Below are 71,172 nucleotides of genomic sequence, written 5' to 3'. Positions count from 1 at the left end.
TGAGAAACAGAGGCGAGTAACGTTGTTACACGTGGATAACGTTGAGAAACAGAGGCGAGTAACGTTGTTACACATGGATAACGTTGAGAAACAGGCGAGTAACGTTGTTACACGTGGATAACGTTGAGAAACAGGCGAGGAATGTTGTTACACGTGGATAACGTTGTGAAACAGAGACGAGTAACATTGTTACACGTGGATAACGTTGAGAAACAGAGGCGAGTAACGTTGTTACACGTGGATAACGTTGAGAAATGGTGACAGTTAACCCTAACCCAGTTAACATTGTAACACATGCTTGATGTTGTTAAACGGTCGCAGTTAACTTTGTAACATGTGGTTAATGTTGAGAAACCGAGGCGGTTATCTTCAAGCAGTAAAACCACTCAGTTGGGGTTAGAAAAAACATCGTGGTTCGCCTTAAAATAAGAACGCTTCTAACGTAACAAATTACGTCATTTGACTCAGTGGAGTAGCATCACACGTTATAATGTGGCGAGTAAAAATTACTCAACTTTTGGTTTCAAAGGTTCGAGCGTCACAGTCCATTAAATAAAAGTCCTGTGTTGTTTGGGACCAGAAGGGTAATGTGACATTTTCAAATTGCTTGTTGTTCCCTGTTAATAGTCTAAAAACACTCTTACAAGAATATGTTGGACATTTTTACTTGATAATTAAGTTAAATAATTAGTCAATTATTATAACGTATTACTATATATCACCACTGTGGATTAACATATTTATTTTTTGACTAAGTGTTCCAGCGCTTCTGGATACAGTCAGAAAAATCTGTATTCTCCAGTAAATTTCTTGCGACAATGTCTAAAACTCATTGCATGAATTAAGACATTTTTTACAATTACAAGAGATACAAGATTTTTACCCGACAACAGAAACATTCACCTCATGGGGAAGCTTAAATATAAATCACTTTACAAATAATGAATACAGTAAAAAAGAACAAAATCTCCCTTTGAAAAGTAGAAAGTCTCAGAGACGGAACAGGAGTGAATGTGCTGTTGTTGTTAAAAACTGTTGGTATCTCCCTTTAAAGCAGCTCTTACACGCGTGACCCACAACCACAAGCATGTGGACTTAAACTCAGAGGCATCTGCCGGTAAACAGCCTGTAAACCTATTTCACCTCTGAAGTCTGTGACCCACATGAACTACTGCTGCAGCAGCAAGAGGAAAACAAACGCTGTAAACCCTTAAAAGAGACACGTTTTCTTCTTTTTTTATAAAAGGAAAGAAGGAAGGAAGGAGGGAAGGAATGAAGGAAGGAGGGAGGGAGGGAGGGAGGGAAGGAAGGAAGGAAGGAAGGAAGAAAGGAAGGAAGGAAGAGGGAATCAGCTTACCAGTAGAGGAGAGACAACCCATCAAATCCAGCGTCCTTTGGGAGGAATGGCATCGCACGACTATCCGAGACAGAAAAAATAACAACAACAACCACACACACACAAACAAACAAACACAAGTGTTAGGGCGCCATGAGGCGGGGTGGGGGGTGGGGGGGGGGGGGGCGAGACGCGATGAGATGAGGAGGCGGCGGTTGAAAGAGGTCGGCGATTGTGACCAGAGTGAAGAAGGAGAGGGATGGAAATCCGCCTCGACAGAGAGAGAGACACACACGCTTACCTTTACTCACTAATCCATGCTGATACCCGCCACACACACACACACACACACACACACACACACACACACACACACACACACACACACACATAAGCACATGCACACACATGTCACAGAGGATGTAACTTTAAACATTTTCTGAAGACGCGTACTGAAAGATTAGAGCATTATAGAATATAAAAAACGACTGTCGACTGTCTGAAAAGAGTTTCCTCTCTAGAATCACCTGCAAATGTTGTACAGACGAATCTGAAAAGTATCGAGCAGCATGCATGAATTCAAATTCAAATTTTTGTATTTGGCTGAATACACAATACAGGTTATGAATCATTACTGGGAAATGTTTGTGCGATTTAAAAAGACAGGGAGGGAGAAGAGAAGGTGAGAGCTGTGCCAGCTTTAGTGGTCAGAGATGTCTGGACTCAATCGGATCAGTATCAGCAAATCAAATCCTCATCAAAAACCTGATCCTGGTCTTTACTGAACTCGATTGTTGGTGCAGCTCAACCTGCCGGTGTTGCAGCACTTCTTTACTTTACGGCAGTGGATGATGATGAGAGCAGTTTGTTGCATATAGAAGAAATGATGACTTGAATAAATGTGTTTACTGCTGGCCCAGGTTCCCCTCCTGTCACGGGGCGTGACGGAGGACTCAAACGCAGACCAGGCAGAGTAGCGTGAAGCAGGCGTTTTATTAAACACAAATAGGAATCTTTACCAACACAACAGGGAGTCCAAGCACAAGACAAAAGACGAGAGGGAAAATCCAGCGGGAAACGAGGCACGGCAGGCAGACGGGGAAACCGGGAACAGGACGAGCAAAAACTATCTCACCAACAAGCTGCACACAACTGGTCAAGAAGTCAAAGTGACTGAGCCAGAACAGTTTCCATTTAACTCACTGGAGGAAGTGGAACATGTTGAGGACCGCCTTAAAGATCCTCAACTCTCAGCTGAAGAAGAGTGGTGAGTGTTTTTGTTTTATGAAGCATCTCAATCAAATCTGATTCAAATCAATCTTGATTTGAACTATTCTATGTATTAACACTGGATAATACCCTGTTTGATGAATGTATTATAAAAACATTCTGTAAAGTATCAGATGTTAACTTCTTTGATCCATTTTAGATTTCCTCCATCGGACACATACACGGAACATCTTGTCCTCGTGTTCAGTGATGATGTTGGAAGAGCATCAACTGGAAAGAGATAAATGGGAAAAAGTCCTTCAGCCAGATGGAGTTGAAGACTTTGCTCCTGCGTAAGTAACTGTAATATTTAATGAAAACAGTTTGAAGTCACCCACAGGTCTTAGCTCGTGTTCAAACTTACAAATTAGCATCTTTCCCAGATCTTCTCCTAACGGTGCTAAATTCAATATTTGAACAGCAACTCCATTCTCTGCTCGGGTAGATATTACTCGACTATATCTTTACATAATAGTTATATGATATATTAGCTCTGAATATAGCATAGCAAACCTTTACATGCCAGACAGCCACTAGCTTTCAGACTGCATGTCTGCTATATGTTGCACTGAGGCTTCATGAGATTATGATCTGCTTGTGATTACAGATGCCGTCGAAAGAATCATGTCTCACGTGCCGCCACAGATGATGAGATTGTGAAACACAATGAGGTGGTTCAACCTGGCAGCAGACAGAGGAAGCTCCTGGAGGCGTGTCACTGTCAGCATCCCTACTGCCTAAACATGCATGTGTTGCATGTGATGTTATGTCATACATGTGATACATGTGATGTTCTAAAATTCTTGTAAATGGAATTAATTTAATAAAAAAACATATTTTTGATACTATTCATGGTTACATTTCTTTTTTTTCCATTAATACCTATTCACTGTAATAGTTATAATAGGCTGTAATGACCTCTGTTAATAATAGAAATGTGGTTAGCATCGTGCTCCGGCTTTATTCTGAGCAGAGCCTGTAGCTGCGGATCAGCACAGGGGGCGATGGCTCGAGGTGGAGAAACCAAGAACAATCTGTTACTGCATCAGTGCCATTCAAAAAAAAAAAAATAGATTTGGGTCCGTGTACGTTTTGGTAGCTTTACCGTTTAGTCGAAAAAAGGAAAATACAGAAATACCATGGTTTACTCGTTTTAAGCGGAAATGCTCCGTCTTTCCGTCTTTGGTGTCTGAATTCAAGAACCAAAGTCAAAGGCAAATCGCTTTTTTGTTTGTATTAAAAAGAGTCGCAAAGCACAACAAGTAACCCGGAAAGAAGAATATTTCAAAATAAAAGTCAAGGCAGTAGAATGACCGTATGCAAGAAATTCTTTCGTCTGTGATGCATGAAGGCAAATCACTGTCAAAATGCGAGAGCGCAAATCAAACAGCTGCGCGCGTATTTTACTTTGACGAGCGCTTTTTCATCACTCCGCTCGCAAAATTTGGACTCGTTGTCTTCACCTGTAACCGGTTGGTTGTATTTGTTTGGACCATTAACTCTTCCTGTCTGGCTGCTTTTGGGTTATTTCCATTCTTGAGTCCTCATGAAAGTATTTTGATGAATATAAAAAAGATGAAAAATCTAATCAACTTATGGCACTTCTCCTCACGATGTTCTAATGTACTTTAGACAAAAACGGATCAAAGTAGATCAAAGCAGAGGAGCATTCAAAGAGCGTCGACCTCTACGAGGCTGTTTCCTCCGTCTGCTCACCAACTACATGAGATCAGTCAGCAGTTTGATCTGTTTCCTGAAAAACAAACCAAAGGCTCTTTGGATGAGGTAATAAAAACAACACAAGGATCAAATATATTCAAAAGAAATTACATTTTAATCAACTACTTTTGAAATTGAAAATGAAAAAAAACATTAAATATATAAAATTTTAATCTAGATTATTTTAATTAAAAATAAATATAAAATGTACATCTAGATTTAAATTTTAGATTTTTTATTTCAAAAGAAATACAGAATTCACAGCATATCTATTGCTGAGGAGATGGAGACTTTATTACAATACATCTTTACATTGACGATAGTTGTTTAGATATAATAATAATCTCAACCTCCTCTAATGGATTTAGACACTCTGTAAAATGCTGATGCGTCACATATTAAGGCAACAACGGTAATCCTGTGATTTCAAAACTTCCATCATTTCTTCATTTGTACCCAGAAAGGAAATTCGTTGATGTCGATGAGCGTTTGACCTGCAGAGTCTCAGCGATGACAAAAGAGAGACAGGAAGTGACCCGCCGTCCACCCAGAAACACAGAGAGACAGGAAGTGACCCGCCGTCCACCCAGAAACACAGAGAGACAGGAAGTGACCCGGCGTCCACCCAGAAACACAGAGAGACAGGAAGTGACCCGCCATCGACCCAGAAACACAGAGAGACAGGAAGTGACCCGCCATCCACCAGAAACACAGAGACAGGAAGTGACCCGCCATCCACCCAGAAACACAGAGAGACAGGAAGTGACCCGCCATCCACCAGAAACACAGAGACAGGAAGTGACCCGCCATCCACCCAGAAACACAGAGAGACAGGAAGTGACCTGCCATCCACCCAGAAACACAGAGAGACAGGAAGTGACCCGCCATCCACCAGAAACACAGAGACAGGAAGTGACCCGCCATCCACCCAGAAACACAGAGAGACAGGAAGTGACCCGCCGTCCACCCAGAAACACAGAGAGACAGGAAGTGACCCGCTGTCCACCCAGAAACACAGAGAGACAGGAAGTGACCCGCCATCCACCAGAAACACAGAGACAGGAAGTGACCCGCCATCCACCCAGAAACACAGAGAGACAGGAAGTGACCCGCCATCCACCAGAAACACAGAGACAGGAAGTGACCCGCCATCCACCAGAAACACAGAGACAGGAAGTGACCCGCCATCCACCCAGAAACACAGAGACAGGAAGTGACCCGCCATCCACCAGAAACACAGAGACAGGAAGTGACCCGCCATCCACCAGAAACACAGAGACAGGAAGTGAACCGCCATCCACCCAGAAACACAGAGCTGTCATATCATATTACATATTAAAATCATTGTCCTTCACGTCTCAGCGGCTCAGTCTACAGGATGGTTTAAGTGTTCTGCTCAGTCTTTAGACAGAAGAGTAACTGAGGACATTTAATGAAGCGTGTTACTCAAGAAGAAGCTCCGGTTAAACAACAGCAGCTTCCTCTTCCTATTCCTCACCCCCCCTCCCTCTCACCCTTCAGGTCCTCAGGTTCCCACATTCTCAAATACTCATTGGCAGAAATATATTGTTTAAAAAAAATAAAATTAACAATCAATCAAATAAAAATCCACATTTCTGCCTCTAAATATAAAATATACAGAATAAAAAACCATAAACCGTTTCTCTCGTTTAAATATTGATTTTCAAGTTGTGATTCGAACATCAATAAAGTTCCATTTGGATATATATACATGTTTTATATTTTGATACATTTTATATATTAGAATAGATAACAGAAGTTGGTTCATTATTAAACACGATGTTCAGTGACTAACAGAATTGATCATTCATTGGTTTCTGATGAGTTGATTTTCTGTCGAATGAAACTCGTGTTTTATATTCGGTACATTATTGTGAAATGTTCAGAGGAAATGTTCCTGATATCACGCGTCACCTCACTGTGTGTACTTGTACTGTGTGTACTTGTACTACTAGTGTTGTAACATGATGCTGACGTGATGAAGACGACCACACAGGAACATCCTCCTTTAGAGACATAAATACACCGACAGCAGTTTATCAACTCTTTATGAATGAAGTCTTCAAGGCTGACTGGTGAGTTCTGGATGTTAGAATAAGTCACTTTTATTAATGTAGATTTTATATATAAATATATATATGTATATATACATATGTGTGTTTGTTACTTTTTTATTCAATAGGCAACTCTTTCATGTGCGAGATGCCAACGTTTCACAGTTTACTTATTTTAAAACGTGTGTTTTTTTACAGCGTTAGTTTGGTGGATGTAGTTTAATTGTATTTTATTTCATGTTTTCCTCATTTTTTTCTATTACAAATATATTTAATTTGTAAGTCTATTTGCTGAAATATACTTTCAAGTTTATTTTACGATGTTTAGAGTTGTCAGTATTTTTTTTATTTAGTAAATTACTTTTATTAAGTATTTTTAAAACTGCATATATGATATTTCATTATTATAAACCGTTTTGTTGAGATGTATCTCTTTTATTTTGTGGAAGTTTTAAAAGATATTAAAATCGTGTCACTCCACATGTTTTGAACAAAATGCATTATGATGTCAAACTGAACACAAAGTGACTGTGTGTGTGTGTGTGCGTGTGTGTGCGTGTGTGTGTGTGTGTGTGTGTGTGTGTGTGTGTGCGTGTGTGTGTGTGTGTGTGTGTGTGTGTGTGTGCGTGTGTGTGTGTGTGTGTGTGTTTTCTGTTCTTTTTGAACAGATTTCATTCAACAGAAAAGGAAGAAGTTGAAAAGAGGAAGTGGAGACGTTTCCTGAATCTCAACACTTTCCTCTTTGACTTCATGAACTTGTGTTTGTTCTCCAGAGGAGCTGAACATCATTTTCATTTGTCTCCTGATTCATCAGTTAGAGTACATACACAATATAAAATGTTCAACACCACTTCCTCCATGTTGAACCTGACCACCCCCCCGCCCGGCTGCCCCCCCGTCGGTATCCAGCTGGAGGGCCTGATTCTGCCCCCGGTGCTCACCGTGGACGTGGTGCTGGGGCTGCTGGGAAACGTGGTGGCTCTGTGGATCTTCTGCTTCAAGCTGAAGACCTGGAACCCCAACAACCTGTTCCTCTTCAACCTGGTCATCGCAGACTTCCTGGCTCTGGTGAGTCTGCCGCTGAGGATCGACGCCTTGCTCAGGGGCCACTGGGTGTTCGGAGACGGTCTGTGCCGGATCAACCTCTTCCTGATGTTCTCCAACCGCTCGGCCAGCATCGCGCTCATGACGGTGGTCGCCATCTACCGCTACTTCAAGGTGAGGACCAGCTGTGAGGATGTCACGACGAATCTACACATGATTTAAAGGTTTTACACGTCAGCAGAGCGTCCATATTACAATATGATACCAAAACTGTAATGTTACAATAATAATAACTTCATTCATGTAGCACCTTTAAAAACAGAGTTTACAAAGTGCTTTAAAGAAATAAATGAACAGAAAGCTCATCAGTGAGGCGTGACGTAATAGACTTCCTGTCCTCTGGCTCCAGGTGGTCCACCCTCACCACCGCTTCAACCGGCTGACCCTGCGTCAGGCCGCGCTGGTGTCGGCGTTCGTCTGGCTGCTGGTCGCCGCTCCTCGGCTCCCCATGCTGGCCTTCAGCCACATCAAGGGCGCCGGCGACGGGACCCAGTGCTTCTTCTTCACCTCCTACAAAGAGGCGTCGCGGGCCATCGTGGTCCTAGTCGGCACGCACCGCGTCCTGACGGTGCTGGAGTTCGTCTTCCCGACGGCCATGCTGCTGTTCTGCTCCGTCCGCATCTCCGGCTTCCTGAGGCGCCGGCGGATGGGGAACCCGGAGAAGGTGCGGAAGGCCATGCGGGTGTGCGTCGCCATCGTGGCGGTGTTCATCGTGTGCTTCCTGCCCACCACGGTGGCGACCGTCGGGGTGTGGGTGATCCGCTCGTACCGGCCGTGGGACTGCGCCTCCTTCTACACCTTCACCCAGCTCACCATCGTGTCCCTGGGGCTGAACTTCCTGAACTCGGCGCTGGACCCCATGGTCTACGTCTTCTCCAGCTCCATGTTCCGGAGGGCGCTCTGTGGCGCGCTGCCCCGGGCACTGCGCTGCGGCGAGTCGGACGACAGCGAGAACGCGCCGTCGTCGGGGACTCAAACCACCGACCAGCAGGAGATGAAGTCCACGAGGGCCGAGACAGGAAGTGGAGCCATGTGACCAGCTTTCCCTCCATTATAACGACTGGATTCGATATTCACGACTCATTGTATTGTATTTAAACGTCCAGATTTACTTTTAGTTTGGAGGGCATGAATTCACTTTTGCTTCATATTTATTCTCATTATTAGCGATCCAACATCTTCCTCAAGTTCTGGTTCATTTAGTAGAAAGAAACACGTTATTCATGTTATTTTCTCCACATAAAATAATAGAATCAAGTGTTTCTTTGGTCTTTAGATGTTTTCTCATTTTATAAATGAATCTGCCTTCATTGATTTGTGCCTTCAGTGACTCAAACATATGTTTGAACTCTATTGGCCCCTAACATGTCCCCTGACTGACTTATATGTTCATGTTGTTCTCTTCAAACCCAAACTGGTTCTCATGGTTCCACTTTGGAGACATTTCACATGTCAGTCATCGTTTCAGACACTTTATTTTTTTACAAAAAATCCTCCTGTTTGAAAGTTGATGAACTCTTTGAGACGAGAGACTTCTTTAGGTTTGATCTGTGAGTCCAGAAGAGTTTCAGTGTTTAAGGATCAACAAAACCAAAAACATAGAAACTCTGTTTCTGTTTCTCTGCACGTGCTGATGGAGGAAGTGCTCCATCTAGTGGACACATCGTCAACATCGAGAGAAAAGCAGCGTCAGACGGTCTGTGATGCGTTCAAGTCCAGTGCAGCTCTGGTTCACACACACGATATGTCCTCACGAGTGTGTGTGTGTGTGTGTGTGTGTGTGTGTGTGTGTGTGTGTGTGTGTGTGTGTGTGGCTGAGTACCTTCTGCAGCTCAGAGCTGAGGTCAACTCTCAACATAAAGGACTGATTCCTCCACACAACGCTGCCTCCTACGGGGGAGAAGGTACACACACACACACACACACACACACACACAGTACAGTCATAGTGCCCTCTGAATGATGGGCTGCTGATTGAAGAGACAGAAAGTGGACACAAACACACCAGTGATGAGGAGTGAAATGATACGTGTGTGTGAGTGTGTGAGTGTGTGTGTGTGAGTGTGTGTGTGTGTGTGTGTGTGTGAGTGAGTGTGTGTAGCTCTTGTCCAGTCAGATCAGTTGACTAAAACAGAGACTCAACCATCATTTTCTCTTCGTCTCTCTCAGCTCATCATTTCCTGTCTTTTCATTCTCGCTGTTATTTTTCTGCAAAAATCCAAGATGGCGACGTGACGACTACGTCCACTTCTAATAAACAGTCTGGAAACGACAAGAAACATGTCGTAAATAAAACATTTGATGATAATATCTTTTAACATGAACCACCTGAACACTCTTCATGGGTCACATGGTGGTACTTTCTGTGCGTTACGATACTCACACTAGAATGGCAGACAGGCGGTGTGAGGCTGTGAGCTCAGCTCGTCCTTTGGAAGGCCGACTGTCTCCGACACACAGAGCAGGATGAAGCGCCGCTCGTGCTCCAGACGGTTGGAGGCGTAATGAAACCACGAGCCGCTCTGAAGAGGCTCTTCACCGTCCGCCGGGAGAAGAAGTCCACTCGAGTAATCAGCGGCGCTGCTACTCTGTGAAAGGACATGTTTTAAAGACAGAGCAGCAGGACTCTCACCTCGTCACATCTTCTCTCTTTAAATCTTTATGTGACGTGACGGAAGTCTTGAAGCCAGATCAGATACAAACACACCAACATGACACAAAGTCTAGTTAGTTAGACCCAGTCTGGGTCCATGCTGCACCCAGACTGATAGACTGACTCCAGTCTGATCTAGACTGACTCCAGTCTGACTCCAGACTGACTCCAGACTGATCTAGACTGATCTAGACTGACTCCAGACTGATCTAGACTGACTCCAGACTGACTCCAGTCTGACTCCAGTCTGACTCCAGACTGATCTAGACTGACTCCAGTCTGACTCCAGACTGACTCCAGACTGATCTAGACTGACTCCAGACTGATCTAGACTGACTCCAGTCTGACTCCAGACTGATCTAGACTGACTCCAGACTGACTCCAGTCTGATCTAGACTGACTCTAGACTGACTCCAGACTGATCTAGACTGACTCCAGACTGATCTAGACTGACTCCAGACTGACTCCAGACTGACTCCAGTCTGACCTAGACTGATCTAGACTGACCTAGACTGACTCCAGACTGATCTAGACTGACTCCAGATTGATCTAGACTGACTCCAGACTAAGTCCAATCTGACCTAGACTGACTCCAGAACAACAGAACCCAGGTTTAATTCACGCTACTTTTAAATACTCAAACCTGTCCTGATAATTAACTTTACGAGTTTAGTTGTTTTTCATTCTGACTGGTTCATCTTCACTGTTAGAGGTTTTATTTCTCCCAATAAATCAACATGTGACATTTATGGCAAAAAATGTTGATTTCAGAGTTATTTCTGTAACCAACTGACATCAGCCTGAGATCAGGAGTAGTTTAGATCACATCTATAGATCTATATCTTTATTCTGACTCTTCAGTCAGGCAAAACATACGGAGGAAAACCAAAAAGTGATGTCATGTCTGAGGTCTCCTGCTGTCTGTAATGTGAAGGTAATGAGCACTAATAAACAGAGCGTCTACAGACCGACTGATAGAACTAAATGGTGCTATTTAAGGGATTTAAGGCCTTTGGCGTAAAAATAAAACTGTTAATATTCACAGCATTTATCTTCCACCATAGATATGAAAATAAACCTTACATCAGGATTTTACATTTTACATTTGAAAAGGTCAAAGGGAAAAACATTCAACCATAAAGTGCATTAGATGTTATTTAACTAAATTATACGAGGAGAGGGAATGCATCTTTTTAAACTTTTAAACTACTAAACACTTGAAGATGCATGGAAACTAAACGTATTAATGAAGTTGAGCCGTGTATGAATTTGAATAATGGGGAACATTTTAAAAAGGTATGAAACACAGCGTGTGATCCGTGTTCCTGCTGCTCCGTCTTAATCCTGCAGACATGTTGGTATGAAATACATGTGAATGATTCAGTCTGTGGGGTTCTGACCCACAGACTTATTAGTTACAGATTCAGTCGGAGCTTCTAAGTCTAAACTTTGTCCGACTCGGTTGTGCTTGATGCGATCGTTTGCATGCTAGCTTTAGCATCTTAGACACAAGTCCATGTTTTAGGTAATGTTTACTTTTTTGGGAACTCTTGACGTATTCATCACAATAAATTAAGACGATCTTTGTTTCATTGCAGAAACAGCAGAGCCGATTGATGCATTTTGATGAGCGTCAGAGAGTCTCTTCTGGGATGTCTGGGGCTTTAAAACAAGCGCTCCTTCTCACAGCCACCTCTAGAGTATCCAGATAGTCAGCAAAACCTTCTGTTTTAAGATCAATTCTCAATTTCTTGCAAGAAAATCATAAAGCTGAGATGCAAGCAAAAGGCAGAAAATTGCCCATAAATGTAAAGTGGCAGAACTTGTCATAAAATGCAAAAACAAAGAGTTTATTTTCTGGTCAAACTATTTTAATGAGCTCACGCTGCAGCAAAGGATCAAACAAGGCTAACAAAATGAAGTTCCATTGGTTTTACTCTCAACACCTCCAACTTTAATGAACAAACGCTCTTCAAGGGGACTGACGAGGAGACTCAAGGTTTCCCTTTAACATTGAAATCCAGAGGATCTCCTCTTTGGAACAGCCCACTTTAAGCATCATCTGCATAGTTACTCCAGAAACATCTGGATTCGACTTGAAATATATTCATTACACCTTCTAGTCTGACCAATTGTACATTTATCAATTTCATATTACGGCTTTATTTTGAAACCTCTCTGCCCATCAAGGAGGACCGTTAGTATTTAAGTAGGAGAGGCATCTTCTTAAGCCAGTCGACCATCTCATCTATTCATGTGTATATTTGCAAACAACGTTTCAAGGCTGACTGCGGGAGTGAGATCTGTACCCTTCAGCTAGACCAAAAGGTCCAGTTGTAAAGAGTTGACTGGTTAACAAAGGCTTCTGGGATTTGCCACAAATTCTGCATTAAGGGCAACAATACAGAATTTAAAGTCTGGGAGATTCTAACTCAATTGCTTACTAGAACCACATTCTGCCATGTGACCATTTAACCAAAGCCGTTCCATTAAGTGCCCGATTTCAGTCAAATCAGCATTGAAGTCCGACTAATTACGTTGAAGAGCGATATTAAAATTATAGATAGTAAGGGCCCCATTCAGACCTCCATATGTGGTCTGGAGTCCAATCCCAAAGAGTTCCATTGATGCATTTTCAACTCTGGCGCAAGTCACAAGAACGCTATGTATATAAAACAACTATATGGTTCTTGTTGTCAAATTATTTTATTAATACTTTTCAAAAACAGTTCCAGGAATGCTGAAGATCAGGTAACAAAGTTCACCTGAAAAACAGGGAAAAGGTCAAAGGTTAGTCATGAACCATCATTGAACAGCTTAAACTTCATCTGCTTTTTTTTTACCTCATTAGACCTTCCCTCCTGGAGTCTGTCTTGGTGGTGGTGGAGGTTTAGGGTAGAATGGGGAGTACCTAGTGTGGGAAGAGACTACTGCTGCTCGCCGGTAGCCATTTCTGGACTGGATGAGTTTGGATGAGGAAGGCAGAGGAGCCGGCATCCAATAGGTCGGGTCGTAGAATGATGGGTCAACTCCCTCCAAAGGCCGACCAGAGGGAGAACCAAAACCACTACCAAGGCTGGAGGTTGCAGGAGCAGCATAAGATCCACCTGTCGGGTTGTAGAACGAGGATTCAGGTCCCGGTGCAGGCCGAGTTTCCAAAGGCCGACCAGGGAGGGAACCAGAACCACCACCAAGGCCGAAGCTTGCAGGAACAGCATAAGATCCACCTGTCGGTTTGTAGAACGAGGACTCAGGTCCCGGTGCAGGTCGCGTTTCCAAAGGCCGACCAGGGAGGGAAGCAGAACCACCACCAAGGCTGAAGCTTGCAGGAGCAGCATAAGCTCCACCTGTCGGTTTGTAGAATGATGATTCAGGTCCCGGTGCAGGTCGAGTTTCCAAAGGCCGACCAGGGAAAGAAGCAGAACCACCACCAAGGCCGAAGCTTGCAGAAGCAGCATAAGCTCCACCTGTCGGTTTGTAGAACGAGGATTCAGGTCCCGGTGCAGGTCGAGTTTCCAAAGGCCGACCAGGGAGGGAAGCAGAACCACCACCAAGGCCGAAGCTTGCAGGAGCCGCATAAGCTCCATCTGTCGGTTTGTAGAATGAGGATGCAGGTCCTGGTGCAGGTAGAGTTTCCAAAGGCCGACTAGGGAGGGAACCAGAACCACCACCAAGGCCGAAGCTTGCAGGAGCAGCATAAGCTCCATCTGTCGGTTTGTAGAACGAGGATTCAGGTCGAGTTTCCAAAGGCCGACCAGGGAGGGAACCAGAACCACCACCAAGGCCGAAGCTTGCAGGAGCAGCATAAGCTCCACCTGTCGGTTTGTAGAACGAGGATTCAGGTCCGGGTGCAGGTCGAGTTTCCAAAGGCCGACCAGGGAGGGAAGCAGAACCACCACCAAGGCCGAAGCTTGCAGGAGCAGCATAAGCTCCATCTGTCGGTTTGTAGAACGAGGATTCAGGTCCCGGTGCAGGTAGAGTTTCCAAAGGCCGACCAGGGAGGGAACCAGAACCACCACCAAGGCCGAAGCTTGCAGGAGCAGCATAAGCTCCATCTGTCGGTTTGTAGAACGAGGATTCAGGTCCTGGTGCAGGTAGAGTTTCCAAAGGCCGACCAGGGAGGGAAACAGAACCACCACCAAGGCCGAAGCTTGCAGGAGCAGCATAAGCTCCACCTGTCAGGTTGTAGAACGAGGATTCAGGTCCCGGTGCAGGTCGAGTTTCCAAAGGCCGACCAGGTAGGGAACCAGAACCACCACCAAGGCCGAAGCTTGCAGGAGCAGCATAAGCTCCACCTGTCGGTTTGGAGAATGAGGATTCAGGTCCCGGTGCGGGTCGAGTTTCCAAAGGTCGACCAGGGGGGGAACCAGAACCACCACCAAGGCCGAAGCTTGCAGGAGCAGCATAAGCTCCATCTGTCGGTTTGTAGAACGAGGATTCAGGTCGAGTTTCCAAAGGCCGACCAGGGAGGGAACCAGAACCACCACCAAGGCCGGAGCTTGCAGGAGCAGCATAAGCATAAGATCCACCTGTCGGGTTGTAGAATGAGGATTCAAGTCTCGGTTTAGGCCAAGTTTCCAAAGACCGACCAGGGGGGGAACCAGAACCGTCACCAAGAGTGGAGGTTGCAGGAGCAGCATAAAGACCAGCTTCGTCAGTCAGGTCATCGAGCGAGGAGTCACCTCTCTGTGTAGGCTGAGCGACCAAAGGACGGTCGGGGAAAGAAGCAGGTCTGTCACCAAAGTCTTTGTTTGCAAGAGCAGCATCAAGTCCATCAGTGGTACCTTTGTTACCTGAAACCAAAGATAAGAAAACACAGGTCCAGGACTGTTAGAGTGAAGACATTCAAGTTTCTCAACTAATCTTTGCTTTATGATCAGTTCAGACGAGTAAATATACAGAACAGCAAAGGCTTGTGGAATAAAATAGTCTCAATGCTTTAGGGGTGAGAATAAGGACTGGAGACTTACCACCTCTAAAAGGATCAGATCCAGGACCATAGTTGAAGGCTTCAGGAGCACCGATGTAAGGAACGGGTCCATTACCAAAGTCCAAGGTTGGCGCCTCGTTCCCAGCGAACATGAAGCCAGGAGGAACCAGGACTGGGCTGAATGCTGCTGCTCCACCTGAGCTCACATTGGAGTCTTCACTGGTGGCAGCATCAGATTGAAGCATCTCAGAGAAGCTCCGAGTCCTCTTCCCAGTGCCGCTAGCTGATGGATCGTACCCTGCACCCTGGGAAGGAGCGTTGGAATCGGGACCAACAATGGACCGGTTTAGCTTGTAACGTGGTGACCATTCTGCAGCCACAATGGGAGTTCCCGGACCGGATGGGGACTGGTTTCCAGTGGGAGAGCCGACATGTTGGGAGGTCACCCCAGGCTGCTGATAATCAGCAGATTGTTCATACTGCAGGTTGACCAGAGGAAGACCAGGATCAGATTCATCACTTGAGCCCCTAGTAACACTGTAGCGATATCTAGAGTCTGGAGGGACAGAAAGAGTTGTGAAGAAACTTCAGCATCCAACACATGGTCCAAGTACTGATTATTATAATAATTAGTGGTTTAAGTTTGCATTTTAACCTGAAAGCCTTTTCAAAACACAAATTCTCTTGTTATTCTGCTTCTAGAGAACTTTAAGCCTGAAGATCCGTCATCATTTATTTTATATCGGAGCCAAGTCTGTTCTCAGGAAGTTAAAGTGAACCTCACCTCTTTCAGCAGGAAAACAAACTCCACCACTAAACAGCAGCAGACAGATCCAAGAAACCCTGAGAGAGAGACGGAACAAACCAGTTCATTCTGTGAACAGTTCACTTGAAGGATGGTGGTCTTTGTCGTATTAACCCCTTCAGCTCACCTTAGAGACGGTCCAGACACCATGTTTGACTTGCCGCAGCAACTGGTCCACAGCAGCTTGTGGCGGTTCATAGACTGAAGCTCTGTGCTGTGAACTCAATGAGGCTCCTCTGGTCTTTTATATTGACGCTCCACATGCTCTCTGCTCTAATTAGAGTCATTGAGAACACCCGAGTCCAGAAGAGAGGCTTCACGTGTTATAGTCTGAAAAGTAACTTGAAGCTCTCAGATAAATGTAGTGGAGTAAAAAGAGATGTAGGACACACATTTATAGACCCGACAAGAGCAAGACATGTAGAAATAAAGAGGCAATATCAGAGAAATACATCAAATACAGATCAACATATACTGAAGTTAGTCAGGTCAAGTCTAAAGAGGCTCTTAAAAGTCTCCTCAGATTCAAGAAGAGAATTTACTTTAAAGGAAAAGTTCCTCAAATATGTTGATTCACTTTCTTTGAAGAGTTTGATGAGAAGTACGTTTGGAGGATTACATGTTTAACACCGTTTGTCTTTGGAAGAAGATGTACTCACATGTTCTACTTCAGTATAAGTACCAATACTATAGTGTAGAAATACTCTGTTACAAGTTCCGTAATGTCATTTCTACTTAAAGGTGCAGTATGTAACTAAACATGTCTGAGAGCTACAGCGTTCCCTCTTTAGAGGGTTTGCTTTGTTCATTCTGAAGGAAACAAAAACAACGACAATTCTTATTTTCAGGTGATTATACACTAAATAAAAACACTTTATTAATGCCACACACTGTTCCTTTAAGTAGAAATATAAAAGAATAAATAGAAGTACTCACTCTGCAGAATGTCAGATTAATATATGTTTTATTATCACATCTTAACTGCTGATGCTTTGATGTTGCAGCTGGTGAAGGCGGAGCTCATTTTAAAGACTTTGGGGAGCTTTGGTATCAATAAAGTCTTATTTTAATCTATAATAATAATACAGCATCGATTAGTAAGTTATATTTTTAGTCTGAATCTCTAAAGTAGCAGGAAATGGAAACACTGAAGTAAAGTAAAGGTACTTTCTGATCTTTGCTCTTTTAAATATTGCAGTAATATTTAAATAGAAAAGTGAAGCGAGTTATTGATTGATCACTTAGAAGCCGGCGTTGTGTGAAGGCAGTCGCACCGAGCTGAAGAGACTTCACAGAGCGACAGAGAAAAGGCTCCGACACAATCCCGGCCTTCTTCTCCTGCAGATGAAAGTGGAGAGAGAGTGTGTGTGTGTGTGTGTGTGTGTGTGTGTGTGTGTGTGTGTGTGTGTGTTTGTTGTTGTTGTGTGATTTGCACCCTGACCTTTGACTTCTCAGCCACGCGCCTGCAGCCAGGCTTCCACGAGTGGAACAAAAGCTTCAAACAGACGAGAGGAGACACTTAACTGCTGCACTGGATTCACAGAGAACGTGTGTGTTTGTGTGAGTGTGTGTGTGTGTGTGTTTGTGTGCTGCAGGATGAGAGTCATGTGATCTAAATATTAGTGGCTGCTACAAAACACCTCTGATGGTTCAAGAACTAATATCTGCAACAGCTGATGTTTTTGTCCTCGTCTTGCTCTTCACCACTCGATGGCGCCAGATCCCACACACTGCACCTTTAAGTACAAAGTATTTCTACACTATAGTATTGGTACTTTTACTGAAGTAAAACATGTGAGTTCATCTTCCACAACTTCCAAAGACAAAACAAAGACCCATGTTACTCCTGTGTTAGCTGCTCTGTAATGCTGCAAAATCCAGAATGTAATTTAAAATCCTTCTCTTCACCTACGCAGCCCTAACTGGTTGAACACCATCATATGTTAAGGGTCTCATAGTAATCTATTACCCCACCAGAATGAAGGATTACTTGAGGTTCCTAGAGTCTCCAAACGTACTTCTCATCAAACTCTTCAAAGAAAGTGAATCAACATATTTGAGGAACTTTTCCTTTAAAGTAAATTCTCTTCTTGAATCTGAGGAGACTTTTAAGAGCCTCTTTAGACTTGACCTGACTAACTTCAGTATATGTTGATCTGTATTTGATGTATTTCTCTGATATTGCCTCTTTATTTCTACATGTCTTGCTCTTGTCGGGTCTATAAATGTGTGTCCTACATCTCTTTTTACTCCACTACATTTATCTGAGAGCTTCAAGTTACTTTTCAGACTATAACACGTGAAGCCTCTCTTCTGGACTCGGGTGTTCTCAATGACTCTAATTAGAGCAGAGAGCATGTGGAGCATCAGTATAAAAGACCAGAGGAGCCTCATTGAGTTCACAGCACAGAGCTTCAGTCTATGAACCGCCACGAGCTGCTGTGGACCAGTTGCTGCGGCAAGTCAAACATGGTGTCTGGACCGTCTCTAAGGTGAGCTGAAGGGGTTAATACGACAAAGACCACCATCCTTCAAGTGAACTGTTCACAGAATGAACTGGTTTGTTCCGTCTCTCTCTCAGGGTTTCTTGGATCTGTCTGCTGCTGTTTAGTGGTGGAGTTTGTTTTCCTGCTGAAAGAGGTGAGGTTCACTTTAACTTCCTGAGAACAGACTTGGCTCCGATATAAAATAAATGATGACGGATCTTCAGGCTTAAAGTTCTCTAGAAGCAGAATAACAAGAGAATTTGTGTCTTGAAAAGGCTTTCAGGTTAAAATGCAAACTTAAACCACTAATTATTATAATAATCAGTACTTTGACCATGTGTTGGATGCTGAAGTTTCTTCCCAACTCATTCTGTCCCTCCAGACTCCAGATATCCCTACGCTACGAAGGGCTTCAGTGGTGGATCTGATCCTGGTCTGTTCCACTCTCTCCCTGGAACTCCTATTGTGGCCTCAGACTGGTCACCAGGTTATGAGCTAAACCGGTTCATTGTTGGTCCTGAATCCGAGGCTCCTTCCCAGGGTGCCGGGTACGCCGCCAATACCGACACGTCATTCTACGACCCGACCTATTGGATGCCGGCTCCTCCGCCTCACTCGTCCAAACTCATCCAGTCCAGAAATGGCTACCGGCGAGCAGCAGTAGTCTCTTCCCACACTAGGTACTCTCCATTCTACCCTAAACCTCCACCACCACCAAGACAGACTCCAGGAGGGAAGGTCTAATGAGGTAAAAGAAGCAGATGAAGTTTAAGCTGTTCAATGATGGTTCATGACTAACCTTTGACCTTTTCCCTGTTTTTCAGGTGAACTTTGTTACGGAGAGCTTCAGCCTTCCTGGAACTAATTAATAAAAGAATCTGACAATGAGAACTTATTGTGCCGTTTCATTTACCAAACGGTTCCTGTGACCTGAACCGATGAACAAAGGCTTAAAATGTACTATATTTAAACTACAGACTGTGTATAAGAAGTGGACGTATAGTCTTCATGACGTCTCTCGTTGGTTTGTGACATTTTGAAGCCTCAATTTCAGCGACTTGGTTTTTCTCAACCAGTGAACAGGAAGTGACCATATCTGGACTGAGGAGGAGTGACGTAGAGATGCCGTATACGTCTCTGGTAGAGACCTGTCACTCACTGTGTAGCCCCGCCCTAAAGCATCCCCTGCTTTATGGTCTGTTTGACTCTAAATGGACCATAATGTACACTGTAAAATGTAATAGTTGTCCAGACTTACATTTAATTAGTTAACTTTACTTTGTCATCCAAAATATGACTTCTTACTAGATTTTACTAAGTCAGCGTTAATTGCGGGTGGAAAAAAACTATTTACTTGTTTGGAGTTAAGCTAACTTCAAACACTCAAGTAACAAAAAACGGCTGAGGTCTGAGCATGCGCAGAAGCCCACATTCAGTCCATGTGTGCGCTCAAGATGGTGGATCGGTGGACTCGGTAGCTGAGGCAAGAAAGACAAACCACTTGGCTTTTGTGAAGATTAATTTTGTCTTTTGAAGAATATTAAGGTAAGTCATCAAGCAAACAGTAACTGTGTAAAATGTTTATGTTTCTGTCTGCTGCCAATGTTAGCTAGCGTGAGCTAACGCTTGCTAATCGTTAACTAGCCGACGCTAGCTGACTTAGCTAACACTCACTGCACATTTCGTCTATTAGCTAGACTTATTCAGGCATGTCTTGGCGGTAGCCTAAAGACTAGCTTTTCCACCACTGCCCCAGGTTCGCCTGCAAACATATTTTAATTGTTAACTAGCCGACGCTAGCTGACTTAGCTAACAGTCACTGCACATCAGCTTAGCTAAACTTGTTCAGGCATGTTTTAGCGGTAGCCTAAAGACTAACGCTAGCTGTTCCCACCACTGCTCCAGGTTCGCCTGAAAACATATTTTAATTTTTCCATAACGAAAGTGGAAAGTCCGATGTACATTTTAATTGTTCGGTTTTCTTCGAGTTGACACAGCCAACGTATTTTGGTCGCAGGTCGCACGACATTACAACTTGGAAATTCCGAGTTACAAGTGAATGCAGCATGAACCGTGCTTTGAGAGCGACGTTAAACACGGTGGTGTTGAAACGTGCAGTTTGCAGCCGCGTTAGGTAGACAACTAGAAGACTATTTAACAGTACTGTTTGTTTCGTTAGCGGTCTAGTTATATTATTTTACGTCACGTGATGGGTGTATGACGTTAGCGGACATGTTTTTATATATCATGCAAAGCGTGGTTGAAGGAAACGATAATATCACGGGAGTGAACGCAACAGTTAGGTTAGACTATGCTACGTCTGTGTATTTAATGACTAGTGCCGTTGTAACAGTCTTTCCAACACACCCATAGTTTTTCACATGGACGCGAGTAGCCACTGGCTTCATTCAACGTTAATAGATTCCAGTGAAAGTGCTTAAAAGCTGCAGCTGCGCGCGCACACCGATCTTTAGCCTCACTGAATGCGCAAATTAACGACCTTTCCTTCCCCCTCTCGAGCTGTCAGCTACATTAAGCTGTCTGTGACTGATAATGAAGGAGAAATCATCTCAATCTCCATTTTATGGTAACTTAAAACAAAAAAATCCCACAATTATATCGAGGAGGCTTGTATACGTTATGACCCAGTCATTTCTTTTGTCTGTCAGGGATATTGGTGGTCTTAGCTAGCTTCTTTGACCTGTGTCAAAAAGATTAGTTTAACAAAATCAAATGTTTATTCCTGTGATGCCGGTAAAGCATGCATTTATCAAGGGATTTGTCTCTAAATAACAACATATAAGTACAACTTCCTTTTAACTTAAATATTCTTTGTCCTTTTCAGAAGAAGTGCTCACGGTAACTGCCTGAGGGCTCTTAAAGAGCTGCTTCGTCAACGCTGGATGCCGGTTCACTAAAGGTGAGATGCCAGTAGCCTATAATTTGGAGGATATTTAGGCTTAAGGAGTTATAATCAGCGGTAGAGCAGTTTTTGACAAAGCGTTAATGCTACAATTTTATTAGAATTAATAGACTAGCTCGCTGTAACAAAAGTTAAATCAAAATCAATTTTCAATCAATACTTTGTCCTGTCACTCAGCCTGGTGACTAAATAGCAGTATGCTATCTATTGATTCAATTTGGCAATTGCAGTGATGTCAACAATTGTGACGGTGTTTTTGTTTGCAGAATGGTTTTCAAAAATGTCCACATTGGTCCAAGCCGATTTAGTCACTCTGTTTTTTTTCTGTGTGTTCTAGGTGTTTGCAGGGTTTAACTGGAGCCACCACAAACCTGCAGAATGACTTTTTTGATGCTGTGGACCACTACACAACACCGCACTTTGTCACAATCTTCAAGTCCAAGAACGGAAGTGTTGGAGAGACATCTGCTGAGTTTGTGCAGCAAATTGATTCACGGGTGAGTCCGTACTGTCAAACAAACATTCTGGTGACACTTGTTTCATTGTCACATTGACAAACATATTTGTATGGTCAGATTTGAATGTTACATAATCTTGAACTTTTTTTGTTAATTATCCACTTCTAGAAACCAGATGTGACAGCAATGTGCACCCTCGTACTCAGAGGCCTCCCTGTTCTACTTGGTGATGACCCCAGTCACTTCTACCACACCTGCTTTGTAAGTTCTCATAGTTACATCTTATCCAGACATTTGTGTGAAATTGTCATAATTGGCATATGAATTATTGAGTTATGGCCAGAACGTGTTTTGTGAGGTCACGGTGACCTGTGATCTTTGACCACCAAATTTCGACCTTGAGTCCAAGTGGACCTTTGTTCCAAATTTGAAGAAATTCCCTCAAGGTGATCCTGAGATAAACATAATGCCTCAAGACGTATCACAGCAAGGCTGAGTCCCAACCACAGCGGCCGGAAGTTGATTTGGATGGAGGCCTTCGCTGCATGTCATCGCCTCTCTCATCCCTGCCTTTTCTGTATAATGCACAAGAGGTAGATCATATCTCTCCCTCGAATACATTAGCTAATACAATCTAACGAGGATGGCAAAGAATATTTAGTGTGAGGAAGACTTCAATACTTAATTTCTTTCATCTTCTTTACTGGACATCTGTAAACTGGTCAAAACTGTTTTAGGCTCACTAATGTGGATACAACTACTAAATGCAGGTGTGTGAAAGGAAAACGTTATGGGCAAGGCTGGAAGGCAGCGTAGACGGGACATATGACACTGACAATTTATATTTCCTTGTTGTAATGTTTCTGTTTGGTCTTACACAGGATTCTGACAGGGATGATGCCTGGGCACAAGTATCTGTTGGGGTGCTGACGAACATCAGTGAAGATGTCCCTCTCTCCAAATCAACTCCACCTTGACCCAGTGTCTACTTCCACCATTGTTGAGGAAGGTATTGTAATGGGTGATCTCCTGAACCTACCTCAAGCACTTTGCCTCTTGTTTGTGTTGTCATTTTCTTTACGCTTGGACTGAATACCCTAAAGCCATGAAAAACACTTTCAACTTCATTCAAAGAGTGACGCTTGGCACAAGACAAACTCCCACCAAAACTGCAAACTCTTAAAAATAGTTGGAACGTAAATTACTGTATAAAGGTGTTGACGTTTGGCATTGGATTCAGTTGCTTTTTGTTACGTTAACTATATTAAGGCACTCGTTTCAAATAGTTAGCCCATGGATTCATCAGCAAGTCATGTCCAGAGGCTGCCAGTGTGCCAGTGTATGTTAAAAAAGTGTGTGATCCAATGCCAGAGTCCTTTCTCTTTCATACTGTTCTGCTAACTGAATGAAGCCACTTTGTAGTTGTCAGCCCGTTGGTTCTTTACCAAGTTTGGTCTATGAACAACGTTTTATAGCTATTACAGTATTAACGGTGTTGTTTCAGGACTGTATGTTAGGTTAAAGATCAGGGTTGGATTTTTCTTTTTCAGTATTATAATTGCATTTATTTTTATAAAGCCCAATTTATACTACAGCTGGCAAGTATTGATGGCAGATAACTGTACCATCACTGATTTTGATGCTGGCATATGTAGGCTGATGGGGAAAAAAAGACAGTCCAGCAGACTCCATTGTTCACAATACTCCTATAGCAGTGAGTTGGCAAAGCAGTGTAACATAGCTGAGCATTTGGTGTTTTAAATTGCTATTGTGAAAAAGTTGTTCCTCTGTGAAATATAGAACCTCCAGTACATGTCTATTTGATGATCAAATTGTACATTTTACTAAATGTTTTTATCTGAACCAAATCCTAATGTTAAAATAAAAAAATCATATACTAGAACTTTGAACTGTGTCACTACCTTGATTTATTATGTGTAAATGTGATTGTTTGAAGACAATGGAACCTGTTATTCATTATTGTTTAAAGGATGTTTGACATACTTAAGTTAGACGAGTAACATGAACTTTGTTGTTTCAAGGCAATCGGTTTGCATGGTTTTACCAAGTAAATGATTTTAGTGTTCAAGTAAATACAACTGGGAAATATTAAGTAGCAGTAAATGTCACATAAGTTAGCCTGACTTAAATAAATGTGTTGCTTGGAATACACACAAAGTATATTTCACTTGAAATTATTTAGTTTGAAATAGTAATTCTGAGTAGGCTTTACTAAGTCAAGAGTACATCTTAAGTAAAGTTTCAAGTACTCTTCACTCGTTTTTTTTAGTTACTGAAACTCGAGTGTAAGTATACTTATACTTGAATGAAATGAGTACCTTACTTTACTTGCTTTTTTCAAGGCAATCGGTTTGCATGGTTTTTTTTAAGTAATTTTAACTAATTAGATTTTACAGTGTACTAAATGAACATCATGCTGTATTGAAGAAGACTTGAAACTAGAGATTGAGACCATAAACTCATGTTTACAATGTTTACTGAGGTAATAAATCAAGAGAGAAGTAGAGTCATTTTCTCAGACTTCTATACAACCAGAGCAGTCGCCCCCTGGTGGACACTAGAGAATGCAGCTTTAACTTCACTCTTCAGAACTGGAGCTTGTCTCCTGGTTTAAAGGTATATTATGTAGCTTTGTCCTTTTGTCTAAACTAAGTGTTCAAAGTTGGCAAGCAGAAAGAATAGAAGCCTCACACTTCTAGTTGAGAGGGATTATTTTTCTATTGCACTGTTTGTTTTATGAAAATGTTGCATGTTACACCTTTGCAGAACTGATCAGTATTGGAGTCTGGAAGTGTAAACAGCAGCCGCTCCTTCACAACACAATTCATTCTGAATGCACACAAACACTCGACTGTCTCGTCTCTTCAGCTTCATGTTTTATTTTATTCTCGGTGAACGAGCTCTCGACCAAACGTCCTGCAATTACCTGGAGGGCCAATTAAACACTGAAACTAATGTAATTATGAATTATCTTTAACATATCAAAGGCAGCTTCAGTGAGTCACATCAAACAAACGGGTTCAAAGTGTCTCCATCACTCAACCAACTGACTTCAGTCTGTTTTTACACAGCGAACAATTAAAACATGAAGTCAGCATGTCGGATACTTTTGGTTTAAACTTGAGTCTAAATATTAGAATGACTTTGAAAGTCTCACACAAACTGAAGGAAGTAGTCATTTTTGTTTGGGACTATTTTCAGCGGTGGATGAATCTATATTTGGTGTTCTAGTGAGTATTTGTGAGTTTGAGTCAAACTAAACTGTCAAACATCAATCAGAGTTTAACTTTTAATCAGTTTTTATAATAAAAGAGTCGATGCTTTAAAATCATCGGTCATTTAAAACTCTAACAGTCAGAAATACATGACAGGAATACAATATTAGTATTATTAGTATTAGTATTATAACAGATGGTTGTGACTCCAGATCTTGTTTAAACTCAGACAAAAATATTTCCAACATAAAGTTATAAAATGCATCATGACATGAAAAGTACACTCTGGAGATCAGTTCGATCTCTGGGTCCCAATCTGGAGGTCGAGACCCCAAAAGAGGCCCCAACGTGAATGTGAAGGGTCAGAAGATGAAGAAAATGAATTAAATTATGATAATACAAATATAAAGTAAAAGTTTTAACCTAAAATGTTGAGTTTTTCTGGGTTTTCTCAGATTGAAAATCCTGTAAGTGAAACAGTCTGATAAGAAGAACCATCACACTTTGGTTGAACTGCTCATCACAATAACAGGAGCAGCTTCACCCGGCATGGCGTCTGACGTTGAGGGAGAACCCACATGAAATAAAACCGAACCCATAATATTGAGTGTTTATTGTTCCAGGGCCTCGTGGGGGGGGGCTCACATGTCCTGGATTTGACCCGGAATAACATAACAGTCGGTGGGTCCGGAGGAGCTGAAGGGCAGCATGTCTAAAGAAATCTCCGCCTCGCACTCGTACTGCAGGATGGCGGGCAGCAGTAAGTTGCTGTGGTGGCGGGAATCCTCTGAAGTAACGGAGACCTTGTCGAAGTCCTGATCCACGTCTCCGTTCGTGTGCGGCGGAGGAGGCGGCTGCATGAGTCTCTGCGGCCCGGGGCCCGGCGCGGCGCAGGCCTCCTTCTGCATGGTGGTGTCGTGGTGATAGGACACCAGCTCGTTGCTGAAGTCCACCGCCTCCACCGCGGAGCTGGAGCAGTACTTGTTACAGCCCAGGATGGTGGAGAAGGCCTTCCTGAAGTCCGCGTTGAAGGCGTAGATCACCGGGTTCAGGGACGAGTTGGCCCAGCCGAACCACACGAAGATGCTGAAGGTGGTGTCGCTGACGCACGGCGGCTCTCCCTCCGAGTCCAGGTCGCAGAACGGAACCACGCAGTTCAGTACGAAGAACGGCAGCCAGCAGAAGACGAACACGCCCATGATGATGGACAGGGTCTTCAGGACTTTCGTCTCTCTCTTGAAAGACGTCTTCAGCGAGCTCTCGTCCTGCGTGGACGCGCGGTGGTGGCGGTGGCTTTGCGCGCGGGGCCCCGCCGCCCTCTCCAAAGACGAGATCCGTCTGATTTGGATTTGCGCGATGCGGAAGATGCGCGTGTACGTCCCCACCATGATCACCACGGGGATGTAGAAGCTTATGAGCGACGAGGAGATGGCGTAGGTCCGGTTCAGGCTGGCGTTGCAGTCCTCCGGGTCGTCCGCCGTCGAGTTGTCCACGCGCGCCCGGTGCCAGTTGAGCTGCACGGGGATGAAGGAGATGAGGATGGAGAGGGTCCACGCGACCCCGATCATCAGGAAGGCGAACCTGCGCGTCATCTTGCGCTCGTACCTGAAGGGGCTGGAGATGGCCCAGTAGCGGTCCATGCTGATGATGCACAGGTTGAGGATGGACGCCGTGGAGCACATGATGTCGAATGCGACCCACGTGTCGCAGAAGCGGCCGAAGAGCCAGATGCCGGCGACCTCGGACACCGCCCTCCAGGGCATCACCAGCACGGCCACGAACAGGTCGGACACCGCCAGAGAGATCACGAACGAGTTGGTGACTTTGGAGCGCAGGTGGCGGAACTTGATGACCGCGGCGCACACCAGCGTGTTCCCCAGCAGGGTGGAGACGATCAGCGCGCACAGGACGCAGCCGGTCAGCGCGCGGAGGCTGAGACCACCGCGTGGACCCTGGCTGTCCGCCCCCGCTGTGACCACCTGGTGCTGGTCCAGGTGGTCCTGGTCCTGGTCCTCGTTAGAAAAACTCTCCATGGGTATTCAGGCTCAACTTCTTCGCCTTCCTGTTTCCACCATCACCTGCAGCGCGTGTCCGCTCCAGACTCTCTGTGTCCATCAGAAGGAGGAGATCCTCGTGAGGGTCCGCGACACGGAGACGGCAGAGAGAGACTCGGGTCTGCAGCAGGAGTCAGACCTCCCGTTACTCCGGTTACTCCCGTTACTCCCGTCACACCGTCACCTGATCACATGTCCTCACCTGGAGCCAAATGTCCACAACTTTAGAGATGAAACGTAAGATGCGAATAATTCATAAAGTCATTCCTCAGAACATAACGAGTCTGTCTGCTGAGTCTCTGAGCGGGAATAATGCAGCAAATAATTCAAACACTGAGGGAAATAAAGAAATATAATATACATCAAATATATAGACTTTAACAACGGATTTAATATTTCACTTGTAAGCTAACTGGTCTGAGTTTGGGGACGTTTTCTCAGAAGAAGACACATTTTGAATGATGTATAGAATATTATAGTTTATTGTTGAAGAAGCTCCAGAGCAGCATGAAGGATGTGACTCCGCCCTCTAGTGGACACACACTCGCATCACACCTTCATCTCATTCATTCACCAGAAAACATCATCACTTCACAGTAAAATCGACAGTGTCAATGAAACACTGAAAGAGTCGATTTGAACACTAAGTCAGTGAACATATGGTCCCTATCTACAGAGTGTTAAAGTCACACTGGACATAGTGTTACATTTTTAGAGTCAATTTAACTCTGGTTAGAGTTCATATTTTACACTACACTGAGAAGTGTTACTCAAATCTGACACTATGATGTAAATAACACTCGTAGTGTTATTTACATTTGACACGAGGTCTTTTTGAGTGTTAATCAAAATTAACTCTAATGAAGTTACTCTTCATGAGTGTTGGACCTACTTGACACTAAGTGTTGATTAAGAAATTACTCCAAATACAGTGTTGATGTTTAACTGACTCCTGCAGTGTTAAAACATGTTTGCTCTTGTATTTACTCTCTTAGTGTAATTCTTACCCAACACCTTATTTTCTATTTACTCCTTTTTAACTCTTCAACAGAACACTTTTAAGAGTTTTGCATTTTCTACTTTACCATGCCAGCTAACACTTCAAACAATAAAACTAAAAATGTTTGCAGGGGAAAAAACAACAACCACCATTATATCCAAATCTTAATAAAAATGTATTAAAAATAAAAACATTTAGTTTGCATACAATTTTTCATTATCAGTTTAGAGATGCATGTGTAACTCCCATTTGTGCTACACTGTAACAATTAGACCTCACTTTCAGTTTCAAAGATGGTATATTTAGAATATACAATCTTAACAATGTCTGTAAACACTGAAAACTGTGTGTTTACAGTGCATTTAGAGGATACACACATCCGAGTACTATTCAAGCCATTTTCACCCAACAAAGAACAAACTTCACTATCATCTGCAATCTACCAGCAGGTGTTTGAAATACATTTTTAAAGGACAGATTCACAGATTTCTACCTTTATTTCAATTTCTCTGCTCATGGTGTAAATCTAACTGCACTCAAATTTGGTATTAAAACATATAGTTACGGATACAATATTTTAAAGTGACATCCCTCATGGCTCTATATATATATATATATATATATATATATATATATATATATATATATATATATATATATATATATATATATATATATATATATATATATATATATATATATATATATATAATTAATTATGTACTTTTAATGCAGTATTGTATCTGAATACTTCCTTGTTTCATATGAAACATCGCTGCGGTGATTAAATGATGTTTATTGATTTATTAATGGAGTCTGGTGATGAAAGGGTTATGTTTACTGTGGACAGATGACGTCAGTGTCAGCTGTTCCTCGGGCAAGCGCTGTCCGCGTGCACGTGTGCGGATGATTCAGCAGCTCGTGCAGCAGCAGCTCGTCCTCTGCACGGACGGATCTCCGGTAAAAAAATAACAACGGTTTTTATTTTGGTATCGATTCACCTGCTAACAAGCTCGTGAACCCGTGCAGGTGATACGTATACGCCGGAGACCCCGTAGTGTTCGGCACAGCTGTGACAGGCCGTAGAGCAGCAGCGGACCCCCCGCAGAGAGACGCTCCGTTCCGCTGGATGTTCTCAGTATTTCATGTTTGTATCTGGACTGTGATCTTCTCTCGCTCCTCACACGGTGTCCGGCGGGATCTGACCCCAACACATCCTCACCGACGCCCCGCTGGGTTCATTCAACCAGCGCGACTTCACACATTTCCGCATCTTCCACCGTCTGGTGCTCCGTCTATCCGGCAGGTGAGTGTCGGTCTCCCCCAGCGGAAACCCTCCTTTAACTGTTCCGGTGACACGTTCACGTCCACTAACACAGACGAACACTCGCGTCAACACGAGACACGGTATAACCCGCTCACACACCGGTGGACCGGAGACTACGGCCGGTTCACCGCGTGTGGAGGAGAAGTGAGTGTTAACGGGCTTCTGATGGCGCCACGAGAACTCCTGCAGCTCATCGTTTATCCACCAGAACATGTCACCATGACGTCACATGTTGGTCATCTGATTCTACATGAGATTATGATACAATGTATATTAAATGAGTTCAGAACATGCGCATGTTCTACATTCAAAACATGATGAAACATTATCTTTAATAAATGTCTGTTTAAAGGAAAATGAGGGTCAAGACAAAATAAATAGATGTTTCATTGATTTATTCATTTACAATCATATAGAATAAGAACAACAGAAATTAAAGATGAAATAACTCTTTGATTAATGGAAATAAAATGAATCTTTGAAGTCAACAAACATTCATTGAATCCAGTTCCTCAGATGAAGATTTGCAGCTTTTCTTCGTCTCATGTGAAGAAAAGTGAAGAATATGTTTCATTGTTTGATGAAACGAGCTGTGAGACATCGTAACATGTTTTATTCAACAATTAATCCATAAAATAAGCAATAATAACAGTGATGGTTAGTTACAGCCCTGAAAACACTAAACAGTGCGTGGATATCCCATAATGCTTTGTGTACATGATAGACGGTGTCATTGTATTATCTCTACAGGTGTGTATGTATGACAACGCTTTATTGATTTATTACTGTTTATTTTAACCTTTTAATCTCTACATGAATATTCATGAGGGCAGAGTGTTGTTCTATCAGACACGTTGTTTTATTTGTTCGGGCTGTAGATGATTATCAGACGTCTTGTCTGAGACTGTTCGTTGAGAGAAAACAAGACATTTAAAGATATGAGTATTTAGATAAATATAACATTTTGATTTTACAATGAAAACTGAAAAAAATTAAAATAGTTCAGTTGATTTTTGAGAAGTCAAAGAGACAGAAATGTGTTTCAGTGAGGAACGTCTGAGAGGTTTAACCACATTATGTACATTCTTCAGTTCCACCGGGTTCCCTCTAAAGTCCAGAGGGGGTTCCTCACCAGGTCTCTGCTGGTCCTGGTCTCTGGAGCGCCATGAAAGATTCTCTGGTTTTATCTGGGTTCTTTAATTCTTTGGCTCGTAATATTGTTTAAGTTCTCTGGGTCTCTGGTCTGGTTTAGTTCTCCGGTCTGGTTCTGTCCTCGGGATCTTAAGCTCCACGGTCTCTTGAGTTGTTCTGCTCTGCAGCTAGAGAACAATAACTACTCACCTTTTGTTTTCCTTCGTGTCTTGTAGTTCTTTGGTTCTGCTGGTTCTGCCTTTTAGACCTTTAGTCTTGTCCTGTAGATCTTTTGTTCTCTGGCCTCTTGGTGACCTTGTGTTGCCGGTTCCATAGTTGTTGGTTCTGCTGGTTCTATAGTTGTTTGGTTTTCCACTCTTTAGTTCTGCTGGTCTTCTGTATTCAGGTCTGTTGGTTCTGTTTGGTTCTCCCTGACAGCAGCAGAACAGAAGATGAAAAACCTGTTCTTTACTAGAGAACCAGGAAGAACTGAAACTGAAGACACGATGCAGCAGAAGAAGTGAGAGAACAGTGGAACCCTTGAAGAGCCTCTGCTAGCTGGATGTGGACCGGTGGAGCTCAGCTCATCAAACATGTTCTGTTCTCAAAGAAGAGGAACATCTCACCTGGTGCATCATGTATCTAAAGAGTGAAGAACACAAAGCTTTTTCTCTAGGGAACATTTTTTTAATCGTAATTTAGAGAATATGAATTATTTCCATCACAATGGATCCGTGTGTTTCTGTAGACCGGTTCTAGAACTCACGGTTCTAGAACATTCTGGAGTCTCTGTCTGAACCACGTTCAATAAACTTCAATGACATTTTATAATTTATAATAAACGTTAATAAAACCAGCTCTGATTCCCCAAAACAGTTGTTTTGATCGCAACACAAAACCGTGAAATTTGTCCTCTCTGTGTCCTCAACTCTGTCCTCAACTCCGTCCTCTCCGTGTCCTTAACTCTGTCCTCTCTGTGTCCTCAACTCTGTCCTCAACTTCATCCTCTCCGTGTCCTCAACTCCGTCCTCTCCGTGTCCTTAATTCTGTCCTCTCCGTGTCCTCTCCGTGTCTTCTCTCCGTCCTCACTGTGTCTTCTCTCCGTCCTCACTGTGTCCTCTCAGGCTTCATTAGTCTCGGTGGTTCATCAGTAATGAGTCCAGTTTAAAGCCGAGTCATGCTCGGTGGCTAACTTCCTGTTGTTCTGCTGAAGGAACCTCCTGACTTTTCCTTTTTCTCCTCCACTGGATCTCTTTCTGTGTTTCTGCTGCTGATTCACTCTCTCTGTGTCTCCTCCTCCCTCGTACTGACTCCTTGTCTCCTGTCTCTCTGTGTCTCCTCCCTCGTACTGACTCCTTGTCTCCTGTCTCTCTGTGTCTCCTCCCTCGTACTGACTCCTTGTCTCCTGTCTCTCTGTGTCTCCTCCCTCGTACTGACTCCTTGTCTCCTGTCTCTCTGTCTTCTCCCTCGTACTGACTCCCTGTCTCTCTGTGTCTCCTCCCTCGTACTGACTCCTTGTCTCCTGTCTCTCTGTGTCTCCTCCCTCGTACTGACTCCTTGTCTGCTGTCTCTCTGTGTCTCCTTCTCCCTCGTGCTGACTCCTTGTCTGCTGTCTCTCTGTGTCTCCTTCTCCCTCGTGCTGACTCCTTGTCTGCTGTCTCTCTGTGTCTCCTTCTCCCTCGTGCTGACTCCTTGTCTGCTGTCTCTCTGTGTCTCCTCCCTCGTACTGACTCCTTGTCTGCTGTCTCTCTGTGTCTCCTCCCTCGTGCTGACTCCTTGTCTGCTGTCTCTCTGTGTCTCCTTCTCCCTCGTACTGACTCCTTGTCTGCTGTCTCTCTGTGTCTCCTCCCTCGTACTGACTCCTTGTCTGCTGTCTCCTGTGTCTCCTTCTCCCTCGTACTGACTCCTTGTCTGCTGTCTCTCTGTGTCTCCTCCCTCGTACTGACTCCTTGTCTCCTTCTCCCTCGTACTGACTCCTTGTCTGCTGTCTCCTGTGTCTCCTTCTCCCTCGTACTGACTCCTTGTCTGCTGTCTCTCTGTGTCTCCTCCCTCGTAGTGACTCCTTGTCTCTCTGTCTCCTCCCTCGTACTGACTCCTTGTCTCTCTGTGTCTCCTCCCTCGTACTGACTCCTTGTCTGCTGTCTCTCTGTGTCTCCTCCCTCGTACTGACTCCTTGTCTGCTGTCTCCTGTGTCTCCTCCCTCGTACTGACTCCTTGTCTGCTGTCTCTCTGTGTCTCCTTCTCCCTCGTACTGACTCCTTGTCTCCTTCTCCCTCGTACTGACTCCTTGTCTCCTTCTCCCTCGTACTGACTCCTTGTCTCCTTCTCCCTCGTACTGACTCCTTGTCTGCTGTCTCTCTGTGTCTCCTTCTCCCTCGTACTGACTCCTTGTCTCCTTCTCCCTCGTACTGACTCCTTGTCTGCTGTCTCTCTGTGTCTCCTTCTCCCTCGTACTGACTCCTTGTCTGCTGTCTCTCTGTGTCTCCTTCTCCCTCGTACTGACTCCTTGTCTGCTGTCTCTCTGTGTCTCCTTCTCCCTCGTACTGACTCCTTGTCTGCTGTCTCCTGTGTCTCCTTCTCCCTCGTGCTGACTCCTTGTCTGCTGTCTCTCTGTGTCTCCTTCTCCCTCGTGCTGACTCCTTGTCTGCTGTCTCCTTCTCCCTCGTGCTGACTCCTTGTCTGCTGTCTCTCTGTGTCTCCTTCTCCCTCTTGCTGACTCCTTGTCTGCTGTCTCTCTGTGTCTCCTCCCTCGTACTGACTCCTTGTCTGCTGTCTCTCTGTGTCTCCTTCTCCCTCGTACTGACTCCTTGTCTCCTTCTCCCTCGTACTGACTCCTTGTCTGCTGTCTCCTGTGTCTCCTTCTCCCTCGTACTGACTCCTTGTCTGCTGTCTCTCTGTCTTCTCCCTCGTACTGAGTCCTTGTCTGCTGTTTCTCTGTGTCTCCTTCTCCCTCGTACTGACTCCTTGTCTGCTGTCTCTCTGTGTCTCCTTCTCCCTCGTACTGACTCCTTGTCTGCTGTCTCTGTCTTCTCCCTCGTACTGACTCCTTGTCTGCTGTCTCTCTGTGTCTCCTTCTCCCTCGTACTGACTCCTTGTCTGCTGTCTCTCTGTGTCTCCTTCTCCCTTGTACTGACTCCTTGTCTGCTGTCTCTGTCTCCTTCTCCCTCGTACTGACTCCTTGTCTGCTGTCTTCTGTGTCTCCTCCCTCGTGCTGACTCCTTGTCTGCTGTCTCTCTGTGTCTCCTCCCTCGTACTGACTCCTTGTCTGCTGTCTCTCTGTGTCTCCTTCTCCCTCGTACTGACTCCTTGTCTGCTGTCTCCTGTGTCTCCTTCTCCCTCGTGCTGACTCCTTGTCTGCTGTCTCTCTGTGTCTCCTTCTCCCTCGTGCTGACTCCTTGTCTGCTGTCTCTCTGTGTCTCCTTCTCCCTCGTGCTGACTCCTTGTCTGCTGTCTCTCTGTGTCTTCTCCCTCGTACTGACTCCTTGTCTGCTGTCTCTCTGTGTCTCCTCCCTCGTACTGACTCCTTGTCTGCTGTCTCCTGTGTCTCCTTCTCCCTCGTGCTGACTCCTTGTCTGCTGTCTCTCTGTGTCTCCTTCTCCCTCGTGCTGACTCCTTGTCTGCTGTCTCTCTGTGTCTCCTTCTCCCTCGTGCTGACTCCTTGTCTGCTGTCTCTGTGTCTCCTCCCTCGTACTGACTCCTTGTCTGCTGTGTCTCCTTCTCCCTCGTACTGACTCCTTGTATGCTGTCTCTCTGTGTCTCCTCCCTCGTACTGACTCCTTGTCTACTGTCTCCTGTGTCTCCTTCTCCCTCGTACTGACTCATTGTCTGCTGTCTCTCTGTGTCTCCTTCTCCCTCGTACTGACTCCTTGTCTCCTTCTCCCTCGTACTGACTCCTTGTCTGCTGTCTCTCTGTGTCTCCTCCCTTGTACTGACTCCTTGTCTCCTTCTCCCTCGTACTGACTCCTTGTCTGCTGTCTCCTGTGTCTCCTTCTCCCTCGTACTGACTCCTTGTCTGCTGTCTCTCTGTGTCTTCTCCCTCGTACTGACTCCTTGTCTGCTGTCTCTCTGTGTCTCCTTCTCCCTCGTACTGACTCCTTGTCTCCTTCTCCCTCGTACTGACTCCTTGTCTACTGTCTCCTGTGTCTCCTTCTCCCTCGTACTGACTCATTGTCTGCTGTCTCTCTGTGTCTCCTTCTCCCTCGTACTGACTCCTTGTCTTCTTCTCCCTCGTACTGACTCCTTGTCTGCTGTCTCTCTGTGTCTCCTCCCTCGTACTGACTCCTTGTCTCCTTCTCCCTCGTACTGACTCCTTGTCTGCTGTCTCCTGTGTCTCCTTCTCCCTCGTACTGACTCCTTGTCTGCTGTCTCTCTGTGTCTTCTCCCTCGTACTGACTCCTTGTCTGCTGTCTCTCTGTGTCTCCTTCTCCCTCGTACTGACTCCTTGTCTCCTTCTCCCTCGTACTGACTCCTTGTCTGCTGTCTTCTGTGTCTCCTCCCTCGTGCTGACTCCTTGTCTGCTGTCTCTCTGTGTCTCCTCCCTCGTACTGACTCCTTGTCTGCTGTCTCTCTGTGTCTCCTTCTCCCTCGTACTGACTCCTTGTCTGCTGTCTCCTGTGTCTCCTTCTCCCTCGTGCTGACTCCTTGTCTGCTGTCTCTCTGTGTCTCCTTCTCCCTCGTGCTGACTCCTTGTCTGCTGTCTCTCTGTGTCTCCTTCTCCCTCGTGCTGACTCCTTGTCTGCTGTCTCTCTGTGTCTTCTCCCTTGTACTGACTCCTTGTCTGCTGTCTCTCTGTGTCTCCTTCTCCCTCGTACTGACTCCTTGTCTGCTGTCTCCTGTGTCTCCTTCTCCCTCGTGCTGACTCCTTGTCTGCTGTCTCTCTGTGTCTCCTTCTCCCTCGTGCTGACTCCTTGTCTGCTGTCTCTCTGTGTCTCCTTCTCCCTCGTGCTGACTCCTTGTCTGCTGTCTCTCTGTGTCTCCTTCTCCCTCGTGCTGACTCCTTGTCTGCTGTCTCTCTGTGTCTCCTTCTCCCTCGTACTGACTCCTTGTCTGCTGTCTCTCTGTGTCTCCTTCTCCCTCGTACTGACTCCTTGTATGCTGTCTCTCTGTGTCTCCTCCCTCGTACTGACTCCTTGTCTCCTTCTCCCTCGTACTGACTCCTTGTCTACTGTCTCCTGTGTCTCCTTCTCCCTCGTACTGACTCATTGTCTGCTGTCTCTCTGTGTCTCCTTCTCCCTCGTACTGACTCCTTGTCTTCTTCTCCCTCGTACTGACTCCTTGTCTGCTGTCTCTCTGTGTCTCCTCCCTCGTACTGACTCCTTGTCTCCTTCTCCCTCGTACTGACTCCTTGTCTGCTGTCTCCTGTGTCTCCTTCTCCCTCGTACTGACTCCTTGTCTGCTGTCTCTCTGTGTCTTCTCCCTCGTACTGACTCCTTGTCTGCTGTCTCTCTGTGTCTCCTTCTCCCTCGTACTGACTCCTTGTCTCCTTCTCCCTCGTACTGACTCCTTGTCTGCTGTCTCCTGTGTCTCCTCCCTCGTACTGACTCCTTGTCTGCTGTCTCCTGTGTCTCCTCCCTCGTACTGACTCCTTGTCTGCTGTCTCTCTGTGTCTCCTTCTCCCTCGTGCTGACTCCTTGTCTGCTGTCTCTCTGTGTCTCCTTCTCCCTCGTACTGACTCCTTGTCTGCTGTCTCTCTGTGTCTCCTTCTCCCTCGTACTGACTCCTTGTCTGCTGTCTCTCTGTGTCTCCTTCTCCCTCGTACTGACTCCTTGTCTGCTGTCTCTCTGTGTCTCCTTCTCCCTCGTACTGACTCCTTGTCTGCTGTCTCTCTGTGTCTCCTTCTCCCTCGTACTGACTCCTTGTCTGCTGTCTCTCTGTGTCTCCTTCTCCCTCGTACTGACTCCTTGTCTGCTGTCTCTCTGTGTCTCCTTCTCCCTCGTACTGACTCCTTGTCTGCTGTCTCCTTCTCCCTCGTACTGACTCCTTGTCTCCTTCTCCCTCGTACTGACTCCTTGTCTCCTTCTCCCTCGTACTGACTTATTATACAAACAAATATATGTTATTTCTTCTCACTCTTCAAAAATCCATGATTTTGTTTATATTTAATATTAAACGTAGAATATCTTCCTCTAAACGGAGCAGATGGATTCATGGAGCTTTAATCCGTTCTGAGTTAATTAAATTCACTTAAAGTTTATAATCACATGTGATGAAGACGAGCAGGAACTGGAACCACATGGAAAATGACAGAAATATATATTTCTTTCCACAGTTTCCTAATTTTGATGCTAAGGAGTCGTGCTAAACCTCTGAGTCGTTCTCTATAGATACTATATTATTGTTAATATACATAACAATCATCACATTCCATGACTCCATCCAGTAGTTGTTGAGTAGTTTGAGTCGACTCATGTTGATCTAGTTTCACCTCCGGGGTTTTTTTTTGTGGCAGGCAACGTTTGTTGAATCTGTGCATCTCTGTGTCCGTCCTCTCGTCTGACTGTCTGCACAGTTTCCTCTCTGATCTAATCATCTTCATCTCCTTCATCATGATGAACTCGGTAGCTTCTTGAAATGTGTTCTTTGCTGAACGTGGTGTTTATTTACTCTTTGAGTTCCGGTTTATGTCAAAGTGGTTTCAGATAAAGTTCTTGTGGCTCTTTTTCTTAAAGGGACAGTGTCTGACAGCAGAGAGTAACAACATGACCCTCAGCTAAGCCCCTCCCCTTTCTAAGTCTTTAGAGAACTACGGTGGCCCTTTAGGGACAGACGGGTACTCTAGGATTGTTGTACTACTAGCAGCTACTCCTATCAATACTCGGAGTTCTAATCATTGTTTTTAAAAAAGATTTATAAGATTTTCAAAACAAATAAATTCAGACCAGGACGAGTATTTATATTTAAAATCTATCTAAATATTGTTTCTAGAGCAGTTATGTTTACAATATAACAAAGTCATTAATATTCACTGCAAACAAATTCAAAATGCCAATAAAATAAATAATATTTCTGAGTTGAAGTTTATAAAGAATGAAGAACACAGACATTCCTCCTGTCCTCATGTCTTCTGTCATAACGTCCTTTGTCCTCCTGTCTTCTGTCCCCCTGGCTGCTTTGTCTCAGCCAGCAGAGAAACTTTACAAAAAATAAAAGAAGCTTTCATCCGATCGTTTGTTCTGGGTTTCTGTAAACTTGGCGTCAGTAGCCAATTGAATTAGGTTTCACTTTTGTTTACATGTTCACAGATGTATTGATGAAGTTTTGGCTTTTCGTCAACTCGATTATTCAGTACCGGGACCCGTTTAATACCTGGTTTCTGAACGCATCCCTTCAGATAACGTAAACCGTAAAGTCTCTCTAGAGCCAGTGTTCAGTTTGTCCGTTGTGGGCTCCTGTTGAAACATGGTGGTGCAAGATGGCCGACTCAGTGGCAGACAACCTGCTCCCTATGAAGATATAAATGTACTTTTCTAAGCTTAATAAAACCAAAATATTATTAATTTCAGGTGATTATTCGCTGATTAATTAAAACATAGTTATGAATATTATATTCCATTGCTGCCAATAAACCTCTCTAAATGTTACACACTGTTCCTTTAAGACTAGTTTTAACCTTTGAGAAGTTCGACTTGGGGTGTTTCTTGTTGAAGTACTTGTTGAAGTACTTGCTGCTGTAGAAGTTCTTGCTGCTGTAGAAGTACTTGCTGCTGTAGAAGTACTTGCTGCTGTTGAAGTTCTTGCTGCTGTAGAAGTACTTGCTGCTGTTGAAGTACTTGCTGCTGTAGAAGTACTTGCTGCTGTAGAAGTACTTGCTGCTGTAGAAGTACTTGCTGCTGTAGAAGTACTTGCTGCTGTTGAAGTTCTTGCTGCTGTAGAAGTTCTTGCTGCTGTTGAAGTTCTTGCTGCTGTAGAAGTTCTTGCTGCTGTAGAAGTTCTTGCTGCTGGAGTCTCTGGATGAAGAGTGGTGGATCAGGAGGAGTTTGCTGGTCAGAGAGAAAGAGCTGCTTTGCGGCACATTAATGGGGGGGGGGGGGGGGGGGTTCACAGCTCCCAGTACAACAGAGATGTTGTCCATGCCAAGTTACTATGACATCAGAGAGGAGGGGGGGGGTTCTACTGCTGAGAACCTGAAGAACAAACATTCTGGACTTTTACGTTCCCTCTTTGAGGAAAATGTCTGAATGAGTTCACGTTTACTGTGAAGTAACTGTTTGTTCATAAAAATATTTACTGTAAAAATAAGACTTTCATTTTGTTAAAGTCGCACAACGACATATTTTAAAACATATAACTATTAATGGATAAAAAAGAAGCTGAAATAAGATAATGCAGATTTGTATAAAGTCTGAATTCATGTTTGGTTAGTTCTTTCCTCAAGACGAGCAAACAACTTTTAAAATACTTGTTTTCTGAATGGAGTTTGGTTCAATCGGTGCTAAGCTATGCTAACATTGTAGCAGCTCCATCAACACTGAAAATAACGTTATATATTTAAAATAACTAATTCACAAACCTCCAGTTTGTGGTTTCCTCCCAGTCTTCATGTCAAACACATGAATGTCACATCCTGTTCATGGATGTTGGACGTCTCTAATTAAACAGTCTGATGGATATTTAAAGAAACCTGTAGATCAGATTTCCTCCTGATGTCTGTCTGTTTGTCAGACGACCAGCAGCCATGAATAAAACAAACGCACCTCACGGCTAAATGTGGCTCTTCTATTTTGATAAGGAGTCGTCCTAACTGATGATGATGATGGTGATGGTTGGATGTAGAACAGACTCATTCCAGAGCCTGGAGGTGAATTAGTATTCAGCTAAAACATGCCAGCCTGCAAACAATTTTTATCTTTTTATTTACTTATTGACTAATTTATCCACCTGTTTGCTGATGATATGTTTTAGTATATCCCCAATGTCTCAATCAAAGGAAGAATCAGCCTTTAGGTAAGATCCTAATCTATAATATTAACACTTTATATCAGAACGGATTATTTTATTTTGTAAACACATGATGTAACCTTTACTGAAAATTATATTTAACTGATCAATTTGACTTTTGGCTTTGCACCATATTGATAACCGTTATTCTTAGTTTGTTTATTTGCTGCAAAGTTTTATCTTTAAGGTAGATGTCAAAGACGGGAGGAGGAGGAGGAGGAGGAGGAGGAGGAGGAGGAGGAGGAGGAGGAGGAGGAGGAGGAGGAGGAGGAGGAGGAGGAGGAGGAGGAGGAGGAGGAGGAGGAGGAGGAGGAGGAGGAGGAGGAGGAGGAGGAGGAGGAGGAGGAGGAGGAGGAGGAGGACTAAAGGGTTCAGATGACAGCACACAAAGAGGCTCTCCTCCTACCCATAATCTCTTGCTGTTCGGGGTTGTTTGAGGTTGCTGGTTCAGATTACGGTTACATTGCTGAAGAGCAGCAGCTCAGATCTGAGGTTTCATTCAACGTATCGATGACTCCACCGACAAGTGCAGTTACGTCACAACGGACCTTTAAACTCTCCACGGCAGCAAACACTTCCCTTTATCTGATAAAGAGAATAATATCTGACACAACAGACAGTGAGGCATCTATAAATCATACACATGAAGCTCTAAAAGCACGCTCTGTTTTTTTGATAAGACGTAGTGATAAAACATTACTGCAACTAAAAGTTACTTATAGTATCAAAAGCTAAACCTAAGTAGTTTAGTTGTCTCAACCTAGTTGGCCTGAAACATGTTTTTTAAGTTATTGTCACATAACATGTTTTTGAGGAAATATAAACTTTCCCTGAATTGAGGAGCTCAAGCTGATGAAGCTGTCGTGTCTGTGATTGAGACTGAGAGCAGCAGCAGCCGATCAGGTTTCTATTGATTCATTCATCATTGATCGATGAGGGAAGGTGATCCTGCTGCTGCACAGCGTTAGCCTGTTAGCTGTTTATATTCTAAGCTGCTTTGTTACACATACACACGTGTGTGTGTGTGTGTGTGTGTGTGTGTGTGTGTGTGTGTGTGTGTGTGTGTGTGTGTGTGTGTGTGTGTGTGTGTGTGTGTGTGTGTGTGTGTGTGTGTGTGTGTGTGTGTGTGTGTGTGTGTGTGTGTGTGTGTGTGTGTGTGTGTGTGTGTGTGTGTGTGTGTGTGAAGATAAATGGTGTTCAGTGGGGTCAGTCTGGACCATCTGTTGTCTCCGGTCCATCTGTGAACTTCTCTTTACTATCAAACAATCACAATTACTGTCAGTGATACTCGACATTACTATTGTTGTTATTGTAATGCGTCTTTGTGAGCCAGAAACACTGACAAATATGTATAATATGAAAATACTTTGACCAGCTATGAATTGTAAATAAATACAATTTAAAATGAGCAGATAAAAAAATCAAATAATGATTCGACCAACATTCTTATCACGTCATTTTTTGTACTTATTAAAAATATTATTTTGAATCTTTATATATTTGAACAGTTCTTTCAAAATAGAACACAATTATTAAAATAAGCTGATTTATGTTTAGAAGAATATTCGGTCTGGACTGGAGGTTTTTTTCACGTCTTTATGACGTAATTATGAAGAGAAATGACTCGATAAGATGGAGGTTTCAATACATGAAACTATAATAGATAAAGAAAAATATTGTATAAAAGCTTTTAGTAAAATTATAGAACAGTTTATGATATGAATGAAGAATTACAGCAGAAATGTATATATTTCACCATTGATAATTTCAAAGCTTTCAGCTGATTATTAAGTGTGTAAATCACACAGCTGACATTCTTTTAGTTTTTGTTACTTTTACTTGTTCTGCTTATTAGAGGAGATGAAACATAAACAGACAAAAAGGTAAATGTGATGCGCCCGATCTACTCTGGTGATTCTGGCCGGCGGCCCTCGATTCCTCTCAGCTCAGTGAGCAGAGAAATGGAGCGTGAGGACATCGATAACCCAGTGAGACTCAATGAATGTACAGTAGAGGAGGAGGTGGGGGAGGAGAGGAAAGGGGACAGGAGAGGGGGGGAGGGGGGAGTAGCTGAAACATGTCAATAGTTAAATATTTATAATACTCCTTTTTTTTTCCAACATTGTTAACACTTGTTGGCTTTTGGAGAATTGTTGGATCTATATATTCCATATTTTTCCAATTTTTGTAAAAGAAATTATCAAAGAAATTCAACATGCGTGTTTTTTTCTATTTTATGATTGATGTCATCATAACTGTTATTCTGCACTAAAGACGTGTTCTAGTTCTCTCTACTTTATGATGCTTCTGTTTCCATAGAGGAGCAGGACTTTTATTTTGAAAATCAAGACCACAGAGGAGGGTTCAGAGGGTTAAATATTTTAAGTAATCAACCAAATGTATCATTAATTCAAACTAGATTTTCATTTGAATTAATGTTAACAACCTGAGAAGAGTTCTTTAAATGTAATATCTTGAAGTCTGGAGCCTTTTGGACTTTATTTTTCACCAGCTTCTTGATCCAAACTATTGATTTCATTCTTAATATCTGTGGTCTTATCTATATCTCGTTGACCTCCAGGTCAGCTCATGTTCATAACGACTGCACTTTAATCCTGTTGTATAACGTCAGTGAAGCTGAACCTTGAGCCCGTCTGTGGTTTAGGTTTCAGCTCCTTTAAGGTGGACTCTTCTTCCTCTTTTGAAGTTTGGATCCAGTCCGGTTCTCCCGTATCTCTCAGTCCAACACTCAGTCTGGATGTAGAACAAACCACAGCTGAGGAATAACCTCGTCTACTCTTTGGTGAACTCGTCAACAGATAACTGATCATTTGTTCGTGTAGTTTTCTGGTCAAAGAATGTAAACAGGAAGTCGTGTCTGATGGGTGCTTAGGGAGGTCCCCCGAAACCTGGTTCTGAAGGAGTTTAACCAGGATTATTGATCAGAAGAAAAGGATAATCAATGAAAAACAATCATCAAAGAAATTCAAGTTGAGTTTAAAAATATATCTTTGTATTTATATATATATATATATATATATATATATATATATATATATATATATATATATATATATATAAATATATATATATATATTATTATCAGCTCTGATTCCTGAACTCCATTAATGAAAGTGCTGAGTCAGCAGAGTTCAGCACTGAGCTCATCATGGGATCCTTCATTGACCAGGTTCAGTTCCATCACACGGCCGTTGAGGTCAAGACACACTCTGCTCTTTTCACCGTCGTTATTTCATCTGAACACGTGACGCTGATACACTCAACATCCTGTATTTACACTATCACACTGAATAATCTCAGCTCAACATACGTGAGATGGTTTTCATGTGGTGTTCGTTTTAGTGGATTCATCGCTTTGTGAACGAACAAAATGAATCCACAACGTTCTCAATCGAATAATCACTTTTGTTATTCATCAAGAATTAATACGACAGTTTTTGGGTTCAGCTTCTCAAATTTGACTATTTGCTGCTTTGTTTTATGTTGTCACTCTGATGGAGATGATCATCAGCTCCGTACATTTTGGTTCAGACGTTCATGCTCCCCACAGGATGAACCCTAGGGACTATGTAGATGCATTTGTAGAGAAGGATTTAGTTTAGACCTAAAAGTGTAGAAGCTGTTCATTTAATTACCATAAAACGTCACACATTCATGCTCCCCTCAGGATGAACCCTATGCAGGACTTCAATGCATCCTCATACAACGGTTCATATGTTCATTTACGAAACGATACACTCAGCTGGACTGTTTAATGCTAATTAGCAGGTCAAAGGTGATACTTAACATTCATGCTGTAGATGATTGATTTAGAGATGTGATGAGCTTCATAGATTATAATCACTCACAAAGTTAAACTTTATTTCCTGGACACACAGAGAGGATTGTAGCTCAGCTATTACTTGACGAGGGAGGATCTCATTATCATTCAGTCGTGACCTCGTTCATCACTCTTCATTCCTCCTGTGTGTCCTTGGTATCACAGCTGGACGGACACACACACATACACACACACACACACAGTGCAGGAAAACATGGCCGCCTGGCCTTTGTCATCATGACTTTCTGTTTCTGAAGACTGCAGCTATCTGTCTGTTAAAGGTTTAATGTGTAATGTTGTGGAGTTCTGTATTTATATGATCACAGATCTGTGATTATAATCAAGGGGATCATCACGTCCTCTCCTCTTTGTGCAGCGTTGTGGTTCATGAACTCACTTTTTATCCAGTTATAATCTTTGTTGTTATCTTATCCAGACGTGTGATGCTAACGTTAGCTCAGCTTGTCTCTGTGTCTGTGTGGAGCTGATGTGAGCTGAGTGAGCTGAGTAAACACTACCAGAGCTTTAGAACCAGCAGTGGATGAGTCCTCTGAAGACGAGCTCTGACTGTACGTCTCCTGCTGCAGATAACAGACCCTGACTGCAGGTCTTTGTGGGCTTGTGATGCGTCTCGCTGTGTGCGGTGGCACAGCAGTGTGGAGGTTATGACTCAGCTCAATGCACCACCTTTTACAGGAAACACTTCAGTGGTTTATCTGATGACACGGTGCTGTAAGAAATACAAATTCAACTTATGGCTGAGACTTCCTGCCGCTGGCTCTCAGTGGGTTATGTAACCCTGAATATTCTTCATGTCGGTATGTTTCTGTTCAGGTGTTTAATCTCTGAAGGCCTTCAGGACGTGCAGCTGATCACTGAAATCACAAGTTCATACCTCTCTGTCTTCTGCTTCAGACAAACACGTCAGCAGGTTTAAACTTAGGAGCGCTTGTGATGCTCAGTGCAGTTTGGTCTTGAGATACGGTGGCCTTGGGCGGACAAATGACTGAGGAGGCTTTCAACATCAGACTGCAGGGCGAGATGATTATTATTATTATTATCATCATCTGGTCTCATGATAAAGACAGGAATCCAACAGTTGAATAAGGCCTTGATTGTTTTTCTAGATTAAATAATGAATTAAAATAAAGGTAGGACATTCAGATCATTAGTAAGTTATCAATACACAGCACTGTTATTGTTGTTTGCACTGTTAGCAGCATTAGTGGCTAGCTGCCGGCTCAGCCGAGCGGAGGCAATAAAATGCTCCGAGTATCGAATTAGCACCTTAAATGTTCTCTTAGTTTCCCTTAAAGTTGAATTCATGATATGAGCCTGAATCTGTGCTCTGTGTGTAGGTTAGCATGCTAACGCGCTGAACTAAGATGGTGAACTTGGTAAACCTGCTAAACTTCAGCTTGTTTGTTGTCATTGTGAGCATGTTAGCGCGCTGGCGTTAGCATTTAGCATTTAGGCAGAGCATGCAGACTCCTCCCTTTAATGGTTCAGGTTTGGGGAGAAGACAACACGTTTCTCATGGAGCCTACAGCTTCACTCTGACATGTTATATTCTTTCAATCCATCTATCTGAATGTATATATACACACAAACACATTCTCTTCACTCTTGTTGTTTTTAATTGAAGACGTGTGAGGCCTGACGTTCTCTGTGAGTTGATTTTGGGGGGAATGTGTATTTGTTAGATTTCTCCAGAAAATGAATAAATAACCGAGCAGAAGATATATAAATATCTTTACTGTAGAGAATGGTGTCTCACGACCTCCACTGATCCAGATTAACATAAAATAAGAGTTAGTTTTGGGTTCGAGGTTAGGAGAGAGAGACGGAACGATAAATGAATCAACAGAAAACTATTCTAAAGACGAAGAGATTCATCTTCAAGATAATTGTTATTGATTATTTGATAATGAAAATAATCATGAGTTGCAGCTCTTTATAGTTGACGCACTTTTTATTATTTATGATGAAGTTTCTATTATCACTGTGGTTTCATGAGCTTCAGCTGAAAGAGTGTGTGTGTGTGCGTGTGCGCATGCGTGCGTGCGTGTGTGCGTGTCTTTTGTCTGATTACTATCTGTGTTCTTTGATGGCAGTACAGGGATGGATGATTGTTTTTGTTAAGGGTGTGGTGTGTTAATGTTTTACCACTAACCGCATCGTCACACACACACACGCCCTGCAGTGTGGAGCTGCCACGTGTTTCAGCCGTTAATCACGCTGAGAGTTTGAGTCAGAGCTGCTTCTCACTGGGTTTCTTCCTCTGACTCAGGACTGTAAATTGTTTTCTTCAAAAGGCTTTCTGTTGGTGTGAAACTAATCTCTCAACAACCGTGTTCATCTCAGGATTCTGCAGGAGAATAAACATCTCAAACATCCAGATTAAACATGAAGCTACTTGCAGAGAATTCTCTTCTTTAATTGAACACTCGAGTGCAAAAATGAGCGTGACAGTTTCAAGATAAATGATAGAGGAAAGAAATGAATAAATGTTTCTGTGTTTAGATGCATGCACAAGACGGTAGTTATATTTAATTACACTGGTTTATTCCCACAATCAGAATTCTTATCTATTCAGATTTTCTGAGAAATTTAAGTTTGTATGTTATCATTTTAGATTGTGTCACGATATCTTTAAATATGATTTCATATATCAAGATATGTATTGTCGTGTCAACTGAGACAATCCTGTCCATTTGTCTGAAGATCTGTGTGTTTTCTTTATATTTGGTTATAAAAAGTTACCTTCTCATACCTCGTATGCTCCTCTGATGGCCTTCAAAGAAGGTTCTCATATCTGTCCCTGTTGTCTCCTCCGTCTCCAGCTCCTCCTGCTCAGTGTCTCCATGGTGAAGTGGGCGGGGTCTGATGTCAGCCCCTCCTCTCGTGGATCCTCCCACCATGCCCACCGTGGTTTCTAGGCTGCCCAAGTTCGGCTCGAGGCCCAAATCCACCACACCTTCCAACGGCGCTCAGACGGTTACGGCCGCCGTCGCTGTCGCCGCCGCGAGCGCCGCCGCGAGCGCCGGCACCCGCCTCACCAACGGGTTCTACCACCACCCCGGCCCGGCGGGGGTCAACGGCGGCCTGACCGCGCCCCCGACTTCTGTCAAACAGAATGGATTCATCCGAGTGCCGACTGCGTTCTCCATGAAGTGGAGGAAAGAAAATGAGACGGTGGAGGACGGAGGAGCTGACGGAGAGAAGGAGTGGAGACGAGGAAAGGGCGGGAATCGCTCTGGTAACAACATCCATCAGTTTTACCCCCAACGGCAACCGGGATCCCCACTGGTGTCGCAGCGGGACGCCAAGAAGACCACCACGTCCTCTGCAGGGAACCTTCCCGTGACATCATCCTCGTCACTACAGTCCGGCCCCAGAACACTTCCCGTCTCTAGAGGCGGATCTCTCGGTTCCAAACCAAGCCAAACCGCATTCGGGCTAAACGACGGCACGAAACAGACCCTGAACGGTCTCTCTGGATCCAATCCCAAGGGAGGAACCAACGGTTCTCTAAGACGACCCCACGGCTTCGCTCGTTCAGGTGGTTTTGGTCCCGGCTCTCGATCCGGTTCCCTGCTCCAAAAGAAACCGCCGGCCAGCCGCTGTTACTCCAGCGACAGCCTCGGCTCCGCGGCTGTGTCCGTCCAGCTCTCCGAGAGCGACCGATTCCGGTCACGCAGCCTCACGCAGGTCCGACGGCAGCCCTCCCCCACCCTCGCCCCTTCTTCCTCCTCCTCTTCCTCCTCAATATCTCGCAACCCAACCTCCACCCGCTCCTACGCAGTCAACAGGGCCGCCGGGCGAGGAGCTTCCTCCGCTCAGACTCCTCCAAAAGGCAGCTTGTTGGTGAAACCCCCTGCTGGTACCAGCCAGACTCCTGAGGGAGGAGCCAGAGGAGGAGGAGTCAAAGTTCAAGGGAGGTCAGGGGTCAGCATCCCTTCCCTCCTGCCCACCGCTGCCTTAAAGAAGCCCCTCCTCCTCTCCAGCCTCGGCCCCGCCTCCAAGCCCAGCGGCATCAGCTATAAGCTGTCACGGCCTTCACTCATCAAGCAGTCCAGCCCCCTCCGAGTGACGACGGCCAATGAGCACGGAGGTGAACAGGAAGTGAACCGAGGACCGACGGCACGGAGAAGCTCAGTGGAGACGCCTTCTACCACAGAGACCAGTCCAGGTGTGACATTCTTATCTGTTAAAACACAAGACACTAAAACACGCCTCTCTTTGTTCAAATATTCTCATTTTCTCATCTCTTCACGTCTCATCTTAAACCTCATCAAATCTCAACTCATCTCATGTATTTCATCACGTTTTCATTCCTAATTTGAACTAACTAATGTCTCATTTCTCATCAAATCGCACCGTCAAAGTCTTACTTTATCTCTTAATTCTCATCACATCTCATCTCTCATATTAGATATTTAATAAATACATATATATACATTTTCCATCAACATCTTAACTGAAATCACTCATTTTATCTTATATCTCATTTTTAACTCAAATATCAAATCTTTCGTTCCATTCCGTTTATCTGTTCTCATCGTCTCCTTTTTCCTCATCACGCTTCATTACTCTCCTCATTCATGCCGTATTTTATACCTCAATCCTCGTCACATTCGTCGTGTCGTCTCATGAAATGTTTTATTCCATTTTTCTATCGCTGATATATGAAGACAAATTTCTCACCTCATGTCTCGTATTTTCTGTCATCTGTCGTCTAAACTTCTCATCTAAGATCTCATTTTATTCAGTGTTTCATCTCAAATGTTTCATCTCTTTGTTTCATTTCATCTCTCATATCCAGTCATAACTCGTATGTTATACTTCATACAAACTAATCTTATACAGCTCTGATATCTGTTTTCTTCCCCAGAGAGTTCCCCAGAGGCTCCAGAGAGGGAGGGGCTGCTGTCCCAGGGAGAGGTGTCCATTGTGGGGGAGACGCTGGAGGACATGTCCCTGTCCTCCAGCTCGTCTCTGGATAGAAGCGACACCAGTCAGGAGTACATGGACGACTTTGACAACCTCGGTAAGAAAAGACGACGCATGAACACAACAGTTATTTTCTTACTTATTAAAATGTGTGCAAATTAATGGAGTCCCGAGGGCTTGGGGGATGAATATATATTTTATTTTTTATTAGATTTTTATTTTTATGTATTTATTCTACTGTTTTGATTTTATTTTTATTGTTAATTTTTATTTAGTATTTTTTAAATAAATATTTATTTGTTTATTCTGCAGGTTTTTAAATAGTTTTTGTGGTTTTGCTGTCGGACGAGCCTCGTTTTCATATCTGAGTATGGTGTTAGTGTGTTTGGACAAATACAAATTGAAATGTAAAAACATATATATGAATATGTGCAGAGGAGGTCTTCATGAGGTTAAAACTGTGAATGTTAGTATTTCCATAATAAGTGTAAATCAGCAACATCTCTCTTTGTGTATGCAGGAAACGGAGGCGTGGCCATATTGCTCCTCTCTAAAAACGAGGAAGACGACTCGGGGCTCGACCAGTCGTGCGCCAGGTTTGACGAAGACGAGGTGGCTGTCGGCGGCGTCCCCAAGGCAGCGGGACTCTGTTTCCTTGACGAGGGCGTGGACTGGTCCGGGATGACGCTGAGCGGTGAGTTTCATATTTTACTGGATGACCGAGGAAGTCCTGAGAAACATTTCTGACAAACTGTTGGTGTTTCTCTCTGCAGGGGAGCGAGGGGGGCACCAGCTGAGCCCAGTCCCCCGTCGGAGGAGGTCCAGTCAGCCGGACTACCACGAGCAGGTAACCATCAGATCAATAAACACTTCTGTGACTGTCGTATATCACATAGTATAATACATAATGAACACTTCACTTCATCAATAACATGCTGGATTTACCTGCTCTGCACATAATACGTGATGTCATTAACGTCTGAGAAACAAAGAGTGGACTCTGGGATTCGCTGTTCGGGTCGACGAGTAAATACTTTATATATATAATATAATATTATATATATATATATATATATATATATATATATATATATATATACACACACACACAGAGAACAGAGAAGCACCTGGAAGTGTTCTGATCTCACGCTTCTAACACTTCTTATTAATCGGAAGTTTAAACATTGATTGAAAGTATTGAAACTGTGTCATGAATATAAAAAAAATAAAATACAAAAATCAGACGTGTTTTCATCAAATTTAAATAAAACACACAAAAAAAATGTCTTGAACGATTCTGAATGTAGAAACATGAAGACAGTATTTCCAGACAGATGATCTGATGTGAACTATGTTGATCTATGTTGATCTTCTTGGTTCTGGACGGATGCTCATTGTTGTTAGCATTCTGCTGATGTGGTGATGCTTTCATTACGTTATGTTCTTAATGTAACACGATGATGACAAAGACAGAATGAATGCTCTCACTATGATCTTTTTATTTTACTTTACATTAAATGAAACAGGACCACACAGAAGGGGAACCAGATGTAATGTTAGATGCTCTAAAGAGGAGCTGCAGGCATCTCCTGTGCGTCTCTTCCTTCAGCTTCCATGTCCTCTGTGTCCTCTGCAGGGCGGCTCGTCGCTGGACTTGTCCCCCTCGGACAGCTGCGGGTCCGGGGGAACCTACATGTGGGACGAGGAGGGCCTGGAGCCACTGGGGGGGGGCGCCACCACCACCGCCTCCATTAACACCATCAACACCAGCAACAGCAACAACAACACCACCCGTCACATCGGGAGCTTCGACTCGGACCTCAACAGCATCGTAAGGCGTGTGTGTGTGTGTGTGTGGGTGGGGGTGTGTGTGTGTGTGGGTGTGTGTGTGTGTGTGGGTGTAGGTGTGTGGGTGGGTGTGTGTGTGTGTGTGTAGGTCTGTGGGTGGGTGTGTGTAGGTGTGTGTGTGTGTGTGTGTGTGTAGGTCTGTGGGTGGGTGTGTGTAGGTGTGTGTGTGTAGGTCTGTGGGTGGGTGTGTGTGTGTGTAGGTCTGTGGGTGGGTGTGTGTAGGTGTGTGTGTGTGTGTGTGTGTGGGTCTGTGGGTGGGTGTAGGTGTGTGTGTGTGTGTGTGTAGGTCTGTGGGTGTGTGTGTGTGTGTGTAGGTCGGTGGGTGGGGGTGTGTGTAGGTCTGTGGGTGTGTGTGTGTGTGTGTGTGTGTGTGTGGGGGTCTGTGGGTGGGTGTAGGTGTGTGTGTGTGTAGGTCTGTGGGTGGGTGTGTGTGTGTGTGTGTGTAGGTCGGTGGGTGGGGGTGTGTGTAGGTCTGTGGGTGTGTGTGTGTGTGTGTGTGTGTGTGGGGGTCTGTGGGTGGGTGTAGGTGTGTGTGTGTGTAGGTCTGTGGGTGGGTGTGTGTGTGTGTGTGTAGGTCGGTGGGGGTGTGTGTGTGTAGGTCTGTGTGTGTGTGTGTGTAGGTCTGTGTGTGTGTGTGTGTGTAGGTCTGTGGGTGTGTGCGTGTAGGTCTGTGGGTGTGTGTGTGTGTGTGTAGGTCTGTGTGTGGGTATGTGTAGGTGTGTGTGTGTGTGTGTGTGTAGGTCTGTGGGTGTGTGTGTGTGTGTGTGTAGGTCTGTGTGTGTGTGTGTGTGTGTGTGTGTGTAGGTCTGTGTGTGTGTGTAGGTCTGTGTGTGTGTGTAGGTCTGTGGGTGTGTGTGTGTAGGTCTGTGGGTGGGTGTAGGTCTGTGTGTGTGTAGGTCTGTGGGTGTGTGTGTGTGTAGGTCTGTGGGTGGGTGTGTGTGTGTAGGTCTGTGGGTGTGTGTGTGTGTGTAGGTCTGTGGGTGGGTGTGTGTGTGTAGGTGTGTGTGTGTGTGTGTGTGTGTGTGTGTGTGTGTAGGTGTGTGTGTGTGTGTGTGTGTGTAGGTCTGTGGGTGTGTGTGTGTGTGTAGGTCTGTGTGTGTGTGTAGGTCTGTGTGTGTGTGTGTGTGTGTGTGTAGGTCTGTGGGTCTGTGTGTGTGTGTGTGTGTGTGTGTGTGTGTGTGTGTGTGTGTAGGTCTGTGGGTCTGTGTGTGTGTGTGTGTGTGTGTGTGTGTGTGTGGGTGTGTGTGTGTGTAGGTCTGTGGGTGGGTGTAGGTGTGTGTGTGTGTGTGTGTGTGTGTGTGTGTGTGTGTGTGTGTGTGTGTAGGTCTGTGGGTCTGTGTGTGTGTGTGTGTGTGTGTGTGTGTGTGTGGGTGTGTGTGTGTGTAGGTCTGTGGGTGGGTGTAGGTGTGTGTGTGTGTGTGTGTGTGTGTGTGTGTAGGTCTGTGGGTGTGTAGGTCTGTGGGTGTAGAGTTTAGTGAAAGGAGACAGAAGAACTAAAGTGAGCGTTTAGTGTTCCAGCAGCGTCTACGTCCTGCTGGAGGCCACGTTTTTGTTGTCTGGTCTCGGTCTCGTTGGACAGAACTGGTTGTGGTTCCAGTGAAGCGACCCACTGGAGAACAAAGTGAGCATTAAAAACAGGCAGAAACACAAACTGTTGGCACGCGTCGCACATTTTTAAAAACTAGTCTGAACTCGGGTCTCAAACCTCCTTCTGTTCCACAAACGTCTCATTAAACATGAAAGCACCAGAAGTCTGAATCCTCCTCCAACACTCGATCGACGTGCTTAGCTTCTGCCGGTTGCGATTCTGCATATCGAGTCCAGTTCTGATCCAAAATATTCTGGTTTCTGTTTAGAAATATGAAAAACCACCTTTATTATGCTGCAGGCTCAACAGTAATTTGTCATAAATGATGAGGTATATTGTGTATTCATTTAGTTTTAAAAGGTAACTTAGAGCTGGTTCCAGTGTAATATTCAGAGTTGAGGTAGAAACAGTTTCTCTAAAAACCTTAAAGAGATCTCTTCGCAGCAGAGATCCTCTGCTGTAAACCTCTGCAGAATCCTTCAGTGTCTGAACAGACAGAAAAACATCGAAGCAAACCGGACATGAAACGGATTCTCAGCTGTTGATTATTTAACATGAACACTGAGACCAGGTCTGAGGATCAGGACCGTTGAGGTCTGAACGGAGTCCTCTGGCTCCCTCCTGTGTCTCATCTCTGAACTACAGCTGAAGACTTCAGAGAGTTTACACGTTAATCAGATTACAGACAAAGAATATTTATGTTTTACTCATTTGCCTCAACATAATGAATTTAAAACGAGGATCAATGGGATCAAACTGGTAATAATAGTTGTTATAATCTGCTTGTAGCGCTGCATAATTATAGTTTTAAGCACTCATACACTTTCATGATCTGGTCTTGAGTGAATGACCAGCTGACCAGTGAACTACAATACCCATGAGCCTCCTTGTGAATCATATTTAGTCACCACAATCGCTGAATTTATCTTTAGTTGACTCAGATTTTCATGGAACAGATTTTTGAGCTCTGTGTTTGTAAGTTTCTTGCTGAAATGCATCTTGGGATTTGTAGTAAACTCCTCTCCTTCAGACTTTTTTACAAAAAGAAGATATTCCTGTTGAAGGTGTGTTCCAGGCTTCTACTAGGAGAGATGCATGTCTACCAGCAGCTGTAGAAGAGTTCTCTGTTCATTAAACTACATCCAGAAGAGACTCCTTGATGCTCAGTACAGTTAATATCCTCCCTGAGTGATGTGTGTGTGTGTGTGGGGGGGGGGGGGGGGGGGTGTTAACGAGCTCCCTGAGTGTTAACGAGCTGTGGGTCTGAAAGAGTGATGGACTCTAATGAGTCATAATAAGTCCGTCTTTCACACATATCTCCGTCTTTCACACATATCTCCGTCTTTCACACATATCTCCATGAGTGAACCTCTTCTACTCAGTTACAAGACACACACACCTCTTCAGGTCGTGGTTTTAAGTCTTATTGTCGTCATTCTGCATCTCTGTTTGGTTAAGTCTCTCTTTGTGGTCTGTTCAGTAATCCGTTCATGAATGTAAACTGTTTTATATTTAGATTAGTCGGTGCTGTTACAGACTTTATACATTCGTTGACACTAATCATTTCTTTAATTGACGCGTGCATGCGTGTGTGTGTGTGTGTGTGTGTGCGCGCTTTTGATTTATGAGTTGAAGAAAAGCTTTTAAACGTTTTTTCAAACGTGTAACATCTCACACCCAAAGCCACTTTTAAACTGTCTTTTTTCTTTTCGTCAACAAATCTCACGTTCAATCTCATTACAGTCATTTAGCAGACGCTTTTATCCAAAGCGACTTACAATCCAGATTCTATCACATTTCTACACCGTAGGCAGAGCTACAGGAGCAATTTTGGGGTTAGGGTTAAGTGTCTTGCTCAAGGACACATTGACATGCGACTAGCGGAGCCGGGGATCGAACCGCCGATCATCTGATTGAAGGGCGGCCCTGCACTCCACCTAGCCACAGTCGCCTCAAAACATGTTGGTCCGTCTCTCAACACCGTCTGACTTTCTGTCCGTCTCTCAACACCGTCTGACTTCCTGTCCGTCTCTCAACACCGTCTGACTTCCTGTCCGTCTCTCAACACCGTCTGACTTCCTGTCCGTCTCTCAACACCGTCTGACTTCCTGTCCGTCTCTCAACACCGTCTGACTTCCTGTCCGTCTCTCAACACCGTCTGACTTCCTGTCCGTCTCTCAACACCGTCTGACTTCCTGTCCGTCTCTCAACACCGTCTGGCTTCCTGTCCGTCTCTCAACACCGTCTGGCTTCCTGTCCGTCTCTCAACACCGTCTGGCTTCCTGTCCGTCTCTCAACACCGTCTGACTTCCTGTCCGTCTCTCAACACCGTCTGACTTCCTGTCCGTCTCTCAACACCGTCTGGCTTCCTGTCCGTCTCTCAACACCGTCTGGCTTCCTGTCCGTCTCTCAACACCGTCTGACTTCCTGTCCGTCTCTCAACACCGTCTGACTTCCTGTCTCTCAGCTCCGAGCCCGTTGGTTCCTCCTGAAGATGTAGTTCTGTAAAGGGATTCATGAAGTGGGGTTGTAGGAGGAACCTCTCCTTAGTCAGTTGTTGCCTGTAGACGAAGATCTATTCTCTCTACCAGACTCCATTGAAATCATTTCACCTCTCAGAACGGGGGGTTGCTGGTCGACCGCTGCTTTGATCGGTTAGTTAGTTTGAGCATCGAAGGCTTCATTCAAAATTGGCAAAGAAGAAAACGTAACCAGCCTGCAGGAAAAGTGACATTTCAACCAGTTAATATCTTTAATTATGATTTCTAGCTGATATATTTTGTCACCTATAATATCCTGTTGATATGTTAAATATGATTTGGTTCTCTGGTGTTTATAATACAGAGAATGTGGCCCAATAATTATGCTTCGTTTTGGGGTTTTCCGGCTGTTGAACACTCGTTCTCTTTCATTGTACAGACAAACAAACCCAGAGACTGTTATTGATCAGCAGAAGGTCTTTTACTCTTTCATCAGCGTCTCGCTGGAGCTCACGTCGTCCTTCGTGCTGCAGCTGCTACTTTATAAAAGAAGGGAATAGATTGGTTTTGATTTTTGTGAGTTTGTTCAGGAATTTTTCTATTTTGTGCTCGCAAGGACGTAAAAGAGCTGTCGTGAACAAAAAAGCTGCAGAGCATTCTGGTCTATTTTATGCTCCGGTGAGCGTATAAATCTGTGTTTGTGTGAAGCTGATTGAAGTATAAAGCACATTTATAAATATGATGCAGCATACCGACCACGTATGTCTCTGCTTCTGTGTCCTTCAGGACGTCCTGAACAACCTGGACTCGTGTGATCTGGATGATGATGACCTCATGCTGGATGAAGACCTCCCAGAAGACGGCTCGCTGCACAGCGGTATGTCTGTATGTGTAAAGATGTCAGAAACTAGCATACGGTCAAATTACAGATCCCACCTAGTTTATATAGGAGCTGTGACCCCTAGGGGGTCCGTGGGGGTACTGCAGGGGGTCCGCGAAATGTTTGGTGGATTAGACAAATTTTTTTTTTTCCCAAACATGAATCTTTCCATTATTTTAATAGTTCAGTATTGTATGAAAGACAACAGGTATGTTTATGCATGGCAGTGGTACTAATCACTCATTTTCGTTTCCACATTTATATTTAAAATGAAAACATCAGTGTGAATAGCTTGTATGCATGATTATCATGCAATTGACAGACAATGTTGATATTGGCATTGGTATCAGCTGACAAGGTATGTTTATAAATGGCAGTGGCACGGTCCCCCTACTCACTGTACCTTGCACATGTTTAAAATAACAACATGAATATATGAACCTGTGTGTTATTTGCATAGCTTAGCATTGAATGCACAATAAAGAGGTATGTTTATACATCGCACTAGGCCCAGTTTATTATAAAACACAATTTTATACAATATACATAGTCGGGGGTTCCTGCTCCATCTCTCTATCCGTTTGGGGGTCCTTGGCCTGAAAAACGTTGAAGACCCCTGATCTAAAGTAATAATGAGTGGGACAGAACATGATGAATGTCCATGTAAGCACTGATAACAAACATATTATTAGACTATTACTTTATATTTTAGTGTTTGACAGATGGTCAGGACTTGGGACAACACGCTAGAAACCAGGACAATTCCAGACAAACAGGGACATCTGGTCACTTAGTGGAGGATCTAAAACAGTTTGGTTCATGTTCGCTAACCATTCTGTTTAGTAGCTGAAATAGCCTTGTTCAAGTTACTTACAGTTTCAGTTTAGCTTTATCCGTTAAAAAAGATAGTTTCAAATAAGCTAACGGGTCAGTTTAGCATTAAAAAAGTGTGTTTTAGGTTAGCTAACGGTTCACTTTAGGAGCTAATAAAGTGTGTTTTAGGTTAGCTAACAGTTCACTTTAGGAGCTAATAAAGTGTGTTTTAGGTTAGCTAACGGTTCACTTTAGGAGCTAATAAAGTGTCGTTAGGTTAGCTAACAGTTCACTTTAGGAGTTAAAAGTGTTTTTTAGGTTAGCTAACAGTTCACTTTAGGAGCTAATAAAGTGTGTTTTAGGTTAGCTAACAGTTCACTTTAGGAGCTAATAAAGTGTGTTTTAGGTTAGCTAACGGTTCACTTTAGGAGCTAATAAAGTGTCGTTAGGTTAGCTAACAGTTCACTTCAGGAGCTAATAAAGTGTCGTTAGGTTAGCTAACGTTTCACTTTAGGAGCTAATAAAGTGTGTTTTAGGTTAGCTAACGGTTCACTTTAGGAGCTAAAAAAGTGTGTTTTAGGTTAGCTGACAGTTCACTTTAGGAGCTAATAAAGTGTCGTTAGGTTAGCTAACAGTTCACTTTAGGAGCTAAAAAAGTGTGTTTTAGGTTAGCTAAAGGTTCACTTTAGGAGCTAATAAAGTGTGTTTTAGGTTAGCTGACAGTTCACTTCAGGAGCTAATAAAGTGTCGTTAGGTTTGCTAACAGTTCACTTCAGGAGCTAATAAAGTGTCGTTAGGTTTGCTAACGGTTCACTTTAGGAGCTAATAAAGTGTCGTTAGGTTAGCTAACGGTTCAGTTGAGATAATGATATTGAGATAATAGTGATGACCCCTGTTTCATCATGCTTGTTGTCTGAACCCTGCAGATGGAGACGGGATAGCCCACATGGCTCAGTGGAGGATGAGACAGCTCTGCTGGGGAACACAGGACGTCCACACTGACAGTGAAAGGTGAGGGAAGGTACAGCTTAACTGACCCTCTGACCTGAGCAGTCAACATTTACATCTACTGACAGTAAGAAGCCCGTTGATCTACGCTCACTCTTTCACCTTTCTGCTTGCCACAATAAGTTTAAACGTTGGCAGCAACAACGGTATAATTGGGAGGAAACTAAAATATGTTTGAGCAGGGTTTTTCCTTTAAAGGTTGAAAGGTTTGTCCTGGTTGTTGGTTTTTAGGGGAAAGGTCATGAATGCATCACACCAAAGGTTTCTTGCTCTTCATTTGAGCATGACTGTGTGCAGTCGTATCTGAAAGAGAGCGAGATGGAAAGTCATAGGTCATAGGAGTCACTGAGATCAATATATTTTATTTTTTGTTTTGTGGGATATTCTGGAACTAAATATTGACATGAAATATATTTTTTTATTATTACAGCCCACCACAGAATATCTTTGTTGCATATTTACAGTCTTAATAATTCAGTGACTTTCTAAAACTATCTCTAAAGAATATTAATTGTGGTGCAGAAGCTTATGAATTCATCATGTGAAGGCTGCGTGACATTTAAGACCGTTCAGTAGAGTTAAGATAGTCGTTAAAATAGAGTCATTAGATAGAGTTATTAGAGAGTTATTAGATAGTCATTAGATAGAGTCATTAGATAGTTATTTCTAGGCAGCACCTTCAGCATCCAACCAAATGTCATGTGGTATTTGTTAAATATCAAAAGGGGCTTTTTAAAAAACCTTTTACAATTCTGATGCTTATTTTTAATTTGGACATTTGCTGATGACGCTGTATTAAAAATACCAAATTTAATTGGACGACGTTGATGACAAAAGTTATCCAGTGTGTTATTACTGTTCTTATTCAGTATTATAACATATAACACAACAAACTTTATTCAAATTGTAAATAGTAATTAACAATTGTATTAATGCTTATTTCTTTAATAAGATGACACGTAGTTATTGATGGTAGAAACTTACCCATCATGCATCATGTTCAGTGACTTCCAGAGCTACAAGCTGACTGAGGATTCTGGGAATAAGAGGACGGACGTGAGCGTGGACAGCGACCTCATCCTGGCCCTCTGTCCTCCGAGGTGACTTAAAAACAAACACAACACCCTCAGTGTCACTCTGCATTTAAAGCAAACTATCATGTTTAATAACCACCTGAAACCATCGTCTTTGTTCTTCATTCCCTCCGTCTAGAATCAATACTGTGTAGCCAGACAACATTTTTAGATTTGGGTTATTTGACCAGTAAAATCGACAGTGTCAATGAAACACTGAAAGAGTCGATTTGAACACTAAGTCAGTGAACATATGGTCCCTATCTACAGAGTGTTAAAGTCACACTGGACATAGTGTTACATTTTTAGAGTCAATTTAACTCTGGTTAGAGTTCATATTTTACACTACACTGAGAAGTGTTACTCAAATCTGACACTATGATGTAAATAACACTCGTAGTGTTATTTACATTTGACACGAGGTCTTTTTGAGTGTTAATCAAAATTAACTCTAATGAAGTTACTCTTCATGAGTGTTGGACCTACTTGACACTAAGTGTTGATTAAGAAATTACTCCAAATACAGTGTTGATGTTTAACTGACTCCTGCAGTGTTAAAACATGTTTGCTCTTGTATTTACTCTCTTAGTGTAATTCTTACCCAACACCTTATTTTCTATTTACTCCTTTTTAACTCTTCAACAGAACACTTTTAAGAGTTTTGCATTTTCTACTTTACCATGCCAGCTAACACTTCAAACAATAAAACTAAAAATGTTTGCAGGGGAAAAAACAACAACCACCATTATATCCAAATCTTAATAAAAATGTATTAAAAATAAAAACATTTAGTTTGCATACAATTTTTCATTATCAGTTTAGAGATGCATGTGTAACTCCCATTTGTGCTACACTGTAACAATTAGACCTCACTTTCAGTTTCAAAGATGGTATATTTAGAATATACAATCTTAACAATGTCTGTAAACACTGAAAACTGTGTGTTTACAGTGCATTTAGAGGATACACACATCCGAGTACTATTCAAGCCATTTTCACCCAACAAAGAACAAACTTCGCTATCATCTGCAATCTACCAGCAGGTGTTTGAAATACATTTTTAAAGGACAGATTCACAGATTTCTACCTTTATTTCAATTTCTCTGCTCATGGTGTAAATCTAACTGCACTCAAATTTGGTATTAAAACATATAGTTACGGATACAATATTTTAAAGTGACATCCCTCATGGCTCTATTGTGAAGGTCTTGGTTGGAATTTATTAGTATCTTGGCAGATGATAGAAAGTTGTCTCTAAGTTGAATAACAATAACTCTATTTTAACCAGTAAATGCAGAACAATCATAGGAAAATACAAAGGACTCAAGTCTTGCTGGCAAAAATTGTACAAACAAACGGAACTTTGTCTGTTAAATTGGATGTGGCTGTTCAATACAAAGAATTGAGTTAAGTACCGCCCTAAAATAAATGTATATATTTTTCCCACAAGCGTAGAAGAACAGATGTGCTTGAAGAAGAGATATCTAAATTACCTCAGAGCTTCAGTCACCTTTCGTCCGGTTGTGTTCCTTGACATTATGGTCTCCACCATGTTTATTGGCCAACGCAGATTGTTCCAACTGTGAAACGACGATTTTTATTTTAGTCACATGATGGCATCTGTAAAAACAGCAAAAGTGAAATCACATTATGACCTACAACACAATTCATTCTGAGACACTGAAGTTAAATTTAACACTAACTAGCTTTTGTTAAACACATTAAAAACAACTGAATGTAATTAGACAGCAATATAACGCTCACGTTACTTTGAAAAGTGCTTATTCAGTTTAACAGACAGAAAATAAACTATTAAATTAAACTAATTGGCTTTAAAGTGAATCCTTGTAGGAGGGCCCATGCACTCAAAGGGAAGGTTTGTCCCAGATAATATCACAACTCCCCACACACGCAGTATTTGCTATTTTACTGTCATCTATGGACATTGAAAACAATACAACACTGTCAGTCCTCCACATTGGCATCTCTTGCCCACATTGTGGAGTTTGATGTTAGCTAGTTAGCCTAGCTAACTTAATGTGCGAGCACATTTGAGCCAACGTTAGCTTTCAACTCGGTCAGGTTAGCCCTCTGCTATTCGGTATTTCAAGACACAAAAACAACTGGAGTGTATGTTGAACAACAATATTAAGTTATTCTAATTATTCTTTTCTGCTGAAATGCCAAAATTTGGTTTCATACGTGACACTGCATATTTGACACTGGGGAATTTACTGTGGGCCTTTGAGACAAGTGGTGTTTTTCCTGCTGGTCCCTGAACGCAGCACGTGACTCATTCTGTCTCTGGTCCTTCACCTCCCCAGGTCTCCTGGTGCTCCTGGTCTGGGTCTGGATGTGGAGGAGCTGGCTGAAGACTGTTCTGCAGTCAGATCACAGCTGGAGTACCTGCAGAGGTTACTGCTTCAGGTGGGAGGAGGAGGAGGAGGAGGATTCATTTCAGTCTGAAACCTCTTTTAAGATGATTCATAAATCTCCATCGCTGTTTAAAATAGGTTATAAAGGTTATAAAGTTCTGAGGAATCCAATGTTTTCATACATTGTATCAAAATGTGTTCCGTGTTCTATTAATACTAATACTACTATCCTGTTGATGCTGTCTGTTGTCCAGGAGGAGGTGGACGAGGACACTCTGACCACAGACACTCTGAGTCCAGAGACCAGTGACTCCTCCCACAGCTCCAACACACAGGTTTGAATCTTCTCAACCTTTATTTAAACAGCCGAGGACGACAAAGCACGTTAACGTTAAAGAGGAGAACGTTCAGGTGCTCCTCCGATGGTCCCGACGGTGTGTTCATGAGCTTCAACTCGTGTTGTGTTTTATTGCTTTGAAATCTTCTAAATAATCCGGCTCACTTTACCTGAACAGGAACAAACGCTGACGACGAATAACTTCATTTACCTTCGTCCAACGTGTTTCTGTTAAATATGACGCCAGCTCAGCAGGTCGTGTGACAAACTCTTTGCAGACTTTCTGAGTTCTTGTTAATGTGAATTTTCCTTGTCAGGAACACATTTTTCCAATTTCTTCAACGCCACATGAATGCCGCATGAAGCTTAGTTTGTACTGGAGGTAGTGAAGACCTCCATGAATATGAGATCATTACGATCCCTCTCATCCCGGTGGAGGTCAGGTTACGGCTCTGCTCCCGTTACACTCGTCGTCTGTTTGTTTGTTCGTCTTCTGGAGTTTAAGAGAAGAACAAACGAAGCTCATGTAACCAGCCTCTCCTGCTTCTTCTTCTAGTTATAAAATCCTACATTTCCCAGAATCCCTTTCCACAGCCCTGACGTGTGTGTGTGTGTGTGTGTGTGTGTGTGTGTGTGTGTGTGTGTGTGTGTGTGTGTGTGTGTGTGTGTGTGTGTGTGTGTGTGTGTGTGTGTGTGTGTGTGTGTGTGTGTGTGTGTGTGTGTGTGTGTGTGTGTGTGTGTGTGTGTAGGATCTCCTGCAGGAGGTGCAGCAGCTCAGAGAGGAGCTGAGAAGCCGAGACCGAACCATCGCACACCTCACCCTGCAGCTGGTGTGTGTCTCATCTTCATCATCATCGTCCAGCTGTTGTTGTTTACAAACGTCTGTGTCTCCTTGTGAGCAGACTGTTCCCACGGCGACCACCAGGTGTCATTGCCAGGAGACGATGACGGGGGACAGGACGGACGGACAGACGCAGACGAGTGAGACGGAGAGAGAGAGCGCTGTGAGAACACACACAGAGACACGTACAGACACACTCACACACACATTATTTCATCTTTATCATCAAACATGATCACTAGAAGTAGATTTTTACTTTTTTTATTCAACCTCCTTGTTCTATATTTTATATATTTATCTTCTGTCTCTTCCTCTATATCGATGTATAGATGAAGTTATTGTGAGACGTCTCAGAGTGTCCGGTTTACTCCTGTCACCTGAAAGGGTTTCTGGGTAATGTAGTTGTGTAGAGTTACTGTGAACTATTGAGTGTTTTTATTCCCTTAAAGAAGACAAAAGTCAGAATCCAGAGTCTCCTGTCGTCTGTCCTCCTGTAGATTTCTATTGACGTTATGAGTCAGTGTCTCCTCTTCTCTGTCTCATTGTCTCCTTGTCTCCTCCTCCCTGTCTCCTCCTCTCTATCTCCTTATCTCCTCTCCTCAGACCCTCCCTCCTCTTCCTTTCCTCTCTCCTCCCTGGCAGTATCAGCGCTCCAGTCCTTACAGGTTGAGGCCGAAGCCCAGCATCCCCCCCCACCTCGCTAGAAAGAGTGAGTCATACAACCCCCCCCCCCCCCCCCCCCCCCCGTTCTTCATCATCCTCATCGTCATCGTTTATAATAACAATAATGTATCTTTAGTTGTTTGAAGTAAGAATTAAGTTCCAGAGGAAGACGGAGTGAAAAACAAAGCACAAATATAAAAACATGTATTTGAGTTAAACGTGTTTAATCCGGATCAATCAGAACTATTCATGCTCTGAAGATTACACGAATAATATTCATTTAATAACTTCAGCTTTGACATTTAAAGGACCCAGATCGTCCGTGAAGATCAGAGATGTTTCTAATAATAAATAGTTTATTCTGCTCCCTTCACTCCTCCTTCATCTACGTGTGTCCTTAATCGAGTCAGGAACATGTGTTCACTTCTCCTCGTCCGTGTGCATGCTTCCTACCTTGCTTCCTTTTTCTTTCCTCCTCATCACGTCCACTCTGTCCGTCTCACGCTGAGGACAGAAGACATGTTGATGTTTGTCGTCTCCTCTAACCTTCCTCTGTGTCTCCTCTAACCTTCCTCTGTGTCTCCTTGTCTCCTCCTCTTCCTCTCTGCTCTCGTCCAGGAGTGGAACACTTAGTGCTTTACTTCAGTGACACAGCGCGGTACGGTACCACCTTTTTATATCTTCTTCCTCCTCCTCCTCCTCCTCCTCTTCTTCTTCCTCCATCTCCTCTTCCTCTTCCTCCCTCTGCCCTCCTCTTCCTCTCACTGCTGCATCATCTATGAATGTTGGACTCAGACACTCTGTCTGCAGTACTGCCGGCCGCCTCCAGATGTCGCTGTTCACCACAGAATAAGCCGTTTGTTCTCGGGATGTTTTCACGTCACAGAAGTTGAACTCAGAGTCGCCTCCTGCTGGATGCTTTCTCATCTTCTGAGTCACGTTGAGACTCAAACCAGCAGTGAATGTTTCAACATATCACCAGACCGTTTACAGGATGAAGGTTGTTTTGATGAATCTTTCAGTTATTATGATCAGTGGATTGATTGTGTGGTCTGTCGAACATCAGCGAGTCCTAAACGCTCAGAAATGGAGCCGGAAAATCATTCAGCAGATATTTTGATCGTTGATTTGAGCCTCAGAAATACCAGCTTTCTAGGTGCTGATGTTTTATTTTATTTATGTTTCTATTTGTTTCCCTACACGTGTAACTGGGTCAGTTTACCTCCTCCAGGAGTTCTTGTGCAGTAAAGAAAAGTTTCATATAATCAATAATAAACTCTAATTCTGGGAGTTTGGCCTCTGAGATCCGTCATGAAAGTATCATCACGTTGTAATATTCAGGAGTGAATAACGGAGAAAGACTGTAAAACGAGTGGATTTCTGGAGGTGGTGCAGCAGCGAGACCGATAAAGAACCTGAGTGGGAACAGCAGATTAGTTATGACTTCACACAAGTTTGCCGGGATCAATAAACTGAGATTGTAGCACATGATGGATTTCACTGTTCCTCTGATTCTGCTGCTAAATGGGATTATCAGAGTGTAGATGAGAGCCGGCTGCAGGATTACAGTGTGGAAGCAACAAGAAGCTTAACGCTGCTGTCAGTCACACTGTGTTGGTCCTCTATCTCTGTGAGGACGTGTGGACGCCAACAGAGGGGGGGCGCTTTGATGAGGGGGGACATTCTGGGGAAGAGACAAAAGATTGTGTTAATTAAGGACGTTTTTATAAAGTGAGGACATTCTACAAAATTCACACATTTTGAATTACATTTTTCTTGGAAATTGAAGAGTGAGGACGCTTTTAGAAAGTCAGGACTTTGTCCGGTCCTGACTTCTTTAACGAGCTGTTGGAGGGTTTAAGTGGGAGCGAGTTTTGGCGTCAGAGGGAGTTTTGGCGTCGGACGGAGTTTTGGCGTCGGACGGAGTTTTGGCGTCGGGGCGAGTTTTGTTGTCGGAGGGAGTTTTGGCGTAAGACGGAGTTTTGGCGTCGGGGCGAGTTTGATGTTAAAGATTCATGATATAATATTTTGCTCTCGTTTCTTGAACCATCTGACTTTCCTGTGTAACTGACACATTTAAGAAGATGAAAGTGAAACTATCACAGATCTCATGCACATTTTCAGATATGTTAGTTTTTCATCACAGACGTTCAGATCTACTCGTTTCACTATATCATCATCTCAGTATACTGAACTTTTTAATTATGAGGACTGTTTCTGTTCTTCCAGCAGCTTCTCAACACTTTCACCTGTCTTTTTTCTGATTCAGAGAACACACACACACACACACACACCCCATCTGAAAGAATAACTAATTTTTCCTCTTATTCTCTCTGAAGCTCCCAAACCTTCCTTCCTCTCACCACCAGCTAGTGATGACAGAGGTTTGGTTAAGCTCGCTGTTCGTCCGTCTCTCTTTATTATAATCAAGCGATGCAGCTCAGTTATCAGGATTTGTGTGTCGGTGACTTTCTGCAGCTCAGAAACCATCAACGTGAGAATCAGAGAGATATCGTTTGTGTCAGAACTCATAAACTGCTTTGTGTTTAAACTATTAGGACATTCAGGAAAAAAATGCTGGTTTGGATTAAAATAACTACAGAAGTGCTGTTACTGAAGTACAGGAGTCACGTGACATCAACGGTGAATTCTGGTTTCACACGAGGAACAAACATCGGTCTCCTGGATGAAGGATCTGGTTTTTTCTCCTCCCCGGACCCTCGATGTGTGTCGGAGGTCTTTACACGTCCTCAATGCAGACTTACGGAGATAACGTGTGAAAACATTTCATGGGATATCTACGAAGTGTGACGTAGGTGACGTAGGTATTGCTATGAATGCTGGATGAGAGCAGCCTGAACTGCGTGTCTGATGTCCAAACCTCGTATCTTATGAACATATTGATGTTTGAATCATCCTGATCTGATCTAATAAACTCCGATTATTGTCTGTGTGTCAGCTGATATCTGGGTAACGTTCCTCCTTCTTTTCTCTCTTGTTTCCAGTCACAGATATTTCACCCCTCCAGCCAGGACGACCAGGAACCAGTGACGCTCCAAGCTCCGCCTCCAGCTGACCCCTGCTCCGCCCCCTCCCGACCCCAGATCCCCGCAGACCACATGACCGAGGGAGGAAAGGGACCTAGGAAAGAGGAAGAAGGAGAGAGGAAGGAGAGGAGGAGAGCCTCCAACAGATCCCTGCAGCCCCCCCAGCCCTCCAAACTCAGATCTCCAGACCGGCGTCCGGGCCGCTGCCTCGTGACCCGGAGAGCAACGAGGTCAAACTCAAAATGGCGGCCTTCACCTCCGGCTTGTCCCGCCTCCCCAAACCAAAGAGCCACTGAGCCGTCGGCCCGTCGATCCGCCTTCCTAACGCGCAGCGACGACATCCAGTCAGCCACAGGAATCCAGTGACGATCGACTTCCTGTCTCCCTAAATTCTGATTCTGAGGTTGAAATGCATACACTTAAGTTATTTATTGTTAATATGTTGAGCACTGTGACTGAGAATAAAGGTTTACACACTTTATTTTACAGGTCCCACAATGATTTCCTACAAAACTGTAAATTCCTCCGTGATATTATTGATGGAGACGGCGTCCTACGGAGGTGTCATGGAGGAACAAACAGTAATGAATCAGGTCTTTCTGTTTTCTGTTCTCCAGGTTTTGTCTCTTAAACACGTTGTTTATCTTTGAGGTCATTACTGTGATGAAGCTGCAGATTTAATCCACTTCATCAAAACTCAGCTCCGTAGATTAGTTTCCTTTTTTCTACAAGAAACACGTAATAAGATATTAAATCAAGAGCACAAATTATTCATGTGTTTTTTATTTCCTCCATGAAACCTCCGTAGGACTCCAGCGCTACTTTAAAATAATTACCTCCAGTTCCTCACTGCAGTAATGAATATATTACCTTTAGAGAAGTTATCTCAACTATCTGTGAAATAAAATAACTCAAAATGTTGTTTTATCTCCAATTAGTACAAAATATATCCGTTAAGTTTCCACGAGATTACAGGAAATTACAGGACCAGTAAAATACAGCCAAACCTTTTTAAACGATGCTCTTTGGTATTTATTTACCTGTCTGACTGACTTCCTGTCTGACCTTAAGTCGACCGTGTGAGACTCGTGGAACTTCGCTGCTCCTCCACTCTTCCTCCTTCCCTTCTCCTCCACCAAGGACACAAGGACTTTACTCTCAAACATCTCAGACCTGCTGCTCTACAAAACATCTCTAAGGTCAGAAACGTTCTAATTGAATCGTCTCGTTGTCCCCTTCATGTATTCATTTTGTGCCTCACATCGGGTTTGATTTCTTGTTTACTTCTATGATTCCTTTTTTAAATCCCTGACGGATCTGTTCACTGTGAACTCCTCTGGTCTTTGCTCCTGCATGAGTCGATCTATGTGTCCGTCCTCTTCCTTATAAAACGCTTCTAAAGCCTTTTAAATAACTGTTTGTTATCAGAGAGATGATGAACGCTCACAGAAGAGGTCAAAGGTCTTAGTATGCTTCACACCAATCTAAGTCCACTTACTGAAGAACAAGTGGACTTAAAGTGACTGTTCCTTCTCACAGGAGAGCCAGATGTCTGCTGCAGTACCACGTTAGTCCACAGGGGCCGCCAGAAGCAACACAAAGTGAAAGTAGCTCGTAGTACCTTTACGTATTTCTATTTAAGAGGGAAAAACTGTTTTTTATGTCACTCATTTATCTGATATACTCACAATCTTAACTCCACCTCGTCCAACTACCACATAGAGTAAACTTAATATATGATTATTATTGATGCATTTACATGCTTTCATATTAATAAAACATGATCCAGCAGCACCAGCTTAACGAGTACTTTTACCGTTGTTACTTTGAGTACATTTTGTTGCTGAAATGCAGAATTTTTTACTTATTTTAAAGATCATCCTCACCTCCAGTCTGAGCGATGCGTTCAGGAACACGTCGTACAAACGTGTTAGTTTGAAGCAGACGGAGACCTTTAACAAACAGTATTTCAGAATCGACCCTCAGAGGAAGAGTAACTCTCCTCCTCTCATTCATGTCAGCGACCGTCTGTCAGTCTCTGACACAATATGCAATAAATAATATGCAACATCACACTGTAGGTTTCAACTAAACAGACATGCCCGCGTGCCCTCGAGCAAGACAGAAAGTATATGCAACAGAGAAACGCGTTGAGTTTCACATGCAGCTGAAGATGGTTCTCGGTTCTTCAGACAATTCTAGAAATAATTCCTGTTTTTGGTCTTTTATCCGTCAGAAATCACACAAAACAAACGGAATATTATTGATTAAATGTGAACAATTTTAACGATGAATTGATCCTTTAGGTCTCTTGTTTGAATCCAAACTGAAACTGTTGAACTCGTGTTTTAGGGTTTTTAAATGTTGATCCAACCAAAAAACAAATGTTAAATTTTAACCTGAGCTTTTATTTAAACTATTTATAAACTTAAATGATTTATTGATGAATTAATGAAATAATTTGCATTAATTTCTGGCTGCTAAACGGATGATTGACAGGTGAGTGGTATTTATTCATCCTGCATCGCTCTTTTATTCACAAACATTTTCAGCTGTAAAAGGTTTAATTTCCCCACAAGGAGCCGTTTCTCCTAAATATCTTAAAGTTGAGCCGTTCTTTTTCTTCGTCTTCTTCTTCACGTGTTTTTTAGCTTCCAGCGGGGTCGATATTCACAACCGAGCGTCAGCTGCTTCACTTCTAATTCATCACCAAAATCACCAGTAAACACACACACACACACACACCATGTTCTGCCTTTTAAAAGATGAATTGAAATTAGAAGTGAAAAGACTCAAAAGAGGAAAATAAATGATAGTTTGCTGCTCAGCTTCCAAACAAGATTTTAATTTTTTAAAGGAAAATCATTTTTCTTCACGTTTGCCTCTTTGTCTCTTCAACCTGGACTCTGTTGATTCAACCAATCGTAAAAGATCTCTACTCACTATGCCTGCTTTTCAAAATAAGAGCACTCTGTCCACGACAATCGGTTCAGCTGCATGAGGATGAACAGAACATGTTTTCTGGATTAGTTAAACCACGTTTGGAGATTTAATTTAATTTTCCTGTCAGTCATCTGGACTTGTCAGCGTTCATTCGTCACTAATTTCCTTCAGGGGGAATAACGTTCTCTCTTATTTTGAAAAGCCACTGATACGACGCTGTTCTTCTCATCGCCTGTTATTTATTACTTGACCAAGTCACACAAAGTGCTGTTTTTATTTTCTCACATCTGTGTGATTCTCTGAAATCTTTGTTTTTGTGATGTTAGTTTTCAAACCAGACGACTGTCTCAAGTTTGTTTTTCAGTTTGAAAGATATTTTGTTCATTATTGACACTGTTTGTGTTTCTTTTATTTTAAAGGATCTGGTTTGTGAGTCTTTAAGGTCACTGAACACTGAAGAAGTTTCTGTTTTGTCTCAAAAAAAGATGAAATATTTAAAAAGATGAACGTTTACAGGAGTTGAATTACCATTTCCTGTTTGTCACATGTTAAATTCATTTACTCACTAATTAATCCCATTTCTTAAAATCACTGTTAAACATCTGTCAATGAACACTTTCTGGAGATTTTTTCACAATAAAGGTCTTTCAATACGAGGACAGCTCATGAAGGCTTTTATTGTGAAATTGTAGATCTCTACAGGAAGTATGAGTCACTGACGGAAGCTTAAATGACAATAGAGTGCAAATAAAGACTTGGGACAGTGTTTGAGGATTTGTAGGTCGGAGTTTTCACAATAAGATGCTTTGTTCTCAATAATATTTCAATCACTCTATTTAAATATACATTCAATATTGTTCTCATGTTCTGTCTCCAGAACTAACCCTGGAATAATCAGAATAATGTACTCACGTCTATGCGGTATCTTTCTACAGTATATCCACTCTGCTGTGTCCTGTATACTGTGTTTTGGGGGAGAATGCTTTTATTTTGAAAAACTTGAAGGACAGGTATTTTATGCTGACAAACTTCCTGCCGTTTGCTGAATTTAATTTGTGCAATAACTGGAGAACTGTTTTAACTCTTATTTATGTGCTAAACTGTACAAAGTCTTACTTACTGTAATTATTATTATTGTTAATATATTAATTGACGTGAGCTTGTAAAGCATGTCGGAAAAATGCACTTTAAACAACCGTAAGGAGACTATGTGAATCCTCGTTCAGCTCTTAAGACTAAAACTAAGTTTGTTTCGACTAAGTTTTATTTTGTTTTTGTGTTTATTCATGAAATCTGACATTAAAAAGTAAAACTAATTGTACTTCTATGAGGTTTTAGCTCAGGTGAACTTCCTGAAATTAAGTTTTAGTTCAAATCAAACCAACAAAATCAAGATGTTTCCATCGATCAAAAGAACTACAAACATGGCGTCCCCGTATGATGTAAACACAGCTGATAGTTTTGTTTTATTGGTTCATGTTTAATAATGTCGACTCATTTCTCTGTAACACCTGTGAACTGATGGATTTAAGATTCTCATATCTGTTAAATATATTTCATGATCGCCTTCCTCAGACCCGTGACATCACGGGTGCAGGAAGTTCAGTGACCGGAGCCTTGACGACTCGCGTGTAGCCCTGTTGTGATTGGCCGATACGGCTCCCTGCTGCTCACTGGCTCATATTTATTCTCCTCTTCTGTGATTGGCTGAGATCCTCTCTGATGCTGCTGAACGCTGAAATAAAAATAACATACAGACAAAAAATAAAAGGTGAATTTGTGGAGTCTGATTCTGTGATGGTCTGAAATCTGCTAAAAATCAAAGTTATTTAAAAAATGATAATTTTACAAGAAGAAAATATACAGAAGGAATAAAAATATTACTAAAGTAATAATAAAATAAAGTTTGTTCTGACAGAGTATAAAGTGTATCGGTAAAGTCAGTTTTGTATTCGTTTCCAAAGTGCTCTGCTAGAAGACTTTTGGCTCGGTGGTATCCCTGATCTGAAGGTAGATGTTGACAGCTGCACACCAAGTCGCTTGGCTGCCCCCTGGTGTATTGTTCGAGAAAGTGTAAACAGTCACTCCAACTAGTTGTCTTCTCCTCCACTCCATTTTCAAAAGCTCTGATGAAAGACCTGTACTGAAGAGGGTCTCCTAAAACACAGGAATATTTCTTACAGGAAGGACAGAGCAGCAGAGCAGCGATGTCATTGTGATGGGGTTGAGGTTGCACAAGTCCTACTTGATTTTCATTCAGTTTGTCGCTTGAACTGGAGCATCAGTCTTTAATAGCATCTCATCAATTTGTGTTTTTGACCTTTGCTTAGGCCTAACAACCTGTGGTTGCCTTATGGGATCAGACACAGAAATAACAGGAACAAAGGTGTAGGCATGGGGATTTAATGGTCTTGCTTCTTTGGAATTGTTCCTTTCAAAATAAGAGTTCATTCCGTCCAAACATTTTGAGCCACACTGGGATGAATTGATTTCCAAGACATGAAGCTTTGCATTTCAAGTTCCAACATTTCCGTTTCTCTCTGTTTCCTTTTCTCTCCCCAGCAACGTTTCCTCTTGAGCTTCTATTAAATGTTTCCTTTTTAGAGCAGCAACACGCTCCATCAGAGCTGCCGTGTCGGCCTTAGCTCTAATGCGTGCAGATGTTGTTGATGAAATCCTTGATTGCTGTGAATGTGTCTTTACAGAGTTCATCTTGACACGTCAGGGTTTATCTCATCTGCAACACTTTGGTGGTCGAGAGAGTCTTTACTTGGCTGCACATATAGGTGACCCACTTCAGACAGCCAGCTTTTACCTTTTCAGTGAAGTCACAGAACATTGTCATTTTTTCTTTGAAGTACTGATTTTGCCTTGTAACTTCCTCTTGAGGTAAAGGTAAGTTCACAAAAGATGCATGCATGTCATTTGCGTCTTGGTAACACTTGAACGTAGAAAGCTCAGCATTCACTGAATTTACATTTGAGGTCATTAATGCACTTGTTTCTCAAACACCTTTGGGCTTGTTTGCATACTTTTTTG

General features: G+C 43.2%; 4 protein-coding genes and 1 long non-coding RNA gene across 6 annotated transcripts in view; 3 read left to right on the top strand and 2 right to left on the bottom strand.

Moving 5' to 3' along the window:
- stxbp4 (syntaxin binding protein 4) overlaps positions 1 to 1,410 on the bottom strand; it is a 46,489-nt gene extending 45,079 nt beyond the window's left edge. The window contains exon 1 of the mRNA XM_076081659.1: positions 1,358 to 1,410. Coding sequence (XP_075937774.1) covers positions 1,358 to 1,410 — 53 coding nt within the window. The remainder of the gene's footprint in view (positions 1 to 1,357) is intronic.
- A 5,826-nt stretch (positions 1,411 to 7,236) lies between these two features.
- hcar1-3 (hydroxycarboxylic acid receptor 1-3) lies at positions 7,237 to 8,696 on the top strand. The gene is made up of 2 exons (XM_076081658.1): positions 7,237 to 7,617; positions 7,853 to 8,696. Exons 1-2 carry the CDS (start codon positions 7,237 to 7,239, stop codon positions 8,537 to 8,539), a joined length of 1,068 nt encoding a protein of 355 aa, XP_075937773.1. The 3' UTR covers positions 8,540 to 8,696.
- A 12,958-nt stretch (positions 8,697 to 21,654) lies between these two features.
- Positions 21,655 to 22,753, top strand: LOC142938350 (uncharacterized). The gene is made up of 3 exons (XR_012949560.1): positions 21,655 to 21,797; positions 21,927 to 22,019; positions 22,640 to 22,753. It is a non-coding gene; the product is annotated as an uncharacterized LOC142938350 (long non-coding RNA).
- A 2,882-nt stretch (positions 22,754 to 25,635) lies between these two features.
- On the bottom strand, positions 25,636 to 27,027 carry LOC142938360 (D(5)-like dopamine receptor). Its single transcript, XM_076081661.1, has one exon. It carries the CDS (start codon positions 27,025 to 27,027, stop codon positions 25,636 to 25,638), a length of 1,392 nt encoding a protein of 463 aa, XP_075937776.1.
- Positions 27,028 to 28,935: 1,908 nt separating this feature from the next.
- LOC142938361 (uncharacterized) lies at positions 28,936 to 65,367 on the top strand. Of its 2 annotated transcripts, XM_076081664.1 has the most exons (15): positions 28,936 to 29,354; positions 46,128 to 47,476; positions 48,179 to 48,334; positions 48,758 to 48,931; positions 49,011 to 49,084; positions 49,874 to 50,068; positions 54,940 to 55,030; positions 56,773 to 56,857; positions 57,859 to 57,954; positions 60,252 to 60,354; positions 60,557 to 60,637; positions 61,389 to 61,469; positions 61,542 to 61,643; positions 62,084 to 62,189; positions 65,149 to 65,367. In XM_076081664.1, exons 2-15 carry the CDS (start codon positions 46,171 to 46,173, stop codon positions 65,217 to 65,219), a joined length of 2,721 nt encoding a protein of 906 aa, XP_075937779.1. In that variant the 5' UTR covers positions 28,936 to 29,354; positions 46,128 to 46,170; the 3' UTR covers positions 65,220 to 65,367. The 2 variants fall into 2 exon arrangements, with proteins under 2 accessions (XP_075937779.1, XP_075937778.1); XM_076081663.1 differs by having other exon boundaries at positions 61,389 to 61,643.
- Positions 65,368 to 71,172: the final 5,805 nt, after the last annotated feature.

This window comes from Anarhichas minor, unplaced genomic scaffold (genome assembly GCF_050575085.1).
Source record: "Anarhichas minor isolate MPS153535 unplaced genomic scaffold, ASM5057508v1 ptg000084l, whole genome shotgun sequence".
Taxonomy (NCBI): Eukaryota; Metazoa; Chordata; class Actinopteri; order Perciformes; family Anarhichadidae; genus Anarhichas; species Anarhichas minor.
This window is presented reverse-complemented; position numbering and strand designations above follow the sequence as displayed.

Bases quoted from the DNA above. Each gene is read 5' to 3' on its own strand.
- hcar1-3 (XM_076081658.1), top strand. From the start codon at position 7,237: ATGTTCAACACCACTTCCTCCATGTTGAACCTGACCACCCCCCCGCCC. The intron at 7,618-7,852 runs GTGAGGACCAGC...CTCTGGCTCCAG, and splicing joins CCATCTACCGCTACTTCAAG to GTGGTCCACCCTCACCACCG.
- LOC142938360 (XM_076081661.1), bottom strand. From the start codon at position 27,027: ATGGAGAGTTTTTCTAACGAGGACCAGGACCAGGACCACCTGGACCAG.
- LOC142938361 (XM_076081663.1), top strand. From the start codon at position 46,171: ATGTCAGCCCCTCCTCTCGTGGATCCTCCCACCATGCCCACCGTGGTT. The intron at 48,932-49,010 runs GTGAGTTTCATA...TTCTCTCTGCAG, and splicing joins GTCCGGGATGACGCTGAGCG to GGGAGCGAGGGGGGCACCAG. The intron at 60,638-61,388 runs GTTTGAATCTTC...GTGTGTGTGTAG, and splicing joins CCCACAGCTCCAACACACAG to GATCTCCTGCAGGAGGTGCA.